This window comes from Gymnoscopelus braueri (assembly GCF_963280865.1).
Source record: "Gymnoscopelus braueri genome assembly, chromosome: 11".
Lineage (NCBI taxonomy): Eukaryota > Metazoa > Chordata > Actinopteri > Myctophiformes > Myctophidae > Gymnoscopelus > Gymnoscopelus braueri.
In genome coordinates, this window is record NC_137613.1 from 36,613,625 (window position 1) to 36,673,135 (window position 59,511).

General features: G+C 42.4%; 2 protein-coding genes across 5 annotated transcripts; one reads left to right on the forward strand and one right to left on the reverse strand.

Moving 5' to 3' along the window:
• Window positions 1-4,089: 4,089 nt before the first annotated feature.
• Window positions 4,090-16,710, forward strand: gpnmb (glycoprotein (transmembrane) nmb; the record flags this gene model as incomplete). The annotated part of the gene is made up of 13 exons (XM_080442662.1): window positions 4,090-4,159; window positions 4,992-5,054; window positions 5,790-5,882; window positions 6,197-6,358; window positions 7,362-7,538; window positions 8,103-8,264; window positions 9,100-9,423; window positions 9,809-9,868; window positions 10,692-10,913; window positions 11,404-11,515; window positions 12,920-13,140; window positions 16,023-16,116; window positions 16,557-16,710. The coding sequence occupies 13 exons, from the start codon at window positions 4,090-4,092 to the stop codon at window positions 16,708-16,710; spliced, it is 1,914 nt and encodes a 637-aa protein (XP_080298788.1).
• A 4,903-nt stretch (window positions 16,711-21,613) lies between these two features.
• igf2bp3 (insulin-like growth factor 2 mRNA binding protein 3) lies at window positions 21,614-52,342 on the reverse strand. 4 transcript variants are annotated; one of them, XM_080442941.1, is made up of 16 exons: window positions 51,790-52,342; window positions 50,776-50,836; window positions 44,119-44,167; window positions 40,779-40,830; window positions 40,166-40,220; window positions 38,816-39,094; window positions 35,147-35,281; window positions 34,556-34,678; window positions 33,643-33,778; window positions 30,898-31,029; window positions 29,967-30,035; window positions 27,955-28,077; window positions 27,764-27,838; window positions 23,422-23,553; window positions 22,996-23,109; window positions 21,614-22,458 (listed from the first exon to the last, which is right to left on the reverse strand). In XM_080442941.1, exons 1-16 carry the CDS (start codon window positions 51,962-51,964, stop codon window positions 22,282-22,284), a joined length of 1,887 nt encoding a protein of 628 aa, XP_080299067.1. In that variant the 5' UTR covers window positions 51,965-52,342; the 3' UTR covers window positions 21,614-22,281. The 4 variants fall into 4 exon arrangements, with proteins under 4 accessions (XP_080299067.1, XP_080299066.1, XP_080299069.1 ...); XM_080442940.1 differs by having other exon boundaries at window positions 40,166-40,229; XM_080442943.1 differs by lacking the exon at window positions 29,967-30,035 and having other exon boundaries at window positions 27,955-28,074; window positions 40,166-40,229.
• Window positions 52,343-59,511: the final 7,169 nt, after the last annotated feature.

The following is a 59,511-nucleotide window of genomic DNA, read 5'->3' on the forward strand; positions in this document are numbered from 1 at the left end:
CTTATTTCTGACAACTGTGTAAACATTCCCCAGTCAATTTTATTTATCTTTTTACTACTATACTTAGGTCTGTGAGTGCCTGTATGACTATACAAATATATTTATTTTTTCTCTTCTTTTTATTTTTTTTATATACAGAGACAATGCAGGGTAAAAAAAAAAGAGAAAAGAGGGATACAATTGTTCATGCAAATATGCACCTGTACCTTTGTAACCTTAAATTGAATTCCCTAATAAAAATAAAGAGGAGGAAGATGGATGCAGGGAGAAGAAGGCAGTGAAAAGATAGACATGGGGGGGTAAGATAAAGTGGTCAGAAGAGAGATGGAGATCAATCACAGGACAGAGTCGAAAAGGATATAAGGAGGTCGTCCATCCTGGAATCATCAGATGGTTCCTAGTTCGATCCCTGGCTCCTCTAGTGTCCTTGAGTAAGACATGGTTTCCTTGGTGTGTCCTGGTTTCGGACAAGAAAAAATTAGTCAGACTACTAGACCTCACACCTAGGACTCACCTAACCCCATGTCATTATGCTAGGGTGGGATGGCTCAGGGTAGTGGACAGAGTACAGCAACTTGCAATGGGCCTGGTTTTCAAGACACTGAAGGGACCAGTGCCCATGTACCTGTCTAACTACTTCACTAGAGCGAGTAAAGGCCTGGGCGTGGCGGTCAAGGCCTTGACAGGGTGTCGCGGGTTTGAATCCCGATCCCAACGACCTTTGCTGCATGTCACTCCCCGTCTCTCTCCCTATTTCCTGTCAGTCTACTGTCCTATAAACAAAGGCATAAAAGCCCCAAAAATATCCGCCAAGAAAAAATAATGAGTAAGGCCCACGGGCACAACACCAGAGAGAGCTCCACTGATCTCATTCCCCCCAGATTCGGCACAAACATGGTGATGAATTCATTCTACTATATTATGCCACCAAAATGAGGAATGCCCTACCAACAGCCATCAAAAAGTGTGACTCCCCTCCTTCAAAACCACCATAAAAGAGCACCAGTCTGCAATTTACAACTGTACCTATAGACAAGTCTTATAGTTTGCCAAAAGAAATTACCCCCCACTGTTTTTTGTTTTTGTAAAAAAAAACGTGTGTGTGTGTGTGTGTGTGTGTGTGTGTGTGTGTGTGTGTGTGTGTGTGTGTGTGTGTGTGTGTGTGTGGATGGGTTAGTTATTTTAATACACATTGTAAAGTGCTTTGGAGAAAGGTGCTATATAAATACACCAATTACCGTTTTAGGACAGTGGGGGAGAGGGAGAACTGAACTGGAGAAGGTAAGATAATGAGGAAGATGGAGGAGAAGGAGTGGGGGCACACACAGAGAGGGCAAGACAAAAGGGAGGGAGAGGAGGAGAACAGAAGCAAAGCTCACAGGAGTGAGAACAGAAAGAGAGAGACAAAGTGAAAAAGAGAGAAACTGCAGAATGGTGCTGCTCTCTACTGGACACAGTTTAGTAGTGTTTACATTTGCTCTGTTTCACTAATAAAAGACACGTTATCTATACTGTAAGGGTCCATTTAGACCCCCCCCCTCAAGGAACCCTGAGAGTCCCTGGACCCCACTTTGAGGACCACTGCTTTACTGTACAACACATGTGTCACTGGGAGATCCTAACGGATATCATGTGATACAACCAGTCAGTCAGTCAGTCAGTCAGTTGCATGCATGCCTTGACTTGCGTTGCTCGTTAGGTTAATTGGCTTCAGGCTTTATCAAATCAACACACATCATGAGATTCTTTCATAATATGAGACAAATACGAGAAAACGCTATGTAGCTCCACGTAAACTCTCACAACAATTAGCCTCAAACATGCAATAAATAAACAAATACATGATAAATAAATGATAAATACATTATAAATAAACTATTTGACCGTTTACCGTTAATATTATATCAAATAGGCTACATTTAAACTTTTAATTCCAATGATTTTGAAAAGACTTAAATCAATCGTGACCGCGTTTTTTTTAAGGATTAGTGATTTTTAAAGGTGATTAGGCTAAAGATGTATTCCTATTCTTATTCAGTACAAGGGTTAGTAGCTTGTATAGGCTATAGTCTGCAAATTTCAAAGTTTGATTAGATCGTTTATACATTTGTTTTTGTAATTGTGTTCCAGTCTCAATCTTGCTATCAGTCAGTTCATTGATTATGTCCCACTTATGGAATTGAGAAGCAAAGGGATACATTTAATTGACATCATTGTGTGGATATTGGTATTTTAGGGGCAGTGGTCTAAAATAACCTTGACGTCCTCACATTGTGAAGTGGTTGAATGGACTTCAAGGAAGGTTATTTTAGACCAGAAGTAATTTCCACTGGTTTCTTAAAACAATAGTTCAAACCTGACATCCAAAGAGATTATTATTTCATTTTGAACAAGATAATCTGCAGTTTTCATTGTTTATATTTCAAAATAGGCTTCCCGTGACAGCAGGTGCGCTGCAAATGTCCAAACTCATGTAGGCTATATATCACATGTTTGTACAAAAGTCAGCCTTACTTCTGCTTTGCATTTGCAACATGTCAGCATGGTATCCTGTTTCAACAGCTGCTCCTTGCAGTGGTTTTTAATGTCCCTTCATTCCAGAACGGATTGTAAAACTAAAGCAATAATTAATTAGCAGGATTTTTCTTGTTCACAAGCATAACATAATAATTCACAATTAGATTTGATGGCACGTATAAACCCCACAAACTGTCAAACGGTCAAACTGCGATTAGGCTAGATTTATTGCAAGCTTATAGAGTATTAAATCGTTTCGGCTAAATAACCGTATCATGATTTCATAGAGAAGAACAAACCTTATATGTGTTAATTAAAATCAAGGTTTTAATTCGAGTATAGGCTATTTCTGAGTGAATGACACAGAGTAGGCTAGGCTAATTCCCTTTGAATTGGAACAATTAAATTAAACCACTGTGTTTATTGAAAGGAGAATGGTCAAAAATGAATCGCAGTATTGAAAGTTTCTGCAGAGAAATATTGGTTCAAGTACCTTCCGAGTCCCTGCCCTTGAGCTCTTTAGCTACTAGAGGTGGTTGATTGTATTGATATATTAAAATGCAATATATATATAGATATAGATATGGACAGGCCTAGGCTATATCCTATAAGACACATGCCTTATTTCCACCGAAAAATACTTAACCCCAAACCCAGACATTTCTTGTTCAAGGCGTTTGAGACAAAAAGGGCTAAAAGCAGTGGTGTAAAGTAACTAAGTACATTTACTCAAGTACTGTACTTAAGTAAAATGTTGAGGTATTTTTTAGCCTACTTTAGTGGAGTATTTTCAATTTTCAGTAGGCCTACTTTTACTTCTACTCCACTAGCAAATATTGTACTTTTATACACTACAATTATTTGACAACTTAAGTTATAGTTACTTTGTAGATTTTGATTATTATTACAAAACATACATTACCCACTTCAGCCCTATGTATAGGGCCATTTGAAAATAGAGATCTACAAGCTCACAATGCCTCATGATGAAATGGGACATTCTGCACAATGAGTATACTTTCTACTTTTGGTAGGTCTACTTTAAGTACATTTTGATACCAATACTTTTGTACTTTTACTCAAGTAAATTTTGAATTCCGGACTTTTACTTGTAGTATTTCTTAATTGCAGTAAAATGTGAGTAGGCTACTTTTTCCACCATCCCATTAGGACATCGCAATTAGGCTATAAGTCACATGACTTATTTCCACCGAAAAATACTTAACCCTAAACCCAGACATTTCTTGTTCAAGGCGTTTGAGACAAAAAGGGCTAAAAAGCTGCGACATGGACAGGACAGTGAATTCCACTGTCCATGTGGATACCTTTAGTAGAGGCTAATGAGGGATGAGTTGCATCTAGTTAGAAACATCACATGCTCATGCGCGCCGCGGCCACGCGATTAGATTATGGATGTGAGGGGAGTTCTTGGTGAGGTGGTCCACGGACCACGGGGATAGATCATTGCACACAAGTCTGTCTGGTGGGGACAGCGTGAAGAGAAACTTCTTTTCAATCTTTAAAAGGAAAGAAATATATATAAAATTAGCATCGGCATCCTGAACGACTGAAATGGGATGTTTACAGTATGTTTTTGTGCTGGCATGCACATATTTCGTTTATCAAGCTGATGGTGTGAAAAGTAAGTATATAGCCTTCTTATTTTTTTCTAAATGATTGATTATGATATCGGCATTTTACACTTCGGCCTAATAGCCCTACTAGCTGAATGAAGAAATGTATTTCTATTCAACCAGGCCTATAGATGCTGAGTAACAAGTCATTGTTTAAATTCTAAAATGAAATGAAATATTGTATTATATTATATTTTGGTCATATGTTTGGATATGGCAACGTTTATGAACACAGAGCTCATAAAAATAAGTTGCACAATTTTTTCATCTCACTTTTAATCCTCCTAATATTGGCCTGCCTTATAATAGCCGTTTATGCAGGCGCGTGTCCGCGCGCCTGTCGCACCAGTCAGAGTCCCATGAGCTTCATTAGGGCGCGTGCACTGGGTGACGGTAGGATCTGTTGGTTTAACGTCGAAAACAAGACGCGCTTCATCTGAAAATAGCTTTTCAAACAATAACTTCAATTCATTTTCGATAGCAATTTTGTATCGAATGAGGGAAATGTTATTTTGGTGAGGTTTTGTTTGTCTAGTGTTTTTATAGACCTATAATCATGTTCTAAAAGTGTGTCGTTGTTTCCTTTCTTTCTGGACTTTAATCTCAATAATCCTGTATTAAAATACATATTTTCTGATTGTGCTAATTAATATTAATTAAAGTCTGAAATTCAACATATTTTCCCCATTTCCCCCCTTAATTTTGCTGGATGGGATAGCTGTGGAAGGGTCCATGCATCAGTTGCATGGTGATTCCCTTGAGCATCACTTGCCAAGTCTATCTATTCTGTTGCTCCACTTTCTAACCCAATACCTCTGTTTTCTTTTTCTCTCACTGCAGCATACAGGGACATGTTCCCTCACAAGCACCCCTTGCCCGGGAAGTTTCCATATCCCATGCCACCGCTCCCACCATTCCCAGGGTGGGACCCTGACAAGATCCCAATGCCGTTCGGGAAGTCTCCATATCCCATCCCGCCACTCCCACCGATCCCAGGGTGGGACCCTGAACACCCTGACAAGTGGGACCCTAAAAAACCCGACAAGATCTCAATGGCGGTCGAGAAGTCTCCATATCCCATTCCCCCACTCCCACCGATCCCAGGGTGGGACCCTGAACACCCTGACAAGTGGGACCCTAAAAAACCCGACAAGATGTCAGTGGCGGTCGGGAAGTCTCCATATCCCATTCCCCCACTCCCACCGATCCCAGGGTGGGACCCTGAACACCCTGACAAGTGGGACCCTAAAAAACCCGACAAGATCTCAATGGCGGTCGAGAAGTCTCCATATCCCATTCCCCCACTCCCACCGATCCCAGGGTGGGACCCTGAACACCCTGACAAGTGGGACCCTAAAAAACCCGACAAAATGTCAGTGGCGGTCGGGAAGTCTCCATATCCCATCCCCCCACTCCCACCGATCCCAGGGTGGGACCCTGAACACCCTGACAAGTGGGACCCTAAAAAACCAGACAAGATCTCAATGCCAGTCGGGAAGTCTCCATATCCCATCCCCCCACTCCCACCGTTCCCAGGGTGGGACCCTGAACACCCTGACAAATGGGACCCAAAGCCTAAACACCCTGACAAGCTCAAGAAGTTTCCCTTTCCCATCCCATTTATCCCACCGTTCCCAGGGTGGTTCCCTGACACTAATCCCTGGGATGACACCCTTTACCCACCATTTCCATTCGTCCCAAAGCCAAAAGACCTGGGAGACCACAGAAAAGGTAGTATGGCTTAGTCACTTCTACTTCTTCCTGGTTCACTTGTTCTCCTCCTCCTCTGTCTCCGCCTCCCTTTCTTTTAATGATAAAAATAGGATTTGTATTCATATTTCTATTAATTTATATAGCTTATTTTCTACACAATCAGCATTAGTACAAAGCAAGTAACGAAGATAACAAACAGAGAAAAGAAAGCAGAACTCCATGTAGAAGAATACATACATGAATAAATAAAATAAAAGGTGACTCACAATTATGTAATTATATAATGTAATACATTTTTTAAAATAAAAGTTGTACCTATTTTCTTCTCTCAGGTAAACCTAAAATTCGTCTCACAAGTGACAGCCCAGCGATCAACGGCTCAAAAATCTCCTTCACTGCCAAGCTTGAGTATCCTCCATGTACGAAGGAGGACGCCAACGGTGATCTGGTGTGGGATGATCACTGTCCTGACGGTACGGAGCTGGAGGCCTCAGGTGCTTCCCAAAGGCTGTGGCGCATGTACAGCACCACGCCACACCACAACGCGCCATGCAGCATCACGCCACACCACACCACCACACGCCATGCAGCACCACGCCGCGCCACAACACAACATGCCATGCAGCGCCGCGCCACACAACGAGCCATGCAGCACTACGCCACGTGCCACACCACAACGTGCCATGCAGCACCACGCCACACCACAACACAACATGCCATGCAGCACCACGCCACAATATGCCATGCAGCACCACGCCACGGGACAACGCGTCATGTAGCGCCACACCACACCACACCACGCCACACTACAACGCGCCATGCAGCGCCACGCCACACTACAACGCACCATGCAGCACCACGCCACCCCACACCACACTGCACCACATCACGCCACGCTGCCCCACACTACATCATGCAATGCAGCTCCTCACAACACAACACCTCACAAGTTACACAACATACAAAGCCATGCCACACCATGCCATGCAACACCTTACAATGCCACACCACACCATGCCATAGAACGCAACACCTCACTATGCCCCACCACATCACACCCGCCAGTGGCTCAGGAGGTAGAGCCACTATTTACACACCTCGCAGCACAACACAACGCCTTCACTAAGAGTGTAAAAATGGATTTGTGTGTGTGTGTGTTGGGATTTACTCTGTAAGCACTTGACCTTGAAGCACACCACAACATTCCAGAGTGCACCTTGAGCTTATCTTTTGATCTTGATTATACCGTGTAGACAAATAACTACACAACCCCCACCTTTCCTGTCTTTTAAGGAAGAAGGTACATTAAAGCAGGGGCTTGTTCTGTATTAGCAGGTCTATTCTGTAGGTCTGTCTGTCTGTATCAGACATTGTTAAGGGCCCCAGAATTACTTGTCTCCTAAAACGAAAAAAGGTTTGATATGCATTCTGTTACTCTTTTATCTTGTTTATCTTTTTGGGTACCATCTTGTTACTTTACCACTCCACTCTGACCAGCCAATGGACAGGTGCACTCTGGGTATGTGTTCAACACGACCAGTAACTGGCTGGATGACTATGGCTTTGGCGAATGTAAAGACCTGAAGAGATGCAACGTGTTCCCCGACGGGAAGCCCTTCCCTCAGAGCAATGACTGGCGACGCAAGGGTTACGTCTATGTATGGCACACCATGGGTAAGAGAGAACACGCACACACACACGCGCGAGGGATGGGACGATATTGAAAATTACACGTCACGATTATTATTAAAAATAAATGATAATAATCACGATAATCACAATATGCAGATCTGCACGCCAACATGTCATGCACAGTCATTTAGCCCTTCACTGGCATACACAACGGGTCCATTTGGTTTATTTTTTGCGCTCCCAGAGTTAAATGAACACTTAATGGAAAATGGATGGATGGAAACTTAAATAATCATACACTATCCCCTCGCCCCCTCTCTCCATGGCTAACCCTGTAAACCTGAAATTGTAACCATGCTGTTGCCTGGGCTATCAGTAACTGTTTTATGATACGAGTTGCCACACCATATAACTGAATTTATTATTTTGAAAAAAATATTTTAACTGTCTTCTTATACACTGTCATGTAAATATTACTTGATGTTACTGTTGCTATGTAATGTAATTATTTTGTGTGTGGACCCCAGGAAGAGCAGCTGCTGCTGCTGTTGCTGTAGTAGCTAATGGGGATCCACATAAACAATAAACCCTGTCTCCTCCTCCCAGGTCAGTACTATGAGACTTGTGACGGATCGTCCTCCAGCATCACCCTCCCAACCGGGGTCATGCCCCTGGGGTCAGAGGTCATGGAGGTCATGGTCTACAGGAAAAAAGAGCGCAGAAAGTACACCCCCCTCTCCACCGACAGCCATGTCTTCTTTGTCACAGGTGGAGAAGTGCCCACACGCACCGCCCACACACACACACACACAGATCACACTGTTCGAATAGGCCTTACAGTAATATCCTGGCTGCACATGACACACCTGTTCCAAATGATCGAGTGAGGCACGCAAAGCAGTGATTCTCAACCGGTGATACGGTTGATACGGTTGATACCCCTCCCCCCCCCACCAACAAATTGGCAAAACACTAAGATTTTAATGATGATTAAAAAAAAGTAATGGTATTGTTTGTTTACAACTTTGAAATGAATGGGGTTTCATTGTGATACCGGTAAATATGAACTTAATGTTAGTTCCACTGATCCAAGCCGGAACACACATGGAAATGCATGCGGCCCATCCATCTGACCACGGCTGAACGTGTTCAGTGGTCAGATGGGGGGGGGGCCGCAAACACTTTGGGGATTTTCAAATGGGCCCTGATCCAGAAAAGGTTGAGAACCACTGAGGTAGAGCAGGGGTTCCCAAATGTAAATAGAAATGTTGTGTTTTCCTGGAACCCAAGTGCAGAAAAAAGTTATTAGGAATGAAGCACTAAAGCCCTATTTTTTTTTTGGATAATAGCCAATCTACTAGCTCGCATCGCATCATGAGGCATTGTGAGCTTGTAGATCTGCTATTGTTGCTATTTTTTTACATCTTTTGAACATTTCGGAAATATTATTTTTTTAAAGGGAAAAATAAAACAGGATAGTTTGGGTCACAATCCTGTGTTTGGGAAACACAAATACAGACAGACAAATACACATGAACAAAAACAGACAGTAAGTAAATAAATGACTCATACTCCCACCCTGTGCTCTCCGACCACCCGCCAGACAAGATCCCGCTTTCAGTCAACGTCTCCCAGAAGGCGGCGGCAAACTTTTCGGATAAAGTGTACCTGCGCGGCGAAGAGGTGGTCTTCAACGTGCAGGTGCACGACCCCAGCGAATACCTGAAGACGGCAGCCTGCGTCAACTACATCTGGGACTTCCGGGACGGCAATCAGCTGGTGACGCACAGCAAGGTGGCGACGCACGGCTACAGCACGCTGGGCACCGTCGAAGTCAAGCTGACCGTGGAGGCGGCGTTTAAAATCGAGTGCCCGCCCCCCTCCGCCACTCCCACACCCCGCCCCGCCACACCCCGGCCTCCGACAGGTACAGTGGTGGACAAAGTACTCAAACCCCAGTAGTATCTAAGTATAGATACTGCTGGTGGTCAAACATTACCCAAGTAACAAGTGGAAGTCGCTCTGTCAAATCTGTGCTTGAGTTAAAGTACTGGAGTACTTGCTTTAAAAAATACTGAAGAATCTAAATGTGCATGCTTTTGTAAATGCTTAAGTAGCCTATTCAAAAGTACAAAGCACATTTTCTACTGTACAGGATTCAAGTGAATGTTCCTTGTAACTGTTCACCACTGAACAGGTTTAAACGCACGCACGCACGCGCGCACGCACACACACACACACACACACACACACACACACGGTGGTATAGTATTGTCTTACTTTCAAGTGTTTCAATTGATCTTTCTCTCCAGCTGCCCCCACACCTCCCCCCGGTACCCACGCTATCACTAGTAAAATGGAAACCACTCAGGGTGAGGGAGATTACATCTTTGTATGTGTGTGTGTGTGTGTGTGTGTGTGTGTGTGTGTGTGTGTGTGTGTGTGTGTGTGTGTGATTTTGTTCAAGTGTTAAATAGCTCTATATTCTGATAGTAATCATTGAGTGTTTGTTCAGTAACAGCGGTCGCCCCATCTCTTCAGCTCTTTAGTGAACAGAAAATACAGGTTGGGAAGGCATTTCATCCAATCAGAGAGAGACCTCATATGGGTTACTGGATAAAAACGTAAAATGGGAAGAGATTAAATTAGCAGATAAAATTGGAATTAGGACAATATACAAATGTAAGCTAATAAATTAGTTCTCTTTCCTGATAAGATGAAATTGGTGACCCACCTGAAAATATATTTTCTTAAAGAGTTGGAGAGATGGGGAGACCCCTGTTACTGAACAAACACTCTATAGCAGTGATTACTATCAGAAGATAGAGCTTTTATAGAGCTTTTTAACAAAAACTATTTGCTTTAACCAAACAATATCACTTACACTACCTTTAAGCACCAATACCTTGGCTAATAACCACGTAAACCCCATATGGTTGAGCGGAGTCCCTCAGGGCTCTATGCTTGTGTATTTTCTGTTTTCTGTTATTGTGGGGAAAGCTTTCGCTGAAAATAGCCGATCGACAAGCTCACAGTCACAACGCGTCGCAGTGCGAGGCGTTGTGAGCTTGTCGATCTGCCATTTTCTGCGAAAGCTTTCCCCACACAATACGGATGCTGGGGTTTGAGTGGTTAAACAATAAACACACACTCAGCTTCTGAGCCCATAAACCTGTGACTCCTCCCTCCTGCCAGCCCCGCCTACCACCACCAAGCCCCGGCCCCGCCCCTCCACCGTTCCTGCGACAACGGGAGTCCCCACCACCGAGCCCCTCCCCGACACGGTGGCCGACGTGACCCCGGGGTTCCGCCCGACCCCCCCGGCTGCCCTGCTCCGAAGCCGCCGCCTGGCTGACGGCGGCAGCGAGTGTTTCCGCTACCTCTATGGTTACTTTTCGGGCAACATCACCATTATTGGTAGGTTGTGTGGCTGAGGGTGGCTCAGAATGCAGGAAACGCTGTGCGGCAGTAACCTTGTTTTCAGGAAATGGAAGAGGGAAAAAAAACTGTTCCAATGGATCCAGTGTACAGTAGTTATTATTTAGTCACAGGAGCTTGTTAATACTTTTCATTGGGTAATGTTTATAAAACCCACACAGACTTAACCACTTTCACTTTCAAAAAATGTCAAAAGCAGCAAAAAATAGCACATACCGTACGCATTGTGAGCCTGTACTGTAGATTGGCTATTGTTGCTACTTTTGCACGACACTGTCATACAATGAAGTAGGGCATTAATGTAACATGGAGATACAAGGTTTCTGCCCAACAGTGACCATATACAGATGTTACTTGTAGAGCCTACAGGTGTAGCCTTTCCAATGGCAGATGAAATGCTACAAGATCTTTTGTAATGTAATACAGTTATTAAAAAGACGATATTGTTCTTTAACTGTGCCCTCCACAGAGCCCAAGCATTCTTCCACATTCTTCAGCCACCCAACCAATAGGATATTGGACGTTTCTGCTGCCAAAGTCACCAATACTGACGTCAGCTTCCTGGTCAAATGCCTGGGCAGGTGAGCAAGGCTGAGCTTGGATCAGTAAACTGTGTCTTTACCTACCTACCTACCTACCTACCTACCTACCTCGTGTGTTTATAAATGCTTTTACTCAGGAAGTAGCCAGTGGCCGAGAGACAGCGAAATCTGCCACCGACTCAGATCATAAAAAACTTTTAATTACAAGAATCCATTGATTACTGACAGAGTTCTGCCTTAGTGAAATGTCAACTCCTCTCCATGGCTGTTTGAAAATAGCCGATCTACAAGCTCACCATTTAAAACATATTATGAGTGACACCTTAGAGGGGGGGGGGGCGCACGTGGGGGGGGGGTCACGGGGGGGACGCGCACATGGGGGGGGGGGGGGATTGTGTTAACTACGGGAACAGAGGACTGCACAAAAGGCCACGGTGAGCTTACCATTAGAGACGTTGGTCAGGCGCAATATGCGTCGACCTGCCCAACTTGGTCATGGCTTGGCTGACTTGGTCGTGAAGTGGCCGACGTGGTCGTGGCGTGCCCGACCTGGTCGTGACGTAACAGACCTGGTCGTGGCGTACCCGACCTGGCCGTGGCGCACGACGCAGCGTCGCGGGGCGCGACTAAGGAAACGACTAGCGACTAAGGAACCGACTATCACGACCTAGGCGACTTCAGTCACAACCTGAGTCGAGTCGGTGGCGGATTTCGCCTTTCCTGCAGTGGCCAGTAAAACATTTTCAAGGACCTTTTTCAAGGTCCTTTGTCAAGGACCTCCATATTGATATGTATTTGGCACCCCCATCTGAAAATATTTTCTGCCAAGGACCACCATAAAAGATTTGTGTTGTTACAATTTTTCAAGATTTTTCTAAATGTTTCGAAAAGAGCAGATCTTCCAAATAGCTTGTAGATCAGCTATTTACCAATATACAGTAAGTAAGCCTTACCAAGCCATGTGGCGCATAGGGCAGGAGCCTATCTCCTGTTTCTGTAGTGTGTGGAAGCTTGATGTACATTCCTGGACATACAACGCTAGTATGGTTCAAGTTCAAGGTTCACAGGGACTTCTCAATCCAACCGTTGAGTGCCAAGCAGGGAGGCATGGGGTCTCATTTTTATAGTCTCTCATATAATAGGTTTGACTCGGCCGGGGAAGCGAACCCCGACCACCCAATCTTAGGGCGGACACTCTAACCACAAGGTCACTGAACTGGTCTATCTTCAAATATCGCAAGTATAAAATAGGGATGAGCTGTTCCTCACTTTCCTGGGGATCCCTCACACACTCAAGGTCCCCGGGCTCCCACTTTAGAGAACCACTGAGTTTAAGCCATCAATTAATCTGCTGCAATGTCCCACAACATCCAGGCTTTGAATCCATCCGAGAGCCCCTATTCTCTATCCATCGTTTCTCTGTCTCCCCACCCCTGCCTCCAGAAACCCCACCTCCGTCTGCACCATCGTGTCGGACGCCGCTTGCAGGACGGTTCGCAGTGTTGTGTGCAATGACGTGCCGCCGTCGGACAGCTGTGAGGTGCGTCTGCAAAGGACGTTCCAGGAGCCGGGAACCTACTGCGTCAACATCACCCTGGTGGACCCTGGCAGCATGGCTTTGGCCACCACCACTGTCACCATCAGCAAGACGCAGGACACACCTGGTCTGTCACATGCACCCACACACACACACACACACACACACACACACACACGTGCACGTAGTTCTCCTGCTGGTGTTCCCTTAAAGACAGAACAACATATTATTTTAAATGCTGTAATTTCAACTTATGTGAAGAAGTAAAAAACTGTACCAATGTTATAATTTGATATTTGCAGCTGCTTGTCCGCACCACTGTCTCCCACACATACAGTGAGATACCCGCACACTGCCACGTTCAAGAGAATATTTATTGATGCAACAACGACGTTTCGGTCGTGTAGACCTTCCTCAGGTTTCTTTTTATATTTAACTGTAGAAAGGCTTCAAGAGCATTGCAAATATATGCGCTATTGAATTGTAGACATTTACAATAACAAAAAAACTACAAAAGACAATATGTATAACAAGAAGCTTCCTTGAGTCATTATTGTGATGTCCATGATGCTACCTGTACAGTCTTCTTTTCAGAACCTTTCTAATTTGAAGTCATTTCCATTTCCAAAAGCAAAAGGATACTGATGTCTAGATATTCTGTAGTATTTAAATATCTGAAGTGCCCTACCTTTAATTAATGTGTGTTCTCAGAGAGTATGTCGCCCTTTGTGGCATCTTATTTTGGTGATCTATTATCTGTCTGAAACAGATGTAATTCTTCCTGTATAATCTATTTCAGTGTCGGACATTTTTGTATGTTGTATATTTAATTAGATAATTTGAATAGTTTAATAAAATAGCAGAAATAGCAAACACAGATCACCCAACTTTTGTTTTGGTGAAATTAATAAATATGTTTTCTCTTTTTAGATTATATAATATTCATGTACAAATTGATCTCTACAGAGGCAGTAAATACCACAAGAAACATCTTGTCCATGTAATAAGCTCCTGATATGACCACAGGAATAGAAAAATAAACAAGTTTGACAAGTAAGGGAGAATATAACAGTGTACCTCCCATAAAACCAAGAAATATAAAAATAGATACACGAGACAAGAACAAACATCAAAAACGTTTGGGTGTACTGCTATGTTTATCCTCTTTAGAAGTGTCTGTGTATGCAATAAATGACATAAGGACGGTAAAGGCAGGCATAATGTACATGTGCATTCATATGATGAAATACACTATAGTACAAGTATTCTGTGTTAGGTCATTCAAAAAAGATAAGTCATTTTATAGACAAATCAACTGACAAATCTTATTTCAAGTTTCCAACTGTCTGCTGAGTAGAAAATCACTGTCCCTCTGATTAGGAAGAAGAAATGTCTATAGCAGATGTTTGAAGATTTTCATTAGAGGATATAGCATCTTCCTTTTTCTGCCTCTTTTTTGGAGGTAGAAGCCGTTGTTTCCTTCTTTCACTTTCTGACCTCTATTCGTCAGCTCCCTCTCCACACTTTGATTTCCTGGGAGGTTTTCTGCACAAGCTTGGTGGAAACTGTGAACAGGAGAACCAGACTGGGACAAGACCATTGTCTGTCTGCCGCCAGCCATTGTCCTCCAGTGTGGGATCATCTATAATCTTGCTTCAGAAATTTTTCCAGATGTATGCTAATAATAAGTTAGACCTCTTCAAATGATCCTGCGAGCTGTTTGTCAGAAAGAAGACCCAAACATTATATGACCCTCTGTTGATGGAGCGATATAGCAATCCGTGGAGGACAGTGAGGCTGGCCCACTGTGAGTAGTACTCCTTTATCCAAAGGTGCCAATGAAGATCACTCAGGGTGCTGTCCAGCTTCGATCCAACTCTGGGTTCGATCATTCCTCTAGGCGCTGACAGCACCGACACTAGAACTTCTCACCGGGTCGTCGGGACAGCCAATTGGCATTGCCATGGCCACGGCCTGATCGATGGTGCCCCTTGAAATCAAACCCGTGCAGTGTTAAAAGCCCCTGGTCAGCTGTTATTTAGACTTTTTGAAAGTCCACATTGGTACCAGCCGGTAGGGGAATGTTGGACTTTCCTCTGTCTTTCCGGCATCACTTGTAAGTAACTGGTAGAGAGAGACTGGAGACACCCGTCTGCTATTCTCTACTTTTATCCTCTCCATCTGGCATTGTCTTCGAAGACAGGCCGGACAAATTTTAGTTCCAGAGTATTTAGACACCATTTGAACCTGGACATGGTAGACGCCCATTGGCACCAAGCATCAGCACTGTCTGGGACCCCTAGCGTTACTAGTGGTTCCAGGTCAGGACGGTGGTGGCCGTAGAACTCGGGGGTCCGCAGTGTGATTCCTAATGCTGAATTGTCGTTGCGGTAGGCTGCTCTTGCTGGAGCTCTTGGGCTGAACTGGCACCTTCTGGCCAGTAGGAGAGGCCGCAACTTCGGTGGCATCCAGTCAGTGCCCTCAATCTATGATGTTCTTATAAAGAAGAGTGCATAGATTAGTAATAAAAGTAGATTTACCAAATTTGCATACATTATCTGCAATATCCCATCTAAAAACCTTATGTTGTTTGTGTGCCCTAAAGGCATTCCTGAATCCAGCCAAATTATCAACCAACTGATCGGATTGTGATCATATGCATGATATAAAAAAATCCCAAGCAGAAATGGCTTCTACACAAAAACTTTATAAATTAAAAAAGGTTTGGCAGTGACGATTGTCAGATTGTTCCGTCGCCCTGCCTATTACTTTCTTAACTTGCTCATCTACTCTGTGACCTCATGACACAAGTCAGCTCTTGAAAGTATAAATTTACATTCAATGTGCAGGTGATATCTATACTTCTGTACATTCACACCATGACCTACAAACCTAGAGTTTTGTACTACAAATTGAAACTCTTATCAATACAAGTTTTGGTAACAGTCAATAACCCTACATAGAGGACACATTGATCGATGCTTTCCCTGTTTCTCTGTCTCTCCGCAGCTTCCAAGTCTTCTGTTCGTACTCCTGAGGTGGTTCTCACCTCCACCGTTATCCTAGCAGCAGTCTTTGCCTTCATTGCCTTCCTGGTCTACAAGTGAGTAGTCTTCATTTTCATGTGCAACTCACATCTACAGCAGTGGTTCTCAAACCTTTCAATTTCAAGGACCCCACAACTCTGTATACAATTGGAACCAAATGGACCCGTAAAGGTCGATTTGTATACTCTCAGAGTTAGACTTTTAATGAGGGTCCATTTAGACCCCCGTCAAGGAACCGAGGGTTCCTGGACCCAACTTTGAGAAGAACTGACAGTATTCTAAGAAAGGGAGTGGCACGCACACATATGGCAGTAGGCTACATGTCGCAGACAAACACAAGCTGCATTTCTTCACTGATCTAACTTTTTGTCTCCTAACTTTCATCTTCTAACCTATGTCCGATTTCTTCTGTATTCTAACCACCTCTGTCCTCAACCCCTCTCCACTCACACCTGGCCTGCTCTCTACCCATTCCCTGACTCCTCTCTTTCCACAGGCGCTACAAAGTCTATCGCCCCGTGCGCAGATCATTGGTGGAGGACGCTGCCATCCATGTTGGGGGCGGAGGACGCATGGGACGGCTGAGAGACACGCTCTTCCCGACCAGCGAGGAGAGTCGTCACCTCCTGACTCGCTCGCGCCCTCTGTAGGCTCAGTGACAGCTAGAGCTTTACTCCCTTGGCATGGTAGAAATATAATATTTAGGGCCATGCGAGAAATAAGTGACAACTATGCAAATAATTAAAAGTTTGAGTTACAAAATGGCACGAGCCACATTTTAATGTCTGTCGAGAAATATTAAATACTACTAATTACTTTACTGGCGATTAATGTTGTTGGTTTGGCACAGTGTATGATACAGCAAATGATTTATGCATGGGTAGTGTGTAATTAGCAAGTGGATTGGTGTAAGAAGCTGCAAGTCTCCTCTTGCCTTTGGGTGAAGCGGTTGCATCCTCTTCAGTATAAAATAGGAATGATAGGAATTAAATGATTAAAAAAATATTAATATTCTTTTGAATGTGTTCATGTGCTAACGGAAAATGAAATGAATCTGAATGGGTTAAATATGCTAGGCTCAGAGCATGGTGTGACCAGATTGATCTGAAAGAACATCTGAAGCTGGACATTTGACATGGAAGGATTCTAATAAAAGTTGTGAACCAACTGCTCTGTGTCTGACAAAGGCATACAGCATGCAATTCCCGACCCTGGATCTCGGTATGAAAAAAGCTGTACCATGTGGTGGAAGCAGTACTCCGATTTTGTTTTAACTTAAGGGATATTTCACTTTAAAAAAGTTTAGGTCATTTTATAGTCTAGTTAGGCTTTTTTTGTCGTCTCCCCGACAAGTTTTTACGTTGCTTGATGCGGTATTTAGATATTTGATATTCATTTAAAATTTTTATAACATTTGATAAAATAAATGAAAAAACACGGCCCCCTCACGTATTAGGAGGGCAGGATGAGTCACCAGAGAAAAGGACGGGTGTTTTTGATGAATCTAACATGTTAAAAATGAGTTTGAAGTTACAATGGGTTTGTATAGGAAGGGGGCATGTCTGATAAAATCAATATCAAAACTCTAAATACTGAATCAAGCAACTTAAAAACTGTCTGGGGGGCTCACAAAAGCCCAAAATTGTTTTGAAAGTGAAATATCCCTTTAAGTACAAGTGTCTTTACACAATGTAGAAATACTGTTGGAAGTAAAACAAAAGTATTGGCATGAAATTATACTTGTTGGAAACACTGGTATGATTGTCTCCTGTAATAGCTGATGTTTTTATGATATAGGGGTGTTCTTTCTGTATGTATAGTGTTTTATGTTATGAGTCTACACAAATAAAGTTGATTGATAGCTACTTACAGTAACCAACATAAGTAGTCATTAGGTGGGTCTGATTCCAATTAATATAGGCAATTCCAATTAACTATATTTATTCACAAAACAAAATTGCTCACAGATCACGAGTCATGTGATGAGCTGGTAGATTGGCCATTTTCTGCAAATGTTCGCCTGCAACGACATGCCCAGAATAGGGTTCATGTGGTTAATGTACAGTATATTTTGCATTAATAATCCAAGTCTGCAATGTAACTAAAGCTGTCAAAAACTGTAGTAGAGTTAAAGTAGCTTACAATATTTGCCCAAGATGTAGAGTAGAAGTATCCAACAATTGAAATGCTCAAAGTAAAGTTTGACATTGTACCCAAATACAGTTAGTAAGTACAATACTTAAGTAAATGTACCAGTTTCCACCACCGACTCGGTTCCCACCTACCTGGAGTAACCAAAAATGTTATAGCCATGTTCGCATGAGATTTTTGGACTGTCCAGACCATATCAAATTCAGTATAGTCGCATAGGATGTAGCAATTTGAGGTTATTGAATGGGCTGGGACTGGCCTTTTGATCAGTTATGAGATGCACTAGGCAGAGAATACTAAGTAATCAATATAGTTACATTGGATGAGAGATCACCATGACGTTAACCACTGATGCCTTCACCTCCAAATAGAACACACAAGAACCCAAAACTCACATTTGAGTGAAAATGACATTAAAAACAAAAATATACAAAAATCCCAGGACACATGAGAGTCCATTTCATTTTTTTTCTTTCATTTATTCAGAGGCATTTGACAAGTGGAGCTGTGTGAAAGGGGTGAAGGGGCACAAGCATGGTCACAGAGGAGGGGGGATATCATGCTGAAATCTGACCACTTTTCAAAAAAAGAAAAAAAGAAAAAAACTCTGAGACCCAGTCCCTCGAATCTGTTCCATACCAACTGATGTTCCACGATACACAGCCAAGAAATGCTAACAGAACAAATGGCTACCAAATCAGCAGATGAATGTAGCATCTGTGAGAAGACATTAAAAAGGTTAAGGAAAAATAAATGAGTTGACTTTGTGTCCTATAGTCGTACATGCCAGAAACAAGGTAGGCCCTTTTTTTTTTTACTGTATTTTTTTTTTATCCTTCCATCTATTGAATGCAAAATCAAACAGGTGATTTGACCTTTTCACAAAAAAAAACCCAAGCAAGAAAAAAGCCACACCACCAAAAAATTAAAAGCAGAAAGAAAATAAAAGCATCATGTTTGAGGATTTTAATCAATTAAGCTACAAGAGTATATATATATACGCTGGCAAAGGAAATATTTCTGATCACTTTTGATTAATCTTTCATTTCTAAAGAGTACATGATTTTTAGTTAAGTTTTCTTTCATATCTGGGGAAGCAAGGACAGGTGGGGGGAAGGGGGGGCTAAAAATCTAAATCGATAGAATGCCTCTAATTCAAATACGTGTCTAAAGAGGTAGATCAAAAAACACTGAGGAGGGAGAGAGAAGGGGGGCAGTTGGGGAAGGGTGGCGGGGATTATTTTAAGTATCACTTGTGCCCCTCAGGTTAAGCGCGGTGTTGGATTGCGCGAGCACGCACGCGCCCGTGCGGAGAGCAGTGTTCCAGAGGGACTGAGGTATCGCTGCGCGCTGGCGCTAGGTGGAGGGCGGGGTGGGAAGGGGGGGAGGGCAGGGCGGGGTGAGGCGTGCACCATGTCACACATACACCGCCCTTCTCCACCCTCTCCCTCCACCTCAGCTGAGGTAGACTGCGTTCCATTGTGGAAGCATGGATACACTAGCACTTTTACCACAATCAGCATATTTACATTCGGCATCAAAGAACCAAAAAAAAAGAAATAAACTCTACTCAGTATATTTAGGCTAAGATTTGTTGGATATTACTCTCTCTCCAATCAAGATTAATTCTGAAAATTTGTGCCGTTTTTGCCCCCCACCCCCCCCAATGAAAAACATCACTTCAATCAACCTATAGCAGCTGCTGCTGCAGGTTACACAAACTGTGTCCTTTCGGTTTCAGATCCTAAAGTGAAAAAAAAAACAAAAAAAACAAAACAAAGCATCTATCAGTGTGACTCCCCTAACCTCACCATGCACTTAAAACACTTTGGTATAGGTTTGGGTTGTGTACTTACTTTGTTATGAAGCAACTAGTCCAACAGGCATGATATCTTGCTCAGTTGGTTATCATCCAAATATTGTCTCATTGACTTTACATTGTAGGGTTAGGGTCAAAGTCACTCTTTTAGCACATAAACGAAAACAAACAAAGTAGATCCTGCCAATATATAACATCACAAAACGGTACTTTTTCACCCCAACTTCCTGCTGATTTTGCCATTTGTAATAGGAAGAAGGCCCAGACTCGAGCCGCATATCCAGATCTTTAAATAGTAAAATCAACGGGAAGTTGACCATTTCTATTTGAAAAAGATACCATACCAGGGTTTGTGATGTTATATAGTGGCAGAATCAGCATTGTTTGTGTTCATTTATGTGCTAAAAGGGTGACTTATATCAAGCTCTAATCAGTGGAGCAACGGTGCAAGCTATCTCAATTGGACTAGGTACATCATGGAAAACTATCTACACAATCAAAACCTCTACCAAAATGCCGTTGCACTTTAACAACACTAACATTGACTCAGTGGCCTGGCTATGAGGGCCACAACAAACTGATGAAGCTCGCTCCATAAAAAAAACAAAAACAACCACCGGGTACGGGGCCTCGCCAAAAGACTGCAATGTAAAGGAGGCTGTTCGGAAAGCCTATAAAGCAGCTGGCCAGAGAACTTAGCGGGTAACTACCACCATTTCTAATGGCAGCTACACTGAAGCCCACAAGCCCTTCTAGGAAGGCAACAAAGGGACAAAGTACAAATAAACGTGACAAATCAAAGTGTACCGTCAACAAGTATGTAAATCCCAAAACTAAATGGCATTGCTGCAATTATGTACGGTTGGCATTATTCGGCATGTCCAATAAGTGTAGCTTTATACTTTTTTTTTTTTTAAAGAAGATGATGGTGGACCCTCAGGCAAAAAAACTGAGGTGATTTTCTCGATATTCCTGTCAGCCGCCAGCCGATAGGGCGCCAACTCTCGCTCCGGGGCTGCTATGTACAGACATTATGTACAAGATCATCATAGTCATACATACACATGTACAACGCCGCCTAAAGCACCAGAGTTGAAGGCAAGGTCAGATGGCAGCTGACCAAATTTTAAATTTTCTTAAAAAAATAAAAATGTTCAAGAACTATCAGCTTTATAAAGTATACAAAATACCACAAAAGCAAAATAAAAAAAGAAAAGGAACATTTTTTTTCATATATATATAATCATTTTTCTTTTCTCTTCTGAGGTACTAGGATCCTGAGGTAGTTCAGTAAAATGCATATTAAATTGGTTTTCCTGGGCAGCGGCTGTTCGGCACCATTCTCCAAAGTGTCGACTGGCCATTCTGCCCTCTCACCTCTCTAAATATATATTTATATACGTATATAGGTATATCTATAAAATGCATCCGAATTTATAAAATGCCACTATCGATACAGGGGCAGGACGCCCCATATATCCACCCTTTTCAGGGGGTCCTGTCCCAAAACAAGAATTATACCCCTAAACCCTGCCCACCCAGTCTAAGCCAACATCCCCACCCCACCCACCCCAAATCAACCTTTCTCTTGGTCCTTCCAGGACTCGGATCGCAATGCCTTTTTTCCTTTCCAAAGAAAACTCAGGAGAGAAAGCTTCATCAACCAATTCAACTGTTAAACACTCCATTCCAGGGGTTAAAATGGGAGAGAAAAAAAAATGGAAAAATAAGTGTCGACTAAAACTGACGTCAAATCGAACATCTTGTCAACGTGCAAGGTTTTATAGAACCGCACCAACCAAGTGATAGGAGAGGGAGGATCGTTATTTCCTCTTTCTAGTGTTAAAAGGGAAACCAACCAGAAAAATAAAAAATAAATTCATTATCAAGTACACACCCGTGAGGGAGGGGGGAGGGGGGTAGGCGAAGGGGTGTGTGCACATTTCAGAGGGCAGGTGACGTCCTCAGAAGTACATTCTCACAGAGATGCAGAGAGGTGAGGTGGGTGGGGGGGGAGAAGGGTGGCATCAGGGTCTCTCGTCTGCGCTCCACATATATCAACGAGAGAGCGGGAGGGGGGGGGCAGGTTTTCAGTCACGTTCCCATGACCTTTGACCCCTGAGGGGGAGCATGATGACACTCCCCCCCCCACCGACCCCCTGTGTGTTCTTCCCCCTGAGTTCGCGCTGCACCCGTCCATGTCTTCGGGCAGATTCAGTCACCGTTCCTCCCAGGACCGCTGGAGGAGGATCTACTTCCTACTATTGGACCTAGCTGGCGGCTGAGGTCCGGAGCCGGAGCCGGGTCCGGAGCCGGGTCCGGAGCTGGGGCCGGAGCCGGGGCCAGGGCTGGGGCCCTGGGGCTGGGGCTTGGGCTGCTGTTGCCTCCTGACCTGGGACAAGATCTCCTGGATTTTCCTCTGGGCCAGCTGGAGACATAATTACTTTGTTTAATCATCTTAATCAAGTAGTGCTTTCAAAATGTTACATAATAATGAAGTATATTTACATCTCTCCATCATAAAAGCATACACGTTCACATCTCTCCATCATATACAGTACATGAGAGCGTATGCATGTATATACTGTATACACATATGAGTAAATATAAATAAAAAAGACATGGCAAGTTAAGGATAAAGGTTACAAGTATCGCAGGTAGTCTTACGTGACCAAATTTTGCCATCAGAGATCAACGTTTTAACTCATCGACCCGGTCTTCTTAGAATCTAACGTGTACCACATCAAGGAGCTCAAAGTTAAAGTTAAGCTCATTGAAGGGCAAATATCCGGAGCTGGCTTCCACTTACAAAAAAAAAGAAGAAAAGGTACCAAGTTCTTTGTTTTATTGTACACCCGTGGCAAGAGATCAGCTTAAAAGCTTTTGGGGGAAACCAGAGCCAGGGAGTGGGGGCACGCGCTTACTTTAACAGCTCTGTTAGCTTGTGGGCAGACAAGACACTAACCTGGCTTGCATAGAAGTGTCCGCTAATTTTCACAATCACTTGATCGTTTTCATCAGGCGTCTGCTCTCTGGGAACCACCACCTCTGCGCTGGTTAGGTTTTGAAGCTCGTTCACCTGAAACCCAATAAGGGAGATGGTGGGGATGAATAAAGGAATGCAAAAATCGAATTCTATAGAAATGCAGTTTCTATAAAGAATTTTAGCATCACCAACATTGTCCCATTTGACCTTTTTGATGACAATTCTGCTTTATTTAAAGCAGTGGAGTTAGACAGGGAGGAGAAGAGGAAAAGGGCAACACAAGTCACAATTCAACAAAATACTAATTTGAACCCAGAATATTGCAATGATGACGGTTGGTGTTGATATATGATCGTCACACCAAATTGGTTGTGAGGAAATGTTAAATATTCTGAGGGTACCCACCGTTTTGCCACCCTTTCCGATGACACGTCCAGCAGCAAAGGAGGGCACCTTAATGTGAGCCTCCAGTTTCACCTCCTCTTTGGGCCCGAAGAAGTTCTCCTCTTTCAGCTTCCCGAAAATACGACCCTGAGCCTGAAGCAGAGCAAAGAAAGAGGTTGATGATTTGCCATTAATTACAGTAAATACAGACTTTAGGACCAATTTGATGAACACAAACACGTTTGATGATCATAGTTTCGTTTATTTTTCCAACTTTTATTTTGTACGACCATTTTAAAAAGAAATGCAATTGCTTTCAATATTGTATGTTTCACTGTCTTTGTTCTCCCTTTTGTCATGGTTGTATATTAATTTCTCTTTTTCAAGCTTATAAGGCCCCGAATACAATGGATGCATCACCTCAGTGTGGCAGCGACTCGTTGAAAAGAAATGCCAGATTTACACTTAGTTGCGCACTGGTGTCGCTCGCTGAAAATAACCAATCTGCTATTTTCAGCACGCAACACCACCGTCACAGAACAGTATAAAACAAGCCAACGCTGCCAATGTGAACAGCAGGCATGTCTGCTGTTCACACTTGCACCATTTATTATTCAGAAAGGGATCTATGATATCAAATCAAATATAAAAAGGTCCCGCATGTTTGTCCTGATGAAGGTCTAATGACGGGGATGTCAATTTAGTAAAGAGCATCCTTTTTGCAAGTTCCAGACTGTGCACTGTGCAGGACCCTTTTCTTTGATATCGTAGATCCCTTTGAGTATTTGGACCTTCCTGGTTGTCATATGCACCTGTCACTAACCTTTGATGTGTGCATCGGCCTTCTTTAAAATAAAATAAACACCATTAATTAAAATGGTTCATTTGACAAGTGGTAACAATTGTAAAAAATATAATAGACATTTGGGTGGGCCATGGAAAACCATCACAGACTTAATGGCCATGAAATCTCAAAATTCTGACCGGCAACTAGTTATTTACATGATCACCACACTATAGGCAAAAACTCGGACTGAATCTGATGTGCGCTTTGTCAGCTACGGTTACATGAACTTTCATTCTTAATTTAATCCAACTCATTTTATTTAGATGAAATCACAGCCAGATCCAACCTTGTCAGTCAATTAAATAGTAAATCCAAGCATAGTGATATTACAATTGAGAATCGACAACGTGCAATAGGAAATTCCAAAGGTCTAGCCTACATATTCCATCATTCAGAAATGCGCAGAGCCTACAAATTGTTTTTTACAATTCATCAATGGGCCCAACATTGTACAGATCAATAATTTTGGTTACTTCAAGCAGCCCCTTAACTCATTAGGATGAAAGAAAGCTCAGCCAGCACATAATGCCGTAATTACACTGTAAAACATTTGAGCAAAGAAGCAATGGACATTCTTTGTTATGCGTCTGACATTCTGTTGATACAGGGATTGAAATGTATATAATGCCGATACAATGCCCAAAATTATGCATGGCCAGCTGGCCAAGACGCACTATAGAAACTCGACCACTGGGTACGCGATCCACTTGATTGCTTGCCCCCAAAAATCCAGTAACATAATTTCACAATAATTAATTGTCTAGTTGCCTTTTGTCTAGTAGTGTGTTTATTGTAGAGATTCTACACTCTTCAAGGGTCACGTAACAATACTACACAGGGTTTGACCCAATGAAAACAGTGCGTGTGAAGAGGCAGAAAACAGCAAATGAACCACATGTCACGTTAGCTGGGGTACATGTGAATTGTGATATAGAATGCAGGCCTCCGGAAATATATTACAATTATATTCCAAACTGTGGTCACGTTAGGCTGGTAATTGCTGGTTTCGGCCTTTTTTTAATGATGAAAGACGGAAAATATAATTCCCTCTGGACATCCTGGCCAGTGCAAAAGAAAAGAGAACATACTGCAAATCAGACACATTTAAAGTCAATTAAATACGATCTACGAATAGACAATCTAAAATGCACTAAATAGTGTTTAGTTAACTAATGCATGAGTGTCCTTTAAACCACCCTGCTTCAAACAGTGTGCGGATGTTTTATCATCTCCTTGATTCTTGCCTTGATGTCCAGCACCTGGCCTAAATACAGGCCTAAGATGTGCAGACAATCACCTCTGTGAAATGTACAGCAAGTAACATGCCCACAGTTAAGCATGCAGGCATGTTAATGCGTTTGTTGTTAAGAAAGTTTAATGTGTCATTTAGCATCATATCGTTCATGGCCTGCATTGAAAATGTATATGCCCGTTTTCTATTACAATGTCCAACAAACAGGACATTCTGGCCGGCAGTTAACCCATTAACACATTAACTGCCAAGACCGTAGTCCTACGGGCCGTTAAATCCAACTGTTAAGCGCCGAGACCGTAGCCCTACGGGCTGCGGTCTTTTCGCGCATGCGCGGTCCAGGTGCACTTTCGGATTTTTTTTGATCCACTTCCGTTTCCGGTTTGATGACAGGAAATAGAATTATTTGGGATCCGGTTTTCACGATCACGCCCGCTCCCATTCTACAGACGAAACTGAAACTCAATTCTCTTCCTGTAGTTTTTTCTCCTCGCATTTCACTGTTTAACGTAATCCGCTCTAACTCAAACATGGATGCCCCGTTTGACACGTGGTTTTCACTGGGAGATACAGGGAGATCTCGCGGATGTAAACAGACTGTGTAGCGCTCAATCTTAAGGATTTTAACAAGATCTATGGCGACATGAAAAAAACAAAAAAACAACAAAAACACCTTGGCACTGGTGAGTACATTATGAGATTAGCCCTTGGCAGTGGATGTGTTAAGACCGGGGACGCATCTGCGTCTCATTTTAAGATTTCTTTGGGCTATTCAAAAATAGCAGATCTACAAGCTCATAGCGCGGCACCGAGTGCCGCGCTACGAGCTTGCAGATCTGCTATTTTTGAAAAATCTTGAAAAAATATTTTCCAGATTTTTTTCAAAAAACTGTTGAGATTTAGATTTTTTTAAAGAATCGCCTCAGGTCTCAATGGGTTAAACATCCTAGTGCGACCTCTGGTTCCAACTAAGAGCTCAGGTGTTCTTTTTTTTAAATTACTAGATCAAATTGGTTTATTTTCTTCAATATGAGGGTCAATTGACTGTTATATTTGCAGATTCAAATGCCAAAACTCCAGATTGCCATCTGGCAGAAAATGCACCACGCCGACATGAGTGGTGTGGCCAGTCTGACCACTTGATGCTGAAAGGAAAAGCAAGACGTTCCCCAACGCACACGCGCCGCAGCTGCAGGGTTTTTTGACCCGTACAACAACCAATTCACACCAGCAGCGTCACAACGCTGGCACCTGCTTCAATGCACTGTCTGTAGAGACTAGTGTCTTGACGCTTTTCCAGTGTCCGGAAGCTTGACAGCAAAAAGCATCAACTTTGACGCTAGTGCACTAGTATCCAACCCCCCGACTCACCAGGGAGAAAACGTTTTCTGCCCGTCAGCCATCTTTTCTCGCACTGCATTGAAACCAGGAAATACTACCATGATTTCTCTTTTTAGTTGTTGATCTGTGTATATAAAATATTTTTCTCTGTGAATCTCACCAACGTTGTCCTCAATTTGTTTATGCGTATTTAAGATAATAAAGATCACTACAAGTCATTTTGTATTTTAGCTCCGGTGCTGTGAGCGAGTCAGGCCAGCTGCTCTGCCCTGGCAGGCAGCTCTCGCCGGGCGTGCAATACTTCACTTTACACAACTTGCAACTAAATTTAGTACAAATGAACTGCTGTACGGACGATTGGCCGTAGTGAATATCAAAGTTTTAAACAACTAGCAGAACTAAAAATTCATCATAGGGGCACCGCTGGCCTAGTTGTTAGGGCACATACCACATATAGGCCCGAATGCGTCCCTCTCCCCGTTTCCGGTCTCTTTCTACTATGTACTATCAATAAAGGCAGAAAAGCCCCAAAAATAAATACATCAATAAAAAAGAAATCATCAGCAGAGGTCATCCAGAACATATTTTTCTCTATGCAACATATGACACAATCAGAGCGAGACAACAGATACCAACAGAAAAGGAAGAATGGATCTGAAACTGATTTAACCAATATATAAATAGACAAACAGATTAGGCTAAACTAGAGAAGTGTGCTCCTCAGATTAGCTGTTCACAGACGGACACACACACACACACACACACACACACACGAGGACGGACGGACGGACAGAGCCGAAAACATACGTTTCTGCCACGCCGTCAGCCTGGCGGAGACAATTATGCCTAGGCCACTGCTAAATCCATAAGGTCATATGAGCCAGTCTGATATACTATGAACAAGCGTAGTTGAGTCATCATACCTTAAACTGAGCCTCTGGTGGTCCAGCGATGATGACCATCCTCTGTTTGGCGTCCATTCCCTCCGCTGGTGCGATCTGGAGGAGGGCAGACAGCATTAGAAACAGCCCAAACCTCTCATTTACACCAGTCGAGGACAGCAAATCTTTGATGGACAGCCGGTCAAGTTGTGAACCTCAATGTTGTCATTCACCTTGATGGAGGCCCCAGCAAAGCGCGACAGCTGCTTGATGTGTTGACCCTGTTTGCCAATGATGGCTCCAACGGCCAGTGCTGGGATGAAAAGGTGAACCGTCTCCGACTCAGGCTGCCCCTGCTGGGTACAACCACACATACACACACACACACACGGTCAGATCGTAAAAGATCAGGCAGCCATTGGTGTGACCAACTGACCATGTAGACGATCATTCAGTGAAGAGTTGCAGCCCCACTGCTCAAATGCAGAAAGCAAAGAAAGTGACCCTACAAGTAAAACTACCCAATTCATTCAATGCGTTGTGAGCTAGTGTGATTTTTGTAGCTTGTAGATCAGCAATTCTTGCGTGACTACACCAAATACACGCTTCGGTTAATCACAAATGTAATAGCGATGTAAAAAAACAACTATAGTTGCAGGCCTAGATTCAGCAACATTTGACCTCATGGCATGCGCCCTAGATATCTATGGTCTGCCAAACAGGAACATTGATATAAGTTTAACTGATTATCAGCTGGACCCGGCATATCCTAAAAATGACTTGTTCTACTTTTAAGTTCATACGATTAATCATGTGATTGCCACTAGCTCCACAAGTCTTTCATAGTTTCCATCAGTATACAAACTTGTAATGTATCAAAATCTGGCTCATAGTTTCCACCAGTATACAAACTTGTAATGTATCAAAATCTGGCTCTCCCAATATAAAACGCTCTCCCAATATAAAACGCAGATGCAAATACACCGCAACTAGTCAATCAGAAATCTACTAGTACAAGGCAGTTTTTTTTGTTATATTTCAATGAAATTAAGAGCAGTGCTCCTACTTTTGTTAACAGCCGTTTATGTAATTGCACTGCAACTGTAAAATATTTGATTTAGCAAAAAGAGCAAATTGGTACCTACTGTAAATTGGTATATAGTCTAGCAACAGCAGTAGCTAACATCAGAACTTCCCACATGCATTAGTTTTATGCACCCAGCTTAAAATAAAAAAAGAATCTGTGGTGAACACATGGAGGCACTGCTCTGAGGAGAGTAAATCTCAACTATTTGATTACTAGGGAAATTGCATGACGACATCTCAAATTTCACGATTCAATTTGATTATTTTACACTGAATTCACAAAAGTCTCTATTGACACATTTACTCTGCATTAGGGGAATACAAAAAACAAGCTATACAGCAAGCTTCAAGTTTAAGCGCCATCTCTCATTGAACTTTATTTTGGTGGGGGAAAAAAAAAATCTATAATAATCTATTTTAACGTACAAAGTCGATGCAGTTGAATCGCTACATCACGATGCATCGATGCATTTTTACACCCCTAACTGCTCTGAATCCCCATGCCTTTTCCATCTCATTTCACAGCACCTTCCGCAAACCTGATTAGAGTAGATGATTATATTAAGAGATGCCTAGCCGCAGACTGCCACAGCAAATCGCTTATATCAGAGGGAGGTCTGTGTGTATGATAGACTATAAAGATCTGGAAGAGGTGGTGGTAGCATCGTCCAAGAGGAACAACAAGTAGCGTTGTTGGTTTTGGATGAGGCCCAATGTTCTGGTCGATATGTCAGCAGAGGGCGGACTAATAACTTGCTTTGGCAGGCTCCGAATGAGGATGGAGATTTCAATAATGAGGATGATGTTTTACTGGCTTGTTTTGAAAACACTGCTCTTTCGAAATGACCCTGAAGCCACGTGCACATTTTAACAGAAATTCTGATTCCTTCTTAAGCATTTTCAAAATAGCTTGATGTTCTGTTCTGACCAAAAAACAGTAGGCTATATGTCGTTTGCCCTCCAGGACTAAAAGTAAGACTAAGGATGCTAAAAGATGCTAAAGGTTTGGTCATAAAAAGATGAGTTAGGCCCTTCTTACAAAAGGCCAAAGATTACTGGACAGTGGGAGGAAGTGCTTAGATGTGGCAAGCCCTGCCCTCTAATCCCGTAGCGAGCAGCCTCAAGCCGTGCAAAGCACTGAGGGGAACGGGTGACTTACAGCGAGGGGCTGGCTGCTCGCAGACAACACAGAGGCCCAAAATGGCCCTTCGCAGCCAAAGGGACCGCTCTACAGGGAAAAAGAATGACATGAAACTGAGTTGACGTGGACCCCAAGATGGCTGCTATTATGGATGAATGAATGTTAGACACTTGACTGGTAAAGCCCCAGATTGGCACCAGCACCAACAACTGCTGTGAGGAGGAATGGACCTTCCTTCCTTCCACTCACACCTGTAAACTCACCATTACATTTGTGACAAAAATCACTGTTTTCTACTGCACTTGAACGCCTCATTCTCCTTTGTGCAAGCACATTCTCTTCATGTGCTTGCACAACGGAAACTTTACACACCATATACAGTATATGGAAAATTCTGTTTATGAAAAAAATCTGTTTATGAAATGCAGGACAAGATGTGCGTTAAAACATTTTAACCAGGCAAGTCATTAAGAAGTAATTGGTAGCCTGGCAAAAGGAAAGGACTTTTTAGGGATAGGGTGAGGCCACTCATGTTCTTTTGACAAAATCTTTGAATCTACAATCAGCCTTTCTTCAATTAACAAATACACCAACAATAACATTGTTTATGGGAAACAGAGGGATACTGAACATGGGAGACGAGGCATTCTAGTGGAGAGGAAAGCGCCACTTGTTGCTGACAAGCAACAGGTTTGCAGCTACAGCATGACCACCATATCGTTGCCGTCGGGTGGAAACTTCATATGTCCAAAACGTACTTTGCAGGATTCAAATTAAAAAATAGCAAATGTGCAAGCTCATAATTTACTAAAACAGTGACGAAATAGGGCATTCATTATTTATTTATTTTTAAACAAAATTAGAATTTGGAGATGAGGTTTTTGCCCGACAGCGATGAGTGACATGACGACCAGGGGTGCTGATCAACAGCACAGACCAGGACACTCACCCCAAATGATGAGTATCCACCAGGGGCTCCGGGAGGTGGGGCGCTGAGCATAGAGGGACCCATACCTGGAGCTCCACCAGGGAACAGGCCCAGAGCATTTAGGTTTAGACCTGGGATCAGGTTGGACTGAAGCTGCAGAGAGAGGATATTTCAAACACATCAAGAACAACATACTTTAATCTAGTGCACCGTTTATCAACAAGTGGTAAATGGTTTAATTACAGGTGGTCCATGGAAAAATGTATTAAAATGTTAAAAAATATATAATGTACCTTTTTTTAATGTATTTAAATAGTCTTTATATACACTCACGGCTGGTGTGCGATACAAAGTATAAATCCGTCTTTAAGCGCATTAATACCAAATTTGAATAAAGATTACCATTATGCCTTCTTATATATGCAGTATAATATGGTGGCGAGATGGGGTGGTCTTTGAGGATTGTTCGAAATAGTCCAGATATAAAAAGGTTGCGAACCACTGGTCTAGTGGATATGATAAACTTTTATAGTAATCAGGTGTGTACTGCCCAAATTCTTCAGGGCATATACTGTCCTCTTCACCCGGAGCCCCAATTTCAACGTTGCTCCTACAGCATATTCGCAGAAGAAAACTGAAGAGCTGGGGTTGGGGGAATGACTTCTACCAGACTACTGGTGATGTGTGGGTCGACCCGTAACCCGCAGGTTCGATTAAGTTTCCATTGAAAATATCACAACACAATATGTTTTGTATAGTGTCCAGTGTTGAGGCTTCACCTAGGAGTCCCCCCCCAAATACTACCCGTAGCTTTTGTTTACACCGCCGGCGTCAAAACTCATTTTTTTCCAGGTCAGAAATACGAGGCTACCACTGAAGATATGGCCGACTTAATCAGAGCAAAGCTAAAAACGGGCGATGCTAAGGTTGCGCACAAAGTGGGCCAAAAAAGTAAGGTGTGAGAGAGAGAAACTAAAGAGAGAGAGTTCATGTTCAGAGATGGTAGACACCTACACATAGTCATAAGGCTATTATTGTGTTAAAGTTCACCGTTAGGATGAAGTTCGGATAAAAATCGTTTGTTTTCATGGTTTGAAACACCCGAATGGACATAAAAAAGGAGGCTGTGATAATGGGACACACAGACAACGCAACACGCTGGTTCACCAAGTGGGATTGAATCAGACTGCAGGTCGCGCCGACCGCAATGGTCCAGGAGCCTGCGCTGCATTGGGAATACTTCAGGTTTATGTGTGTGCGTGTGTGAGAGAGACAGAATTATGTCTTTAATGAAGGGTTACTCATTTTGCTGCTACTGAAAAATAAATAATTGGTGGTTTGCGGGTCGGTGGCCGATTAACGCATTATTACTGTGGGTTGGGCAGTGCGGATTGGCTCATGTAACAGGTTGGGTGGGTGCGGGATTAAAAATCTCTGATCCATGCATCACTAACCTATGCATTCCCCATATGAAATCACATTAACTACAAAGTAAGACTATGATCACTGCTAGATATTGACACTTTTTAGACCCAAAACAAACCTGTTCATGTGCAACAAAATTTGAAATCAACACATTTACTTTATCATTAATACATTGGTATTTTAAATAGATTTTAGAATCAATTTCATGTAGCCAAAAAAAATTTGATTGTAATTTGCAAGACATCAGATGTACATTCTTAAAGGGGAATTTTGGACCACGGTTTTCTTACCTTTTCTATGATATCCTAGGATGAATGGTACAGTAGAAAAATGTCATAACTTCATCCCGGGTCCGCCACAGCTTAAAACGTGCGCCAATAGGCCTTGCGCTAGATCGCATATTTTGATAGTTTTTTTTTGGAAGTCTCGCTAGGCGAGATTTCAATCTCGTCTAGCGAGACTACCGGTGTGGCGCATTCAACAATCACATTGCAGTGTTCTGTCACTATGAACGTCAGCTCTCACAAAAAAAAAAAAAAAAAAAGCTGTCAAAATATGCGATCTAGCGCAAGGCCTATTGGCGCAGGTTTTTAGCTGTGGCGGACCCGGGATGGAGTTATGATTTTTTTTTTACTGTACCATTCATCCTCGGATATCATAAGATCATAGAAAAAGGTAAGAAAACCGGTCCAAAATTCCCCTTTAAGTAGTAAGCTGACCTCAAATCGTCCATTTTATATCCAATACAGTGCATCAGCAAAATCAATTTAAACAAATGAATACTGATTTCGCCTCAACTGTGGAGAGGCTCGAAGCCTCATTATTGTCATGTGCCTCAAAGTAATGAGAAGGACTCTGCACACTGGGGGACAGAGAATAAGGACATTGGAGTTAAAGAACTTGCCGTTTCAGAAGGGGCTAAAATTAATGAATATGCTCAGGTAGTAATTACCGTTACTTAAGAGCTCTTCCCCCAAACCCCTGGCAACACTAGTGCTGTCCAGAAAGGCCTGAAGTCCACGTTTTGTTCCTCTTACAGCATGTTTCTGGACAATCTTATCTAAATTTGGATTATTTTTTTGCCATGGGATCTTAGCACATATCAATCACTTAAGCAACTATATTTTCATTAATGTTTGTTTTCACTTGAGGATTTTTTTTTCAATTTAATATTGTAATTTATGAGTTTTAGAACTACTAATACAGAAACAATTGTTTTAGTTTTACACGTGAACAAAATGTTTTTTTTTTCAACCCAAGGAGAAATGACTTGCCAAGCAAAACTATTCCAACTTTTGTCACCCTGCAGATAAACTTAGTCCTCCTGTCGAGTGAACTTACGTTCATGGCAGCAACGTCGTTCTCGTACGACTCCCTGATCTTCTTCATCACCTCTTCTTCAGCCCGGGCACACGCCTCGATGGAGCCCTTCACTGTGATGGTTCGCTCGGGGTTGTACAGGGTCAGGTCCTGGAGACTGGACACAAGACAAAATTAGAGCTATGGTGGGATGGAGAATGATATATTGTGAGTGGTTCATGATTCAATGCTTGGTACTTCAACAGTATATACACACCCAAGTGCTGGGAATGGTAAAGTCCCAGTCTTCAGGTGGTGGATCAATTGAAGCATTTATACGCATTAATAATAATAGAAATGTATTTAGCACGTACGACACATTACATGGTTTCACCTACTAATGTGGGTTAACGTGGTTATTTATTCAGTAGAATGCAATGAAATATCATCTAGCCTGCAGCAATCTCAGCATTAGGTGAATGGAAAACATTTTATCAGCGTTTCCGCCCCAGTTATCGTCAGTGTTAAGTGAAGATTTTGTTTTCAAGGAAGAAAAAAAATTCACACATGCACACATTTATATAAAATGAAGACTATGGTCTATATGGACAAAGAAGTAAAAGAAAAAGACGTAAAAAATCAGCATGCGAGAGTTGGAGACTGGAGGAGTAAAGTCATAACTGGGTGGGTATAAGTATAAACTGTTTAATACTTTACCAGGACATCTGCTATAGCCTTAATGAGTATTGCCTTAAGTGTTAAGATCATATTAGTGTGCAGGGTGTGCAGGTGAATGCATCCACTATGGGCATTACAGACAATGAGGTCAAACTAAGTTTGTGTACGTGTCTGTGTGTGTGTATTGGTTAATAACATACTGGTGTACCAAAAGTACAAACATTCCAAGAAGCCATAGTGGTTCTCCAAGAGGTTTGTGTGTCCAAGATCATCTTACGGTGAGATGGTGATCTTCGTCTCTGTGTCCTGCTCAATCTTCTTGAGGTTGCGGCCTTCCTTCCCAATCAATCTCCCCACAAAGTTGTTATGTGCCAGGATCTTCAATGGGATCTCCTCCGTACTGCAGAAGTCAAACATGCAAATAACATTCCTAGTTAATGATGTATCTCACCAGTGTTCTTGCATAATTCATAACAGCCTGACAGAATAATTGGTGTCAAGTTTAGGAAAACCCCAAAATCTGATTGCTTAACTGTGCCTAAAACAGGCACACAGCTGTAAATCTGCTGCAGCTCTCAACTTCATCATTGGGAGTGTAATTGGTGTGAGATATCACTTTGATACGAGAGTAGTTTAACTAAAGCTCATTTAATTTAGGTAATTAATCCACTGGAGGGCCTTTTAATACAAGAACAAAAACAACTTGCCGCGTCTTAGTTTATACAGAAGCCATCAATATTGAAAAAACTGCTTCCATGTACAGGTGGTTGAGCACTTCACGGAAATGTATGTGGGACTTTATGCACAATAGAAAACGGACCAACTTGCACCAACAGGTAATGTGCACGACACATGTGTGCAAACTCACAACTTTGTATCGACTGCCTCCTTCTGCATGATGTCCATGATGGCTCTGCAGGCGTTGGAGCAGCCTTCAGGGGTTGAGTGGACTGTAATGGGCTTCTCTGCTGCACCCGCATTCTCCTTTCTGTGGATGTCGATCCTGGAGAGGAAGAAAAGGAGGTGGATCGTGTAATTGTGGTTTTCACACTTTGCGCCCAAGGCACACCAATGGGCAAGTAAAGATCTCAAGGTACACCCGTATTCATAGAAAACATATCCTAATACAAGCTTGTTGGCTTTTTTCACCATCCTACTATAAATATGTAAAATCTGTCCATCTGTTGTTCACGTATCTCGAGAACCGTTCCTGACCAACTTCACCGGTGTCGAGTCGGATAGGAAGTTCTGGGTCCAACAGCTCCACCCATATATAAAAAGGCATATAAGGAGAACTGGTTGTCCAGAACCACCGATAGGATCGCTATGCCCATATATGACAGACGGACGGAAATCTCCAGACATGGGCATAAAGGGACACAGACGGGTACGCCGACAGATACAACGGGTAATGCATAACCGGGTGGGGCATGCATTTCCAAATTGCATCGTTCCTGACTTGCATCGTTCCCAAGTAGGCTGGTGTTGGCACCGGTCTAGTATCTTCTCATTTGTTTTGTAACTTGTTTCATTGATGTTATTTGATGCCATTTGTTTCCAATCGTTTATTTGATCGTTTGGTTTTTACTTTACCGTTTTAACTCCCTAGTGCAGGGCTTTTCAACTGAATGTGAACAAGGGACCACCGGGGATCAACCTGGAGACGACTGGTGTGTGTTGGGTGGAGATATGGGCTAAGATTAGTTTTTTTTTTTAGTTGCAGAGTCTAACTATTCTTGGCTGTGGTAGACAGGGACAGAGTCTCATTTTCTGGCTCCAACCTAGCCCTGTACTTATTGTTCAGGTATGCCAGTGTGAAAAACACTGTCACAGAGATATAGTTGCAAAAGGTAAAAAACACTTTGCTTTTACAGAAAGCTCTGGGAATTCTGCCTGACAACTCACCCAGAACATCACAAGAGGCTGTGTTTCATAAATGTGCCTCTTGACAGAGTCTGTGGACATGTCAATGAGCTTATCCTCTTCTGTAGTAGTTCAGCTTCAAGTACTTTTGGAATTGAACAAGCCTCTTCAAACGAGCCCTGATAATGACTTTAATTCCACTGTCATCATATCACAAATACCAATAGTTGTGGTCTACGTTTCTCCAAAATGGTAAAAGTGGGGGAAATTTCATATATATATATCCCATTCTTGAGAATTGGGCCAAATCATGTCCTACCAAAACATTTCAAATTATAATTTATTAACACTAATTTAAAAAAAAAGTTTGGTGAAAATATATTCTTAAAGGATTTATATATATGAATTACATTTATACAATGTTTTGGTCTAGTTTCCTTTTTTTTAACATCTAAACTTGCACTCAGAAAACACCCTCGTCTCAGACAAGGATTCACAGCTTTTTTTTTAAATGTTTTGTTGAAAGCATTAAAAAACTAACCATGTGCGTGTCCAAGATCGTTGTCAACTCAGTCAGATTTCTACAAAAACATAATTTAATCAGGCATAAACAGGTTTAGCTATATCCTAAGGTTCCCTGTCTTACTTCCCAGTTTTAAAAAAAGGCAATAAAGCTGTGGAAGCTCTGGTAAGCTTTATATTTTTTTCAACTCCATCAGTCCTTCTAAATCCAAACTAAAAATACTAAAATAGAATTACACTTTTTATTATTGTTACACCATTATTATTATTACACTATTAGCATTAATAGAACTCTAAGCAACATTTTTTTTGTCAACTCCGTCAGATGTCAACTCCATCAGATATGCCATCTTATGGAGTTGACCCCCCCCCCCCAAAAAAAAAGTTTGTCAACTCCGTCAGATGTCAACTCCATCAGATATGCCATCTTATGGAGTTGACCCCCCCCCCCAAAAAAAAAGAAAACTGTGGTAGGTTGGCCCATTACATGGTTAACAGTCAACACTTTGATCTTTAAAAATATCTTTTCCCGGCATAATTGAATATTAAAGAAATAAAGGTTTTGTCCCCATTCTCAAGAATGGGTGTGTGTGTATGGGTGTGTGTGTATGTATGTGTGTATGTGTATGTATGTGTATGTATGTGTATATATGTATATATATATATATATACATATATACATATATACATATATATCACAGGTAAATTGGCATTCCAGGTAAATTGGAAGTGGAGCGCTTGTTTTTAGGCTCGGGGCGGGGCTGCGATGCGAGGACGACTACGACAACATGGATATACATACATACTGGCCTCAGTGGCGCACTTCGATAATCATTGGACTCCCCATCCACTATCACTGGGAGTCTGGGTTTGACTCCCGCTTGGGACATTACATTTTCAAACAACCGCAGAGTTTTTTCGCCGATAAAGTATAGTTTTGGACCATGACGGAGGCGCACCGACTCAGCAGACCTTGAGGCCAAGGAGGCGCGTCCGAGCGCCTGCGCCGACCGGCCGATGGTCCGCTAGTCGACTAAGCGCCGTCCGAGTTATGTACCGATAGGCACAGAATCGTAAATGATGTTGTGGGGACTGCGTTTGCCCCTCTATGGTTTGCCCCAACTGCCAGTCACTGCACTAACATAGCCCGCCAGCCCCGCCTCCTCAGGCTCACCCCCTTGTGCTTCAACTGCATGGAATAAGGCTGTTCGCGGGTGTGTGTGTGTGTGTGTGTGTGTGTGTGTGTGTGTGTGTGTGTGTGTGTGTGTGTGTGTGTGTGTGTGTGTGTGTGTGTGTGTGTGTGTGTGTGTGTGTGTGTGTGTGTGTGTGTGTGTGTGCGCGTATGCGTGCGTGGTGTGGGACTCATGTCTGGCTTGCATTGCCCTCTAGCGTTGGTTCTACAGAATTGCCTGGGGGGTGGTGAAAACAAGCGCTTCTTTTCCAATTTACCTGGAATGCCAATTTACCTGTAAGATATACACACACTCTGCCATCCACTTGACTTTGAACGATTTTTTGAACTATTTACATTTTATCTGGCCGGCGGGTGGGCAGTGGTCCGGCTTGTCGAGCGTCTAGATGAACACAATTGGCCCGTGTTCTAGGGAGGGAAGCCGGGCTTGGAGGGTGATAATGGTCATTGCACGCACTCCTACGGGCTGGGGCGGCACCTGTCAGCGGGGACTGTTGGGCAGGAGGAGTACAACGAAGGCTCTATATCCTCCTGGTGGGGGCTCCTCACTGTCAGGTGAGTCAGTAGGATATGACAGCAGTGACAACACAGAAATGTGTGTGGGGAGGAATCAATTGACATAACTAAATTGGGGAGAAAAGGGGTAAAAAGGAATTGGCTACTCTAAATAAAATAAAAAAATTATAGTTAGTATTGAGTGTGAATGGCCCTTTAGAGTTACCCGGTTATATTTATTCTGTTTTGTAGAACACTTTGTAACCCTGCTTTGAGTGCTTTAGAAATCATCATCATCAATAGTGTGTAGTTGTCACAAAATCCCAAGGCACCCCTGGACTCGTCTCACGGCACACCAGTGTGTCTCGCCACACCAGAGTTATGCCAATACCACTGTGGGTAGTCAACATTGTTCAGGTTTACATTGCCAAGTAGAAACTACAGACACCTGCGATTCAAACTTACTTTGAGTGGGTCTGTTTGGTGATGTTACGGATAGTGGCGCCCTCCTTGCCGATGATCGCCCCAACAAACTGTGTCGGGACCAACATTCGCAGGGGCACATCTGACTGAAGTTTGGGTCTGGCACCCATACCCGGGGAGCCGGCGCGCGGGGGTCCACGGGGAGGGAATCCTCTCCTACCCCCCATTGAAGGGGCATCTGTTGCTGCCGTCTCATCTGGGATGTAGGACACTTTCAGGGCATAGTTCTCCATCATAAATCCATTCAGCTTCTCCATCGCTCTGTTGATCAGAAGAAAGTTGTTAAAAGTTGTTAAGAGACAGGCAGGGTGAAGCTTTCTGCCCTGTTCTAGCAAATATTGGTATAATGTTCAGCCTCACAGGTAACAAACGAGTAAAACCACTATCTGACCAGCTTGACTTTCATAGATGGAAAGCACACTTAAAAGCACACAATCAGCAAAAGTTTAAGGTTAATTATTGGGCTCTCATCTCTTTGCAGTCTCTGAAAAAACACTAAAATCCAACCAGTCAAGCGAAGGGTGAAGAAATGAAAGGCTTGAGGGCTAAAGAATACGCAAGCTACGAGTAACAGACCCAGAACCCTTTGAGACAAGAGATTCTGAATACAAGCCAACCCCTCGTATAGCTGAGAGTAGTGCTCATAAATTATCACTGCTTCCTTTAAAAAAGGGCTGGAGGGACAATAGACTCGTCTCTCTCAGACTCAAGTACAGACCATTTTCAAGCCTGCCTTCTCACACCAGGGTCAAGGTTAATAACTACACAGAATAAGGCATCAGCTCTTCCATGACAGCATGTACGGAACACACCGCTGCAGTGTATATCATGTACACCAGGGGGCACCAAATGGGCAATTTCTTTCACTGCTTGTTGCATGCATGTCATATCAAATAAGAGATTCATGGCGGAAGCAGGAATCAGGTGCATTACATGAGAAACTACATAAAAGCACAAGTTAATTCCAAGACTATTGGGGATATTAGCCCATTTAGACCTGGAACGCATCAGTGTCATTTTAGATTTCTTTGGCTATTCAAAAAAATAGCAGATATACAAGCTCATAGCGCTGCACGAGTGCCGCGCTATGAGCTTGTAGATCTGCTATTTATTTATTTTTTACTTGAAAATGTGTGCAAATCTTTAAATATATATAACAAATATATACATTTTTTTATTTATTTTTTAAACTGCCCACAGGTATAAATGGGTTAAGAGACAATGAAAAAAAAGACTCAAGCGGCAAAATGCACCAAGGCAACAAAGTTGGATGTTAGGAGTTGGGCAGAGGCAGTGTGTGCATGTGTTTGCGCGTGTGAAAGCGTGACTCACAGTCTGGCCTGATCCTTGGCTGCGTATCGAACGTTGACCACTGCAGTCTCTGTGTCTGTGTTCACTGCGTGAGAGAGCAGGGAGTAGTCAATACAAGCACACCAATGACATACCAGTTGGAAAACACACTCATGGGCTTTAGCTTGTCGTGCGGGACCTGAAGTTCCCATAGGAAATGGAGGCTCCCCATTGACAACAGTTTGAATTCCCTCAATTCATAATTCAGTCATTCAATTTATCTTCATTTGCTCCACCCGACTGGTAAACCAGACTACAGTATTATTTAAACTACAGGAGATTTACCAGGTGGACACAAAATTCACACACACACACAACAAAATCTGATGGTGGAGAAGATGTGTGGAGAAGGTGTGTATTAACCCATTAAAAGCGGGAAAGCATCCGTGTCATTTTTGATAGCGTTGGCTATTCAAAAATAGCAGATATACAAGCTCACAGCGTGTCACAAGCTTTTACATCCGCTATTTTAGACTTTTTAAAAAGTGACTGCAGTGACTAAATCAAAAGCTACTGATTTAGAAGGCATTTGTATCATCGGCCTCAGGTCTTCATGGGTTAAGAACAGAACACTGTGACAGAAAGGAAAGCTCACCCTGTTCACAGTTGTCCACTGCACCATATTGGGCTAACATCCCATCCAACACCTGAGGGGAACAAAGACATTATTAGACATTCAGGCATTTAGCCCATCCAGAGCAAGTTGACAAAGTTCCAACTACAGACCAAGCCTCAATCATAGACCACCTACATTACAAGAAATACAAGGTCAAATCCAAAAGCCAAATACAAATGCTCCAGGAAACGAGGTTAGGTTGGACCTGGCTGCTCTCATCTGTAATCATTAGCACGGTCACAACAGCGAAAGCTTATCTACAGGAGGACCAGCCCAGCTCACTGGCAGGAAGCAGATCCAGACACTCTGAATCCCTCAATTCAAAATGTCAAAAATCACAGGTGTAAACTGCTGCCTTCAGGAAACCCCTTTTAACCACTTAACCCTACCTATATACACTTCATTAACCAGAGTCCCCCATGGGTCTATACTGCGTCTATACTAGGCCCCAAAAAAATATATCTTCGCCGTAAACGGTCCATCTACAAGCTCACAAAGGATCGTGAGCTTGTAGATGTAGAATTTTCGCAGAATGTTTACCAACAGAACAGGGACGCTAGTGTTTGTGTGCCTATTCATCATTCGATTTTATTTTACATTAACACACTACATTGACACATTAGGTTTTCTGGGGTGGTGAATCACCACTAAATAACGCACATAAAAACTTAAATTATTAGTTCCAGAACATAAAAAAATTTGACTAGTTATTCAACCGACAAGTGATGACAGACGGCATTTAAGTTTCTTTTTTTTATATAAGCTGCTAAAATCTAAATATTTAAAGCATGCTTTCCTAACGCGTTTATTGGCTCTGGCATCTCGACCGTCAGGCTCTAGATTGTCTTGTTTAATTAAATAAATCACATTTGTTACCTGCCCAAACATGGCAGTGACAGGATTCAAATTCACATATGTGATCAAGTGAGGGCAAAACGGGGAGTAAGGTTCCAAGCAGAGCCTACATGCCAAAGACCTGCAACCATGCTCAGTCAAAATGGACAACCACACCCCCGGCAGCTCAACCCCCCTTCCTAGCCAACCAGGCTGCTTCCCCACCCCCACCCCACCCCTACTCCACCATCCCACCAACCACACTACCTCCCGCCTCCCTGCCATCTCCAATTCCCATCATTGGCTGCTCCTGCACAGATATGAGAGTTCCCTGAAGTCAAGAGCTGCTGGTTGCTGGCTGGCTGAGCCGCCTGTCCGTCCAGGGGGCCTGGCCAATGGAAATCCAGGCCATTCAGGAAAGGGTGGGGTGCATTCCAGCAGGAAGTGGTGGCTGGGGGAGGGGCGCTCGTTCATGCTACACATTCTGTGAGTCGGCAGCACATGGAGGCGAAAGGGGAAGGAGTCCAGGGCCACCCACCCACCCACCCCGGCTCGTGAACACACCACTACTCGCTGCACCGCCAGCGTTCCGTGGTTATACATATGAGACACATTATCTACCCGATAAGCTACATACAAGGCCAAAGATCTCATTCTATTCTCGCCATTCTTCTAACCCTTCCCCCTCCCAAGAAAAAAAAAGAAAAAAACCTTCCATGTCACCTTTGAGAGAGCTTAAGGCTCGCTTGCCACATACTAGCAACATGGGTGGATCTGGAACTGCAGTTTAGCGACATGCGTAGGCAAAACGAGCCCACCATTACAAAATGCTGGGCCCGTCTGTAGCCATTTGATCAAGGGTGGCGAATGTTACTGAAATCTAATGCTATGCATACATCCAATGTCTCACAATATGAAACTTCCAGGGGCAGAAAAAGAAAAAAAAACATTTGTCAAGTGTCATTTATGCTCCATGTTTGTAGGCACAGCATAGTATTAACCACACATAAAACCCATGGCAAGCCAGAACAATACCCACAGCATTTTTTTTTATTGTGTGAGGAGGGAAAAATAATAACTTGCATTGTATGTTATGTAAAAGTAAAGCAATAGAAATGTAAATTCCAAATTCAGACAAAATGTTAAATATTTTTTAATTTGACTTCATGGCTTTTGGGAGAAAAGGATATTTGTAAAGCCGTCTACAAAATAATAATAAGAAATAAAAGGCCAGCACCATTGTCCCTAGTCAATGAAGATAAGCGAGTAGACAATTTCTAATACAGAAACATATATTTGAACTATCTGCTGACCTGTGCAGGGAACAAACATGATAAATTAAATAACACACACACACACACATTTACTTAATAGGGCAATGACACACAAGACGGGAAATTCCACCCCCAATAGAGTACACCTGTACCACAGATAACAGTGAAATTTATTTTAGCTGATGACTGTTGTTGAACCATTAAATATAAAGATTAAGTCAGTGTTTGAAAGAGACACTGGTCTTGAATCTGCTATAGTAACTCAAATGCAGTCACCTGTTCTTAATAGCTCCCAGGTAAATGACTCCTTGACCGAACGATACATAATCAAATGTACACCAGCAATGCATGTGAATATCAAGTGTAAATGAGTAATTTAGCACTGCAAATGACTAAATAATTAATTCACTGTAGCTCAATGCTCACATAGGAGACATTTTTCAGCTAGTGTTTAGAATTTTCACAACCTATGTGCAACTAGTCACAACCCATGTGCAACTAGTCAGTGACCATACAGATTTATTTATTATGTTAATACTATGCAAGTTTTCCTCAGAAAGTACCTGCGTGAAACACTAACCCAAACCATGAGTAGTATTTTTAGAACGGTGATTATACATTTTTAAACCTTTCAGTACATCAGATATGCTCTGATCAGAGGACAAGTTCCATGACAGTACAGATAGAAAAGCAAAAGGGATGTGCAGGTAATTAGCAAATAGGATAACATAAAATGTAAGTTTGGGGTATTTTAACTAATTTAATAACACTAAAGACATCATTAATGCCCAGTAAGCTCGGGAAAGGCTCCAAGGTGTGCGAGTGTGTGTGTGTGTGTGTACGTACACGCGTGCAAAGGGGTTGGGAGGTCTTGTTAATGCCTGTGAGGATGCTCTCTACATGTAGGGGATCAATTCGAGTCGTTACAAATGCTTTCCATGCCATTGTCCCTCTGTCCAACTACATTCACTGCTACGGTCTAAAACAGTATAAAAATCTAACAATTAATTGAAGGCTGACCTCTACGCCATCACATCAAGAAAGACCGGCCTGCACCCACTGCTCTGTTCAATAGGTTGAGGGTGCTGCTCAGTTCAAACCCCAGGGCAGCTGTGGTGGCTCTAGACATAAGTCTAAATGAGAGCCCAGTTGGGGCCGGCTGGCGGTGCGTGCCCCGCCCTGGCAGCAGTTAGCAGCCTGTTAGCACTCACCTCCCACTGCATGTGAGGCGGGATGTTCCTGATCTGCAGTTTACAGCTCCTGGAGAGAGAGGGGACAGACAGAGTGACAGACAGAGCGAGACAGAGAGCGCAAAAGAGGAGAAGGGGAAGTCGGGGGTAAGGGTGGAGGGAAAAAAAATGGAGGGAGAGTGGGGGATAGAGGGGGGGGGGGGAATAAAAGCAGTTAGTCATAGGATAATCGGTATCACTGAGGGTGGGGGGTGTATTGCGATAAATGACAAACTAAAGGCAACGAACACGAAGACATCAGTGGGTCTCTGTTCTCCCTTCCAGCTGGGTGGGAGAGAGATAAACAGGTGGAGAAGCTGTGGATGAATCCCTTTCCACCCTTTTCAATCCATTCCCCATACCCAGCAGGTGGAACATGGGCGACAGACACATGGGGGGGGGGGGGGGGGGGGGCAATGGAGGTTGCTTCAAGTCACTGCTGGACAGCTTAAAACAAGATGGGCCTGGTCAACATGGAAAATCAATCTCAATGCACTCCGCTACCAGCCGTCTCGCTCACACCACAGCACTGGGAGACGAGGTGACGATAAGAGACGGGGGTGGGGGGGTTGAGGACAAGGACATGGAAGACGAGAAGGAAGGAGACGCGAGAGGAGAGAGAGCAACAGTGGCATCCAAGAGAAAATTGTGTGTGTGTGTGAGTGTGTGTTTTTGTGGGTGGGGGAGTGAAAGGATAGAGGGCTAAAACTCACACCACCCTGAATGTGATTTATTTTTCTTCTCAAGACATGTACTCTGTTGTACGGGTGAGATGTTGCTCATTGGCCGAGTTCATTTTTCTCATGCCGTATTCAACAGACATCGTACACGATGGTCGTGCACGATGCTCGTGCACAGAAGCATACACTTTTGGGAAATGTAAAAAAAAGGAGCAGAGGAGAGGGATTATAAGCGACACCAAATTAAATCATGAGGGAGACGGACGGGAGGCGATGGTGGTCTCTCCTGGCCATGTCCCTGGCTGTTTGGGGGGGCAACAAATACTACAGGGGCATATATGTGCACATGCATGTGCACACACATACCAGAGGCAAATGGAAGGCGGCCATTTAAAGAGTCACTAGAAGCAATGCTGGCTACATCCAGCATGAAAAACTTCAAATTCATCCATTTCTTTTTTGGCATAGATTCCCAATTTAGATATGGTTGCACACCACTGGAATACAAGACAATTTTTTTTTACAAAGAGTGAATGTATGAGGGGATACGTTTGGAGGTCATGCAGACAATATGACTTGTTGATTGGAATGAGTCACATAGGCAGTTTCACAAGTGTTCTTTTGAACGTGGATGATGTTATGTAAAATGTGAGGAAAAGTGTGCGGCCACTCCAAAGTCCAGCGCCTGCTGACACACCAACCTAAAAGGAACACAATGTACATACAGCTGAGAACTGAAGCAGGATTTCTGACCCTTACTCACACATAAACGCACAAAAAAAAAAAAAAAACATTGTACAGGGGAAAACCCTGACCCTATCCTAGTTCCATACAGGTCTTATAAACAGACATCCATACAGCCTACAGGTGTAGGCTGTATGGATGTCTGCACAGACACAATAAAATCATCGTGTTATTTAACACAATGTAGAAATTGTTAAATCGTCACAGATTTTGTTGTGAACCCAGCATACGTCAAACTAATGAGCTCATGGAGGCTTATCACACACACACACACACACACACACACACACTTATCTATAGAGTAAGCTTTCCAAGCTTTTATTCCCGAATTATTAACTCAAGCGTGATCAGTTCAATTCAACATACAGTATATTTAAATTCAGGTGATCAGCTTGTACAAACTGTTGAATACTTAACACAATCCGTGACAATTTAGGTAGATCACTGGTTCTCAAAGTAGGGTCCAGGGAACCCCAGGGGTCTTTGAGGGGGTTCCCAGCTAAATGTGTTAAAATGGCACCAAATAAGTTTAACCACTTTAAACCTATATACACACACACATCGTCAATTTGAAAATATCTACAAGCTCTCAAAGCTTTTAGATCTGCTTGCTTGTAGATCTTTCAAAAACATCTTAAAATTTAAAAAGAATCTTGGGAATATTTTTGAAACATTTTAACACAAATCTTGTATGGGGTCCCTGGCACAAAATATTTTCAGATGGGGGTCTGCAGCCACATACATGCCGCTGAGGTAGATAAAAGCAATGGAAGGCAACACATAACATCCATCACCTGGTCCTATTCCCTAAACATCATAAATTCACCTTTAGCCTCAAACCCCATACTAAGAAGTTTACGTGAGCTGGGAGAAAAGCATATAACACAGGTTTTACAACGGGTCATGCAATAGCCACCCCCACACACACTCACACACACAGGCCCAAAAAGAACTTCCACATGAAGGGGCATGCACATGTGTGCGAAGGAGAATGCTTACTTAGCAGCATAGGCCATTAATTAAAAAAAGAAAAATGTTCCTCTGCATGTCAAGCTAGCCGTGCTGCATGTGTACATACAACAGATTTTATTTAATTTCAAACATTAGGAAACCACTTAATTCCAAATGAGTGAATCGTAAAGAAAATTCCCAAATGAGCTTCCAAGAGGAATTCCAGCCCTTTCCGGCCCACTGTGCCATTCCTAGCTGATCCAGCCCCCTTCCACCCACCCCCCCACCCCCTTCTGTATGCTCTGCATTGCGGTGGGAACGCCGTGCGAAATGTGCAAATGCACCGAGCACTTCCAGTCGGATTAACCTATAGCTCCACACATGGAGGAAGTCAGCCCGGGAATGGGGGGAGGTGGGGGTGGGGGTGGGGGTGCATTCCCCAGTTCCAGCCTTTGATTTGGGAAGGGGGGTGGGGTAGGGTGGAGAGGACTAACCCTGTTCCAGGGAAGGGTAACAAGGGCCCTCTCTGCCCTGTGGGGGTGGGGCCCCGTTGCCATGGACACAGGACAAGTCCACTGACAGAAACATGTAGGGGGGGTGTGTGTGTGTGTGTGTGTGTGGGGGGGGGGTTAAAAAAAAATGGGGAAGAAGGGAAGGGTAGAGGAGGGGGGCCAGGAGTGACTAGCATTGGCTCATCGTGTGACCAGGAGATGGCCGGCTTCCTTATTTACTTTTAAATTCAACCAGCATTCTACACATTCAGCCCCCCCTCCCCCATCGCCGCCCCCTCACCCAACACAGCTGAGATCTATGGGCCTGCACCAGGGAACTTTGTGTATGTATGTATAATACCCCCCCAACACACACACATGTACGCAAGCATGTATATGCATCTACATGAAACCACAAGAGGAATCTCATGTCGAGCAGCACGAGACTGCGCCACATCCGTATTCATCTCCATTTCTCAGCTATCCAACCATACTGTAGCTCCATCCATCAATACTAACCAGTAGATACAAACACTCACAAAATCTGTGCTCAACACCCATTTGACTATTCAGCATGCAGAGGTTCTGAATAACTCACCGCCACACAGCCCTAGTTTCCGCTGCCTTCTCGCAGGCCCTTCAATGCCCATTCTGCACCCATTAAGCTACATTCAACCATTCTGTTCACCTAAATTTGTTGGAGAAATTTGACAAGCTGTCTGCCATTTTTAATTAAGCTCATTAAATTCACAAGTGACTCAATTTCTGCAAAGCATTTACATTTATCTAAAAATAAAACACCCCCCCCCACACAAAACTCACTCAATGTCACTTTGTGATAATTTTGTGGGGATCATTGAGGAAACTCACTGAAACAAGTGGCCACTTTCACAATTCTGACACCCCAAGTCTCTGTTTTGCAGGTGGGGCCCCATTGTGACCCTGTGACCTAGAATTTTTCTAATATGAGCCAGGAACTACTTATTGTACAACAAACCCTGGTACCACCTATACAATTGTTAATTTCTACTATTATTTATAGCATACCACTTATTTAAAATGGACTCTTCTGGGCCAATTATGTTGGTTAAACTCAAAGAAACAATATACACACATTGTTTTTATACATACACACACACACACAAGTTCTGTTTTGTCACATGTACACCAACAAACCATTATCATAGTCCCTCTATAGCATCTGTCAAGCGCATATAAAAATTCCCATCCGTTACTCTCGGGGCAGTTCTTTCAAAACCATACAGTTTTCTGACTTTCTACACTAGTGACAGGAAATGTGTGTGCGTGTTATGTAGGGGAGAGGGGCCTAGCTAGCTTTATGGAAATGTCAAACCAGGCAGGGCAGACATAATCTGACCATGGAAGGCAGGTCAAAGTGTATAAGAGAACACAAAATAAAACATACTGATACAACAGTGTGGCTTTATAAATGTGGGATGAATTTACATATTTATGAGCAAACCAACCATTTACAGAGCAAATAATTACAGGCCAAGACAAACCTATAGCTACAGTTTTATGCAGCATGATTAGTTTAACAGGCTAACGTGCTATCCTCTACACTTTTACCAAAGCTAGGTAGAGTGTGGTAAGATAATGTATAATTTTAATGTAAATAGATACACCTGTAGATTGTGATCAAACCCAGGTGCTCAGTTTTCAACTTGCCATGTTTTTCCCCCTTAAGTTTGGGGGAGGGACAATACTGCCTCATCTTAAAAATAAGTTTACACTATCTCTGCTTATGCCAAATTCTAAAGCATGTCGACATGAATTGTCAACAATGTATGACAGTAAAATGGCTGAAAATAACAATCATACAAATGTGTATTGATTTTCATACATGTTTGCTAATTTAGAAGCAATTTTTTACCACCCTTGAGAAATATAGCCTAGACTCTTGGCCACATGGCAGTCAAGATAAATGCAAACCAAACGTGGCTATATGCTATATCCACTTTCTCAGCATTAAATGCCATGTCTCCACACACCCCGAGCCTTCTTCTTCACAGTATCTCCAAGTGTGTACAATGTACATACATGCTACCCTATGGCCCTGTCATTTACTGTATGGTCCCTGTAAATGGCACTTACGGTGCCTCGCTGCTGCAGGACTTCCCCTTCCTGAAGGGTTCAAAGGTTAAGCTATGGTGATTGGCCAAGCCCACAGCTGATACTCAGCAGGCTGGAATGCAAAATGGGGCCTCAGTGTACACGCACCCCCGACTAGTGAGTGAGCTGTGTGTGTGTGTGGCCAGTATACTGCTCACGTTAAATGGTTGTGTATTTTTCTCTGTTGTAAAGCAAGGGCACACCATTTTTAAATGTTATATATGTATTTTTTTTTATATAGCTGAAACTTGAGTGGCCATTCCATGGCCAATAATATTGTATAACACCAAGATAGGACTACGTCATTTTCCTCGCCAGAGCCAGATCAGATTTTAAACCCAAAATTCACCTTCCATCTGGAATGTATCCATGCAAAACCTCTTCACTACTCCACTATAGCAATTTTAGCCCATCAATCATAAAGTTCACTTCCCACACTAATGCACACAGGTTATTCAGAAATTGTATTTTTCATTTCACATCAATGTGTGAACTGAAACCATTTTGTCATCCAACTAATTAAAACACATTAATACACAAAATGCTCTCCATTCAATGTAGTTTTAATTATCTTATGTTCCACTTACATTGACTACAAACAGGTAGCCCAATCAGAACACAAGATAATTAAATTAAAACTGAGAAACTTAACCAAGCTATATCCAACGCCTGTTTAAAATCCTTTGAATGATTACCAAGAAAACTGACAGCAATTAAAAACAAGGAATGGTTAAATTCTGGCTAATGTGCAAACCCATCCAGAATTATTCACACAATGACAAATAAGCCAAATTTGTAACTGAAATTGGGTCAAAATATCATGGAAATTGTTTATTGCATAATAAGCAATTTCAGTGACTATAGGGGTCTATTCTACAAATCTGTTAATTTGTCCATTTGTAACTCTGGGAGTGTACAAAACACAAATGTTAACCAAAAGGACCCATAAGGGGCCCTTTGGGTACATTTGTACACTTCCAGAGTTAAATTAACCCTTAGGATTTTACTGAATGGGGTTTCCGTGACTAGGGCCCAAAAGCTGCCATTCCATTAGCGTTTGGGAGTCCATGTCGTGTTGTGTAGAGGGGTGGGCGGAAGCTCAGGGCAGGCAGGGAGACTGACGGGCAGATCCTTCTCAAATGGACGACTTCACTTCACACAGGCCTACGCCTCACTCAGCCCTACTGCACATTTCAGCAGATCTCTGGCTTTTTTTTTAAAATCGCCATTGACCATGTACAGGATAGCCTAGTACTTTATGATCATACCGAGCATTGACGTTAATACACTATTGCCAAATGGCGGGGCAGCAGAGAAGAAATAAGCTAGTCAAAAACAAAATACACAATGGTTTTTCAGGACACACGCAGTCATGGCGAGGGGAGAGGAGGAGTGCACCACACAACCTTTGATTTGACCCCAAATTAAAGTATTCATGAAAATGAGCTTTCATTTAGGCAAAAATAGAAATACGTCTACATATACACAGAACAACAAAATTGCCACAGCTAGCCCGCGTTTACCAAATGCATGAATTGCCACTTGAGAAACACAATACTTGTAGAAAATGGCTGAAGGAAAAAAAAATGTCGCCACCAGGAACCTGAAAGCCCCCCCATGAGTGTAAACCCTGGGCCTACCTCTGACGTTTAGGGACAGAGTGCTCCACTTCCAGAAGTTTTCCATTAAGTTCCACTTTACCTAGAAAAAGGAAATAAAAACAATTTTAAATTTTAAAAGGTTTTGACTGCTACGAGACACGTTTGCTGGCCAATGGCCTAGCCTTACTATTTTTTGTAATGGCATTGCACAGAAATATCTGAGCCACATACACACATGCATGTATGCACTATTTTGAGTCCTCAAATAGTGGGTGTATTACTAATCGAATTGAACACAAATGTAGTATAAAACGGCATAAATAAGCAGACATGAGGCCCATTCTGTATAAAAAACTGTATAGGAGGTTAACTTAATTGTTACGTGGACTATGTTAAGAGATGTGATTGGTTTATCCACGTTGTGGTACATCTAACAAACAAAACATACTTAAAGACAAAAGCTCTTGTAGCTTGTAGTTTCGTTGGCCTACATTTTAACCAGCACAATTAAACCACCTGGTGTGTGAGCATGGGCGGACAGACAGGCTACACTATGTGCTACAATGTAACAAGTTAGGCCACTTGAGGGGCCCTACACTTTGAAACACGGACAAGCGGTAAGTTCAAAGGGAGTGCTTTTAAAGTGATCTGTGGCTTATATTTTTACGAATATCACGCACTCCCACGGTGTCCACGGCCAACATGCTTTATGCGCCTTACTACTCTGAATGGCGTGAGCCACAATAAGAAGCCTTGGCATTCAGATCCCCCGTGATTGTGTGTGTGCTCGTACATCCTGATCAACTGTACATTATTACACCGGGGGCCACATCATTTGAATCTAAAATGTATTTTTATCTGCGTCCACGGTGTCAAAGGCCAAGTAGAGGTTGTGGGAGAGAAAGATCGCTTTGGTAACACCCCCCACCCTACAAGACTACATGCATCCCTCTCACACAGGGGCCTGAAGTAAAGCGATCTCCACCACAATTTGCAGCAGTGCGTGCGTCGTTCGAATACTTCGTTAAAAAAGAAGAAAAAAAGCAATCTCACCTGAAAGAATATCAATGGCCTTCATTGCATTCTTGTCGTCGGGGCAATCCACGAACGCATAGCCAGTTTTGACGAGAAACGGACCGGTGTGCGGAATCTTCCACTGCTCAAAGAGAGTTTCCAATTCTTCCGTGGTCGTCTCGTCGCCCAGGTTGCCAATGTATAGCTTATTCATGTTCACAGCGCCGAAAAGGGACACCCTTTAAAGCCGGGGGACAGATCGTTATTTACTCTCTAGAATGTTGCAGTGTTTGTTTGGAGTAGCAGCTCGGATCGCCTCCCACCACTAGTACGGTAGTAGTTGTGTCCGCGGCGTGCTTCCAGGTCGGTAAAAGCCACAGAGAGAGAGAGATTTGACTGGCAACCTCGCTGCGCTCGCACTCCCTTCTTTGCCCCCCTCTTTCTGTCGCGTAAAAAATTGAAAATTCTCAATATCTCCAAACGATGGCGCGTTGTGTGGAAAAGGAGGAAAAAAACTACTTTTTCTGTATTCCTCCAAACGAAACCCCCCTGGCAAATAGACAAGAGAATGTCACACACACGGTAAGGCTCTCGCCCGCCTCTGTAGTACAAAACCAAGAAGAAGGTGGTGGAGAGACTGAGAGAGAGGGGGGAAGAGAAAAAAAAAATCCTCGGCTATTCCGGCTTTTTTTTGAATGAGCCACGTGTTCAAACTACAAATCAACCCCACACGTGAGGAGCCCAATTGCTCAATTAAGTGTTTGTGGGGGGATTGGGGGAAAATTGCACGGGGAATCTGGGGTGGGGACAGCAGAGAGAGGGAGTGGAGAAAAGGAGGGGAAGAGTAGTGGATTGGTGTTCGGGAAAAAAAAAACCTGGCGAAGCTGTGTGTGTGTGTGTGCGCGTAAAGGGATTCCGTGAGAACCCAGTGTATCTCCTACTAGAATCACATTCGTGGTGCCTTTCTCTCTGCTGAATCCTCGAATCTCATTGGTCGGTGAGGGAAATAGTAAAACGGCGGTGCGCGCATTATTGTTGCCATGTCGGCTTATTATAAGCGACTATGGGCTTGTTTTTCCTGTAAAGTTGCTTGTAAAAAAAAAAATGGTGGTTGCGTTTTTTTGGGCTTGTTTTTAAAATTGTATTTGCTTATTTAGGCTTCCTTCCCCAAAAAAACGTTTTGTTATTTAAACCAGTGGTTCTTCTCAAATATTTTCATGAAAATGTTTTGTGCCACAGGGAAACATTTGTGTTGTTGAATGTTTCTAAAAAAATATTCCAAATATTCCACATTTTGTTGCAGGAGTTTTTGGAAACGTACAAGCTTGTAGATCGGCCATTTTCAAGTAGCCGATGCATATAGGTATAAAGTGCTCATAGTTGCTTCTTTTGGGCTTGTTTTCCTAGACCTGGTTGCTTATTTCTCTCACAAAATATGGCAACACTGGTGCGCGCACGCACACCCCATAGCAGGGGACTATGATATTGCGGGGGCTTGTGTGATGTGTGCGCACGCCAAGCGCGTCCATGTGGTGGTATAAGAGCGCTTTACGGATGGCACAGTAGAAGGGAAGGGGGTGGGGCCATTCATAAATGATATCGCACTATATTGTTAAATTGTATGCTTGCACAACATGAACACGCTCGGTTTTGGTGGAGAATGTACGATAATAAGGGAGGGCCTTGCGTCGCTTCTTGGGCCCCGCGGTCAATATGGGAATGACACGTAGCCTAGTACTACCTACTACTATTCAAATGATGGCATCCATCTTCTTCAACAAGGGTTGGAGTGCTAGCTTCCCTTCCCTCCTATGATCCACAATACAAAGTCCAGCCGCACGCCCCACACACAAAATGACATGGGGGGTGGGGGTGTTCACGGAGTGAGAAGGCTGCTGCCACCCCACCTATTTCTTCACACAACTTTCGTGGAGTTTAAACAAACTGAAATAGCAGCATTGCCCACGCCGACTGAATGCATATGGCGAATCTGCTCTGCTTGCTATACCTCAGGCATGGGTCTGTGCATGCACTCCAAGAGGGAGGGGTCTGCCTGCCTGCCACGCTGCTGCTGTGTGTGTGTGTGTGTGTGTGTGTGTGTGTGCCCCCCTACCATCATAATGTAACGCACAGCCCAGTTGACTCAAATGTAGAATCCATGTTTAGAAAAAAGATTGCATAACTGCCATTAAGACAATGTGAAAATGACAAGTCAAAGACCTGAAGGTTAGTCACAGGTCACCCCTACAGAGGATGGGGTTTATCATGTTTCAAAGACATACCGGTTACCTATTGTTTACGCTTTAGAACAGTCACAGCCTGATACAGTTTCATTGGAGGAGTTTTCAAAGTTTTTTCCTAAGCCAACCCATAAAAAAGAAACAATTACACATGGGCCCAGGGTTACACCACAACCCCACCTATAAGATGTAGGCCTATTGACATGAGTTGCATCAAAATACCTAAATAGGAAAAGTGTTGTTTACGGTGAAACAATGATCACAGTAGTTCCTCATTGTACTTAATATTTTGTAGCCTAAGGCACAGATAGGCCTTATAGTGCAACTGAAATGTTTTTGTTTTGTTTTGGTGGGGAAGATGTTGACCTGTGTGTTAGTCCATTACTTGTTTTTTTGTATGTATAGTAGTTGGTGGTATATGTTGGCTATTTTTTAAGAAACAATTAATGTAGGCTATACACCTCCAATCTATGAACATGGTGCAGTGCAAAGTTTACATAGGCCTATCTATATGTATGTGCCACAGTAAAACTATAAGATGCATTATTTCAAGATACATTTAGGCTTAAGTGACTCAAATGTGAAAAGTGCATAATTCATAATAATAAATAGCTATAAAATACCTAAGGTCTGAAGCTTTTTTTTTTATTGATTGAATACTTTATTAACAGTTTGCAATTTGTACAGAGGTGCGGTTTACAATGAATGTTAATAGGATAACACAAATAGCCCTAGGGGCTTGTTTCCATTGTGGTCCTGGACCACATTTCTTTACCAAGAAATGTAGGGTATTTGTTAAGATGAACGCATTCAGATAAATCTTCATGTTAGTTGTGTCTCTATTGCGATTCCCAAAGTTAAATGAATAATAGTTTGTTTCTTGCTCATGTAAAGCAGACAACAGAAGAGAAGTTTGATTTGTGCAATATGCATGGGCCCTTTTGCCAGTGTCACACAGACTAGGACCAGAGCAGTAGCTGGAGCAGTGTTGCCATATTTAGTGACAGAAATAAGCAACCAGGTATAGGAAAACAAGCCCAAAAGAAGGAACTATAGGCCACATGAGCACTTTAATTAAAACTATATGCATTGGCTATTTGAAAATAGCCGACGTATTGTGAGCTTGTAGATCTGCTATTTTAAAAAACTATTGCTATATGTTTTTTGAAACATTCTAACAACACAAATGCTCCCTGTGGCACAAAACATTTTCATGAAAATATTTGAGAAGAACCACTGGTTTAAATAATAATGAAAACGTTTGGAAGCAAGCCTAAATGAGCAAATACACTTTAGAAACAAGCCCAAAAAACCGCAACCCAACGCAATTTTTTTCAAGCACTTTAGAGAAAAAGAAGCCCAAAGGTCGCTTATAATAAGCCGACATGGCAACACTGCACTGTAGGTTACTCCCTTTACTGCCGAACAGACGCAGAGCGGCATTTCATTGGCTGGAACAGCTTAACCAATCAGAGGACTTCAGATTTGCTCCGTACTACTTGTGCTGGCTCGGCCTCAACGAGCTCATTCATTGGCTCTCCTTGTTCTCCTGTTCTATATGAATCAGCCCGCGAATTATGCGTCTTTCGCCATGTTTTCTCAATTAGGTCCAACCAAAGATGTGAAATATGAACCGCTGACTCAATCCATGGTACATTGTAGCTGTTCTTAATGAGTGGATAGAGATCATATTTGTGTTAGCAGTAAGAGGGTAACTAAAATAGATTAATGTAAAAAGTGACTAGGCTTTTTCAAAAATCAATTTTTACTACATTAACAAATTGTGTTTTTTTCCTCAGTGTTTTTTAATTCGTTTTAACTTTTTCATACATAATAGTATCTTGTTTATCTTTTGCTCATCTGCAGATTTGTAACTTTCTTTACACGTGGACCCCTGGAATGTTGAATTATGTTCAACTTAAACGTGTTTCCATGGTATGGCTAAACTCATACAATTTATTACAACTAATTTCATCCGACATTATTAACCTCCGGAGTGACGTAAATAACGAAATGCAAGCCTAAATGTTTTTGCCCTGAAAGGTGCCTTCTGTCCTGGATTATACGATTTAAATGTGAAGAGATACAAGCAGTGGTGGAAATAGTACTCACATGTTTTACTCAAGTAAAAGTATCAATACTGCAATGTAGAAATACTCTGATACAAGTAAAAGTCCGGAATTCAAAATTCACTTGAGTACAAGTACAAAAGTATTGGTATCAAAATGTACTACCAAAAGTAGAAAGTATACTCATTATGCAGAATGTCCAATTTCACAAGTTTTCAAATGTATACAAATCTTTTGAAAATAGAAAATCTACAAGATCTACAAAATTGCACTTGAGTAAATGTACTTAGTTACTTTCCACCACTGGCTACAAGTACAAGTGATCAGAATGTATGTGTGACAGGGGCCTTGTGTTGCCTGTGTGTGCACATAGCCTTCTCTGTGGCTCAGTGTGCTGCAGCAGCAGCAGCAGGAGGAGTGAATGTATCGCTGAGGAATGTACAGAAAAGTAATCTCCCCGCCCCCCAGCTCCAGACCCAGGACTCCTCTAGTATAGCCAAGTTCCATAGGGTCAAAACTGACATAAAGTTTGGGACAAGCCTACAGCTTTGGCGTGTGTGTGTGTGAGTGTGTGTGTGGGGCGTTCAGGCGGTTCTGCGGCTTCCATGAAAGGGAATGGGGGGAAACGGGAAAAAAAAGTCGGTGTGTTTTTAGTTTTTACTTAACCTAATCTGAAGATATTTATAGGAAAAACAATGTTTACGATGAATGTAGATTAGCCTATACCACAGCCTTGGATCAAGAAGACTATCATAGATGTATTTTATCGAGTCTGACTTTTACTTTCGTATCTATATCTTAGATATAAAAATGTCAAAATCGATAAAATACATCTATGCTAGTCTTGATCCAAGGCTACCTATACCCCAACGTTGTGTTATGTTGCTTAACTCCAGGCTGTAGAATAGAGACAACTTCGCCAAACCATGGGTGTCCCCCCCCACACCCCACCCTTTAAGCAACACCCCAGGCTACTTTGATTCAAGGGGACTCTAAAAGTTTGGGTGAGATCGATTCCTTCATTTATTTCGTAGGATCTGGCGAATGGGATCGCAGTGTCTTTCACCGTTTAAGTTGTATCCGGATCTATTGACTCACTGCCTTGGTCAGAACGTATGGAACATTGTCGTGATGAACGCCATGTTGAATAGAAATGTTCAGACCAACACAAAACTTTAGTGGGAACGTTGCCATTATTTGTCGATGTAATTATTAAGACGCTGTTATTAAGGCTTTATATCTACAGTAACTGATTGTACACAACCTGCCTTATTGGTGATAAAATCATTTGATAAACATTATTCTCCAGATTCCCTTTATGCAGGACAGGCACCCCACACATCTCATTATAAAATGGCGGGTTTGTGCCCTCTGAAAACATATGCCAAGGAATAGGGTATTTATTGTTTTTGTAGTATAAAGGCTAAATAAAGGTTAAATGGTGACTGGGACATTATTAAAAGGGTAATGGCATTGTTGCTGTTTATTGTAAAATAAATTATACTTGATTTCTGTATGGTTGATTAGATTTCTTCGGCTCTGTTTTGTTATGAATTGCTGATTTAGTCAGAACCAAGCAAACATTTAAATATAAATATGAAACAGAAATGAACTGTATCTTATTTTGTAAAGAAAATATATAGTAGGGCCTATGCCTATAAATAGATCTTGCTCTCAGTATCCATTTACAGTAGGCCTGACCACATGTAATTCTTAAAATGTCATTAAATACTATTGTTTGTTTGCAAACTCCACCTGTCTACAACTACTAGGTTATGTTTCATAAGACAGTGTTTACCTTTTATGGATGTTGAACATTTGTGTAAAATTAAGCAGTTTTATTAATTATTAACATTGTTTGATTAATTTGGTATTATGTATTTGAGTGAAATGAGTTAGATTAACGTCTATTCAAATCTAGCATAAACATGGATCTTTTCACTGTGGTCACATAGGCCTATATTTGCTTGTCTTTGTCACACATTCAAGTTGTTGCCTAAATGTAATGGTCTCTTAGCATGTAAGCTTGCCTTTATAGCCTATTGGACAACGTTTTGTTCTCTTGTCGGCTGCTGTTTGTTAACTTCATGTAATACCCTGATTGATTGGTTACACTGTGTCTGAGTTCAGGCTGGTTTTTGACAGTTCAAAAGTATTGTAATTTTTTTAAGTATTGCTTTGCCAGGTGCATTGTTTTATAGAAAAGGGGCAAAACATGATTTGTTGTGCTCCCAAGTTTTAATGCTTTTAATTGTAGCCTAGGTTTGTTTCAGAAAAATAAACTGCATGATTACTGAATATGGCATGGAGCAGGCTGAATATTTAATTACAGGTGTAAAAGTTTCAACAAGTTGTTAGTGACATTGTCCAGGTAATATATTTAGTAAATACCCCCAAATAGCTAACATTGATTTGAACTAAGACAAAAGTGGTGATCTAACCTCTGTCCCCTTCATATGGCAATTTAATTTTATTATACAATTCATAAAGTAAGAGGTTTGCATTTAAGAGGTTTCCTAAATCTGCACTGTTGAAGTGCTGTCCCAGGCAGAGCAATGACCTGTCAGTGGATTTCTATTTACTGAGATGCAAATATCCTCATCTTCATAGTAGAATTGTTTTCATATTGCATTCTGATACATATTATGTGTGAATGCTCTGTCTTAATGCTTAATGTTTTGTGTAAAGCACTTTTAAGTGCCTTGTTGAAATGTGCTATACAAATAAACTTGTGTATTGAAAGGAAAAAAATCACTTGTTCACTCATTAAATAATCATTTCATCATTATGAACATCTCACACTTGAAAAGGTTCTGTGTGTGTGGTCAAACTATTCCAAATACTTCAAGATATAAAAGGAGGATAAACATATGAACCCCAAAATATATCCATTTCAGGCAACATCATGTGGTTTGTAGCTGATAAAGAGGTTTCTTGAGATATGATCAGTATCGGCACATCATGCAAACATCTAACTGATTAGTTAATTAGCACATTCCACAATCTTGGCCAGGCTTTCAGTCTTCGGATTCCATCAAGTATCGACTCAGACTTAAGAGCATGTTGTCACTTGTTAACTTTCACACACTGTCCTGTGGTTTAATACTCCTCACAGAGTTCACAGCCAAATCCTGAGTGTTAATCTAACTCTGGAAGATACAATTTTTATACTTTCAGAGTTAAATTAACACTCAACAACATTTCTGTGTAGGGTATGTGGTGAAATCCATTTGGATTGGATTTAACTTGGCCCTATAACCTTTTACAAAAATCACTGTCATAGAAAAGTTAAGAAGAAGAAAAAAACATTTATAAACAATAAATATGCAACCACAGAGGTTGTCTGGGTATTTTCTTCCCATTAGCCAATTTTCCCATACCATTATGATGTTGTCTTTGCCACGTCTGTGGACATGTGACATTTTTCTCTGTTCCAAACAATGTCTGAAAGC

Coding starts and splice junctions, on each gene's coding strand:
- igf2bp3 (XM_080442940.1), bottom strand. CDS start 51,964: ATGAATAAGCTATACATTGGCAACCTGGGCGACGAGACGACCACGGAA. Junction 40,230..40,778: donor AGTGGACAACTGTGAACAGG/GTGAGCTTTCCT, acceptor TCTCTCACGCAG/TGAACACAGACACAGAGACT. Junction 27,839..27,954: donor TTGCTGGGGCCTCCATCAAG/GTGAATGACAAC, acceptor GCCCTCCTCCAG/ATCGCACCAGCGGAGGGAAT.